The sequence below is a fragment of the Suncus etruscus genome, chromosome 8 (genome assembly GCF_024139225.1).
Source record: "Suncus etruscus isolate mSunEtr1 chromosome 8, mSunEtr1.pri.cur, whole genome shotgun sequence".
NCBI lineage: Eukaryota > Metazoa > Chordata > Mammalia > Eulipotyphla > Soricidae > Suncus > Suncus etruscus.
In genome coordinates, this window is record NC_064855.1 from 34,273,723 (window position 1) to 34,345,811 (window position 72,089).

A 72,089-nucleotide genomic window follows, 5' to 3' on the forward strand; every position below is an offset into this window, starting at 1 on the left:
GGCTCTGGAACAAGAGGAGCTGCAAAGGCTGAGTGCCCAATGCCCATTGGCTAAGAGAGGGATGTGATGTGAGTCAGGGCAGGTGAGCTTACTTTCCCACTTCATCATGTTATCAGCCATATCCAATTAGGAGGTCAGGAAAACGGGTTGGGGCTGGCAAGTAGAAACTCAACCCTCACATTGTGATCCCACTCCCTGAAGGCTCAGCCTGAGCTCTGCCCATGGGATTTGACCCTGTTTCATGCATTTCAGTCAGCTCCTTAGGAAATCTGTCAGATCACATGGGTCATAGCTTGTTGGATTAATGGGTACCACTACACTCAGTATAAATCTTGTTATTCATTGATTGGAAATATCTTTGAATAGAGCACCTTATATTTGTGCTTAGACTATTTGTTCTCCACCCCAGGATGTGGTCTGGTTCTTCCTAATAAAAATCCCTGGTCTCAGGAAAACACTCTTTTGCATTTTCGCTTTCCTCGGCTGAGCTATCTGCTTTTTAGGAGCAGAAGGCTTGCATGCTGGAATTCCTGAACCCGTTAAACTCCTTCAGGTATGTTGATTCTTTTATACATTGGTGTTTGAATCCAAGCCCTTGTCTCTTCAATGTTCTGGTCTTGAAGCATGAGGTTACCTTCACAATAGATATGATGAGCTGCCCATCATGTCTACCTCTCCTCATCTCTTACTGACCTACTTCTTTATGTATCATCTGTTCTGTCTTGGTATCCTTGACTTGACTTTTATCTTTGTATTATCTCTCTCAACTGTGGACCTATTTTCTCTCTCTTACTGGTGTTGTTCCCCTGCAGAATGCTCAAAATGGTCCTTTCAGAACCCTCTGTGCTGGGTCCCTGCAGCTGTCTCCTTTCCTTGTAACCCTAGCTATGCTGTTGCATGTGGGTTTCCACTGATGTCACACTATGAACATTTTGTCAAAATCATGCACTTCGTTCTTTGTATAGACAACAAGAAGTAGAATTGCTGAATTTTAGGGAAATTCTATTTTTAATCTTTTGAGAGTTCCCAGGCAGTTATCCATAATGTTTAATGATTAATGAATGTTGCCTTTATATTTAATCCTTACCAAAACTGATCCTTTCAGGACTTTTTAAATATGTCATCTCAAAATGTGATTTTATATGTTACTAGTATTTTGATTTTTATTTATTTGATAATCAGTGATGATGAATATTTTTTTATTTGATCAAAGGGGATTACAAATCTTTCATAGTAATATTTTGGGTACATAGTGATATTGAATCAGGGGTGATCCCACCACTAATATTGTCCTCTCTTCACCCCTGTTCCCAGCATACACCTCGTATTCCCCTCTTTTAACCCCCAGGCTGCTAGTATAGGAGGTCCGCTCTGTGTCAGTATGTTGTAAATTGGGTATTGATTCTGTTGTCGTTGGCTTTGGATTTGGTGTTTAATTTTAATCCTTTTTTAATTTCTACTTAATGTTCAGCTGACTGTTTGGTCTCATTACCCTCCATTATTTTCCCCTCCAAACAAGATGGTTTAAGTTGTGTGGTTCTGTTTGAAGGAAAGAGAAAAAAAAAAAATAAAATGGGGCAAAAATCAAACAAACAAAAAATGAGAGGAGTCCTTTAGAGGCTATATCTATCAGTTTAAGAGCAGGGAGGGAGAAAGAATAAAAACATAACAACAATACAAAAAAGAAATAAATAGATAAATAAAATAAAAGATAAAAAAATCAAACAAAAAACTCAAAAGGCACCAGGGCAATACAGGCAGCAGCCATACAATAACCAGGGTCCTGAAATAAAAACAAAACAAAGCACATAAAAAAAAAAACAGTAACAAACAACAACACTAACACAACTAAAATTTTTTTTTGATTTGTGCTTCTCTTTTTTTTTCTTGCATAGGCACACCATGAGGTTTGGCATCTAAAAGTCTCCATAGCATATCTATTTAGCTTTTATTGCCCATTTTCCAGAGGATATTTGTTTCTATGTTTTTACTATTGAATTTTTATACATGTTATTTATATCTAGGGTTAATAGGTTTCTATTATATTATGATATGAAAATGTTTTCTCTTTTCAGTTTGATTTTTGTTTTAGTGTTAATTATTTTTACAACACAACACTTTTAGTTTGTTGTAGAACTATTTGCTTACTTTTGCTTCTGCTTCCTTTGCCCATAGAGTTGAACACATCTCAAAGTCAATATCGTGAAGTATTCTGTCTATGCTTTCTTGGATGTGTTTTGTGAATTCAAATAAATAAGTCTCCAATTCATAATTTACTAAGTTTTGTGTTTGTTATAATATGTAGTCCAATCTCAGTTTTTTTTCATGTGACTGACCAATTTTCTCAATGTTATATATTAAGGAGACTTTCATTCCACCACTTTATGCTAGTTGCAACATTGTCATAAATCTGCTAGTCCTATTTTAGAGGACTTACTTCTGGTCCTTTATTGTTTTCCATTGGTTTGATTTTCTAATTTTATTTTAATAGCACACAGTATTGACTATAATAATTTTATAATACAGTAAATATTGGGGGAATGTGATGCTACCTGATTTTATTTTCTTTCTTCAGATTGTTTTGGCAACTTGAACATGGTAGGGAGATTATGGATTCATAAAAATTTTTGAAAAATGCTCTTTTCTGCTGACCCAGCCTACAGACACCAAGGACTGTAATCTCTCCAGGACCCACACCCGGTAAGATGTCCCCGCCCAACGAAGGTGGGGCCAATTCCTGCTGTGTAATTGGGAACCCAGAGACTTATAAAGAACAGGGGCCATGCTCTCTGCCTCTTTTCTGCTGAGCCAGCGTACAGACACCAAGGACTGTAATCTCTCCAGGACCCACACGAGAAAAGCACGGCTGCTCTGCGGCTGTGCTTATCTTGTAACCCCTGAATTCCATTTTTGCACATTGTAAGAAGCAATCTACAGCCTTACCAATGGAGTAATTTTGCAGTATACCCCCATACTTACAGAAATCAAGATGGCTCCTCTAATAATCTAAAAATTAGGAAACAGCTAGCTCTTGCCAGGTATAGGGTTTTGGGAGGCCCCATACCGGGGCCCTTATCCCTAGCCTGAGGAGTGCTGGGAGGCTTGACAGGCCCCCAGCCGACTTTGTCTTTTTCCCCTGACTCCAGGCCTTCCCTGGGTGCCAGCTCAGATGGCCAGAAGTGGGTTCAGGTGGACTCTTAGTGGTCCTCAGGCTTCCCCATCCCTCCATACTCCAGGGGGGAGGTGCATGGGGAGGAGGGCGGGCAGACATCTGGCTTCCGGTTTCCTCTTTGATTCTGGAGACCAGCTCTTGCCAGGTATAGGGTCTGGGGAGGCCCCATACCAGAGCTTTTCTCCCTAGCCTGGGGAGTGCTGGGAGGCTTGGCAGGCCCCCAGCCGTCCTTGTATTTTCCCCCTGACTCCAGGCCTTCCCTGGGTGCCAGCTCAGCTGGCCAGAAGTGGGTTCAGGTGGACTCTTAGTGGTCCTCAGGCTTCCCCCTTTCCTCCGTACTCAAGGGGGGAGGTGCATGGGGAGGAGGGTGGGTAGACATCTGGCTTCTGGTTTCCTCTTTGATTCTGGAGACCAGCTCTTGCCAGGTATAGGGTTTGGGAGGCCCCATACCAGAGCTTTTCTCTCTAGCCTGGGGAGTGCTGGAAGGCTTGGCAGGCCCCCAGCCGTCCTTGTCTTTTTCCCCTGACTCCAGGCCTCCCCTGGGTGTCAGCTCAGATGGCCAGAAGTGGATTCAGGTGGACTTTTAGTGGTCCTCAGGCTTCCCCCCTCCCTCCATACTCTAGGGGGGAGGTGCATGGGGAGGAGGGTGGGCAGACATCTGGCTTCTGGTTTCCTCCTTGATTCTGGAGACCAGCCCTTGCCAGGTATAGGGTTTTTCTCCCCTGGACTTCAGTCCTTCCCTGGGCGCCGGTCTAGGTGGACTCTATAGGGATCAACAGGCTTTCTCCCTATCTCTCCCTACACTAATGGGAATGCGCTCTGGGAGAAGGGTGGGCTGTTATAGCACTGGTTTATGTTGGGACAGTCAGGGGAAATTTTTTCTCCTTGTTTTCATATTGATAGTATTGTATGCATATACTCTATGTATCCATAATAGCCATCTTGTATTGTGATCTTGATACTGCCCTACAAAGCTCATTTCTAATATTTTACTGCCTCAGTCCCAATCATTACTTCCCCCCATCTTCTCATGTAGGTGCAGCTAATGACATGAAGGTCACCACATAGAGTGATAAGTGCAGTTAGAGAAATAACTACACTGAAAACTATCATAACAATGTGAATGAATGAGGGAAAAAGAAAGCCTCTCTCGAGTACAGATGTGGGTGGGGTGGGGAGTAGGTAGATCTGGGAAATTGGTGGTGGGAATCCTGCACTGGTGAAGAGGGTGTTCTTTACATGACTGTAATCATACAACTACAATTATATTTGTAATCACGGTGTTTAAATAAAGATAATAAAAATTTTTTTTGAAAAATGCAACTAGGGGGCCGGGCGGTGGTGCTAGAGGTAAGGTGCCTGCCTTGCCTGCACTAGCCTTGGATGGACAGCGGTTCGATCCCCCGGTTTCCCATATGGTCCTCCAGGCCAGGAGCGACTTCTGTGCGCATAGCCAGGAGTAACCCCTGAGCGTCACCGGGTGTGGCCCAAAAACCAAAAAAAAAAAAATGCAACTAGAATTTGATAAAATTTGTAGTATCTTTGGTAGGGTAGATATTTTGCAATGTTATAGTTTGAACTATATTTTTTAATTATTTCTGTATCATTTAGCTTTTTTTGATAGTATCTTAGATGAAGATGTATGTCTTTCATCTACATTGTTGATTCTTTAGTTCTTTTTTGATACTATTGTAAATTGTTAATTTTCACTACTCATGGAATTTTTTAACAGGATTGATCACATGATAGAAAAAAAATAAATGTCCAAAAATAAAAAAAGTCATGCACATCATACCATGATGTCACACATGAACACCATACCATGGACATGTGATCTCATGATATCACACATGGACATAACACCAGGGACATGCTACACCAGGAATTCATGCATGGACACAACACCAAGGATGTTTCATCATGTCACATCCAGGCTCAGACCCAAATTGCCTGAGAGGGAATGGAGGGAGTTTGGGTGGAATCCAGAGGCATGCTGTTAGTAGCTGTTGGCCAGATGTCACAGGGGGTCAGGCTCTGAGGACTAAGGTGTTGGTGGCCTCGTGCCTGGGTCTAGAGGTCAGTGGATGCCTCTTAGATTTCACTGTGCAGGAACTCGGGGCAGCTGTGGGTCCTTGTCTCAGGAGGCTCCTGAGTATATACACGTGTGTATGTGCAGTTCCTGGGACTTAGACTAAGAAGTGGGAAGTCAGGCTGAATATCCCTGATAGATGTGGGTCTGTTTTATAATGGGACCAAACACCAAATGTCAGTACAGCCAGGAACACTATTGTGTGTGTGTGTGCTGATATCTGTGTGCAGAGTCCCTGTGTACATATTTCTGTGTGCAATATGTGTGCAGTCCCCATGTGTAGATATCTGTGTGTAGTCCCTGTGTTCAGATATCTCTGTGAAGTCCCCATGTGCAGATATCTGTGTGCAGTTCCCATGTGCAGATCTCCTTGTGTAGAGTTCAGTAAAGTGTCCCAGTTGTGAGTTGTTAGGCCCATGTAGGATCTACTGCAAAAACAGAGGTATCAGCACAGGAAGGCTCACCCAGAGAAGAGGGAGTTTTTAATAAATGTTTTATTGTCAATCAGAACACACAGTGATTGGAATAGTGGGGGGACAGTGACGGCAGTGTAAGTACAGTAAGAGAAAAAAAATCAATAGAGTCCAGTAGCCGATAAAAAAGAGAAGAAAATCTCTTCAAGCGTGATGTGTCCTCTTTGTCAGTTTCATCCATAGTCCTCTACCCTATATCCCCAACTAGGATACTACAAAGTTTCTGCTTAAAGGCCTGAGGGGCAATGGTTCTGGCCATAAGGTAGGCTATGTGCCAGTCATGACTCTCCTGGGTTGGTCTGATCTCTTGCTGCCCTCAAACTCACAACAGCTGGACTCTGTCCCAGTGCATAGGTGGGCAGCACTGCTGCCTTGATCTCCAGACTTTTGCAGTAGCCACAGACCAGCTATTCTCCCAGCAGGCTTCTCTGTGAATGTTCCAAGTGGCCACCACAGGCTTTTTCTGCCTGCTGGGTGAAGGAGCTATAGCTTTCTGGAACTCTAAAATCAGGAGGCCAGTGAGGACAGTCCTGTCATGGTGGGCATGGACACCAGCCTTTCACATTCCAGGGAGATTGCTACACTGGCTCCTTGCATCCTGGTGAGGCTAAGATGACCCTGTTCCTTCCATGTTCACATGGCCTTGTATATCTGGTGGCCGTTGGGTGGGGCTAGCAGGGATCTGATCCATTAGCCCCTCTGGCTGCTATCCACTCGGTACTCCAGGGGTGGTGTCAGCATGCAAGACATGACCTTGACAGCATGGGGAAGGAGTAGCAGGCACAAGTCAAGGTTGGCCTGGGCAGGGCTGGTGAGTTTGGCAGAGGTCAGACCTGTGAGCAAGTTGAGTGGCTGAAACAATGTCTGTTTCTGTTCTGTGTCTAGGATAGCCCAAGCTATCCTTCTGCAGACCCCTAGGCACCTTGTCTAACCATGTTTCTGTAGTCAGGGACGATGGTCCGCTTCAGCTCTACCACTGATGAGAAAATCCATTTGACCTGTAATGGGGAGCAGAAGTTGAGTCTGTGGAACCCCATAAACCTCCATCATGGAGGCCAAACTGTGGGGATCCAGAGGGAAGGTGTGGGGACAGGATAGTGAGAATAAGGGCCAAAGACAGGGCATTGTGGGGGCAGAGAGGGGCAATAAGGGACAATGATGGGCATTGAGAGGCAGTGCATGGCAGTGAGGGGGCATTGAGGAGCAGTGAGCAATAGTGGGGAGGCAGTGAAGGCCAGTGATGGGCAATGAGGATAAGTGAGGAGCAGTGAGGAGTAGTGATGAGCAGGATGCTGGGGGCAGGGAGCTGTGCCCACCTTAAAAAGGGTGACGGTGGCGCTGTAGCAGACACTGAGCAGAAAGAGAGTGATGAAGATGGAGAGGGTGGTCCACAACCCTTCCAGTTCTTCGTCCTGCACCTCTGCACAGCTCTCAGTGTCCACCAACTCTGCATAGGAAGGAGGTGGTCAGTTCCAGGTTCTGAGTCCCTCCCTCAGTCTAGCTTCTGCTCCTGTCCTCCAGGTGGCCCAAGTGTGGTCTGACTCGGTGATTCTGTCTTACTCTCTCCTGCTCTGGGGTTCTCTCCAAAAGTGCCCTCTGCCCTTTGGATCAGTGAATCAGGAAGGCCAGTGGTGTGTGTGTGTGTGTGTGTGTGTGTGTGTGTGTGTGTGTGAGCAGAACCACCTCCTTTCAGGCCTGGCACAGGAAGGCCTGATATGCCCATGTTTGTCCTGTGGGCAGGAGTGGCAAGTACCAGAAAAAGCTGGAGGAGGGTCCATTTCTGTGTGCTAGAGAGGGTCTCAGTGCCCCGGGGAAGGAAAATGGTGTGAGCTGATCAGTATGGTTTGTGTGTGGTCAGTGTGGCTGATGTGTGATTAGTATGGGCTGCTCAGTGTGGGCTGGTCAGAGTGACCTCTGTGGGTTGGTATGATCTGTTTGTGGTCAGTATGAGCTGGTCAGAATAGCATGTGTGGCCAGTGAGTGGGTTGGTGTGCCCATGTGTGGTCAGTATGGCCAGCATGTGGTAGTGTGAACTGGTAAGTATGGCCTATGTGTGTGGTCTGTGTTAGCTGTTGGTGTGGCCCATGTGTGGTCAGTAAGTGGGTTGGTGTGGTCTGTGTATGGTCAGTGTGGGCTGGCCCGAGTGACCTGTATGTGGCCCATGAGTGGGTTGGTGTGTTCCATATGGCCTGCTTGTGATAGTGTAAACTTGTCAGTGTGGCCTATTCATGGTCTGTGTGAGCTGTTGGTATGGCCCATGTGTGGTCAGTGTGCCCATGTGTGGTCAGTGAGGGTGTTGGTGTGATCTGTGTATAGTCAGTGAAGGATTGGTATGGTCAGTGTGAGCTGGTCAGTGTGGCCTGTGAGTGGTCAATGAGGGGTTGGTATGATCAGTGTGAGCTGGTCAGTGTGGCCCACGTGTGGTCAGTGAGTGGGTTAATGAGTCTCTTGTGTGGTCAGTGAAAGGTTAGTATGGCCCATGTGTGTTCAATATGATCTGGTCAGAGTGGCCCATGTGTAGTCAGTGAGTCAGTTGATATAGCCCTTGCAAGGATAAGCTGCTGAGCACTGGAAGGGGAGTGGTAGGAGCCCAGGGCCAGTGTCCCACAGCCAATCCTGTGTTGTGTGAGGTCAGGGTGTGCGGCTGACCTGTGTGTGTGTGAGCAAAAGACCTGGGCATGTAAGCCTGTGTTCATGGATCTACCCTACAATTGTGTAAGCACGTGGCACTGCTCCTCATAATGCTGGCGCATGCCTATACACATGGGTTACACCTGTGTGAGAATGTGTAAGCATGTAGAACCATGCGCTAGGGCCTGTGCTACTCAAAGACCCAGTGTGGATGGCATGTGTGATGTGCATATGCCTGAACACATGTGTTTGTGCATGTGCTCTGTGTGAAGTCCGGGCTCAGGTGCACCTGGGCATTGGGAACCCATTCCTGGCACTGGGGGCCTCCCTCCACCATCAATTCAGGGCCAGGGGGTCCCAGGAGAGGACAAGGGATAAGGAAAGGCCCTGCCATCTCTTCTGAGATGGGAAAACAGCTCATTCGAAGGCCAGTGCCATCACAAAGCCTCCGCAGCCCCATGGACAGAGAAGCAGGATGCACCCAGCTGTGTGTGCATGTGGATTTCATGGCAGCCCTGCTCCTTGCTCTACTCAGGCCCACACCCAGACCTGCGGCCTCCCAAAAACCAAGCCAGTGTGCACATCCCAGACATGCGCTTTATTGCACCCTGAGTGGGGCTCCTGCTCAATTACCCGAGGACACAGTGATGTCTCGCTGTGTGTAGTGGTTGTGCAGGGTCTCATGCATCACCACACAGGTGTAAGTGTTGCCATTCTTCCATTCATTCTTGTTGGCCCGCAGCTTGCTGTAGAGGAAGTAGGACCCGTCTGTGTCCTCCTGTGGTGGTGTGGTACGGTAGTTTCCCTCGGGCTCGAGTTGCCCATTTTTCTTCCACTCGATGTCGATGTCCTTGGGCTTAAAACCCTCAACCATGCAGGTGATGCTGACCATCGGCTCAGACAGCTCCTCCTTTGGCGGGGCCATCATATACACCTTTGGTTCCTTTCTGGGCCCTATGGAAGGAGGGAACAGCACATGGAGGGTCACAGATGTTAATGGAGGGTCACAGTGGCCCTCTGCCCACTGTCCCACCACAACTCCCGGGGCTTCACCTCTTTGCTTGCTGATGGTTCTCTCTATAGGGGCTGGCAGGGATTCGCTGTTGACCTTGCACTTGAAGGTCTTGCCCTGCAGCCAGTTCTGGTGCGTGATGGGAAGGGTGCTGATTACGCGGTGTGTGCTGTTGTGCCGTTCTTCTTGCCGAATTGTCTTAGCCCCCTTCTCCTCCTTGTTGTCCACATACCAGTTGAACGTTAATTCTGGGTCAAAGGGACTCACATCCACCACCACGCAGGTGAGCACAGGTGTGGCGTGCGATCATGAGGGTTGTCCTTGGGTTTCGGGGGGAAGAGGAAGACCGAAGGTCCTCCCTGCAAGTCATTTCCTGGGTGAGAGACAGCTGGTCAGCACCCCTCTGTCTCCCCAGGAGCCTGATGTGCTGTTGTAGATGGCCAGAGCAAGGAAAGACTCACCTGAGCATTTGCAACAGTCACACGACCCTGGTTGGGGCAAAGACGTCAGATCTGTGAGTAGAGCAAAAGAATCATCATTGGATTGATATAAACCTGCACCCCTGCCCCCTTCCTCCCTGTCAGGGTGAGAGCTCTCACCAATGGTCTTGTCCACCTGGGTGTTGCTGGATTTGTGTTTGACATTGCAGGTGTAGGTCTTGCCGGAGGGGTCAGCGTCAGGGAGAGTGACCATGCTGCTGGTGGTGTAGAACCCAGACCGAAGCACAGCCGGAAATGTGTGCACGCCACTGGTGATGGATCCTGGGTTCCATGACACATCCACCGGTTCCGGGAAGTAGCCTGTGATCAGGCAGCCCAGGGCAGTGGGGGAGCTGGACCTGCTGCTGCCTGGTAGACACCAGTGGGAAGACGGATGGGGGCGTGATGGATGCTGCAAGAAAGAGAAGAGGTGCTTAGGATGTGTGAGTGTGTGATGGTGAGTGGTCTGTAATGGAGAAGGATGTGATGGAGACAGATAATGGAGATGGGGTAGTAAAGGAGACAGATAATAGAGATGGGTGTGGTAGAGAAAGGAATGATAGAGGGTTGTGTGTGATGAAGAGGAGGCTGTGATGAAGAGAGGTGTCCATGACCACACCTCTGCTCTCCCTCCTACCTCTCAAACCAGCACTCCCTCTGCCCTGTCCCTGAGGCCCCCAGTCAGGATTTCTGAAGTGCCCCAACTGCATTCCAGACCTTGATTCTGGGTCCTCAAAGCCTGCCCTGGACCCTACTCTGTCCACAGCCATTGTCTCCGCCAGTATCTGCCACCCAATGCAACGGCAGGATCTAAAGTGGCCCAGACACCTGCACTCTCTACTGTGTCCCTCCAGAATCCCGCCCCACAACCCTCAGGAGTGGTGCCACCTAGAGGCCCTGGCACAACCATACATGGCGCTTGCTCCCTGCATTCTCCTCAGGGCAGTCCAGGGCCAAGAGTTCCTGTCTCACCCCAGTACAAAAACACTCTGGTACCCATGACTCGGGGGCCCTGATATTGCCCCTCTGAAAACACCATTTTAGATCTCTCTCTCCTGACATCTCAGGCCACATGCACCTGGCCACAATCCCCAGGGTTCTAGGAGTGGACCAGGCCCTTGTCAGCCTGCTCCCTCTTGCCTAGTTACCCTGAGATATTGGAAAAACCATGGACTATGATAGCTTGATTCTTGAGTCCCAGATCTCCTGAGCTGTTGGGGTGCCCCAGTTGCCTGCCACCCTGATCACTCCTGCCCTAGTGCTGCTTAGTTACTGAGGTGACCCTGTCACTTCATCTGCTCTTTTCATCCCAAACTCTCTTCTTGACTATGGTGTGACTCCAACCACTTCCAACTGATCCCCACTACCAGATCTCCTGAGCTGTGGAGTATGTCTGACCGCAGACACCCAGTTCAAGTCTATCCAAGCTCTCCTGAGCTTTTTAGGTTCCCCTAACTCTGGCAGTCTGCTCATCATGTCCAAACATCCCTAAGCATTGGGATGTCCCAAGAACTTACCAGATTGCTCCCTATTGACTCAGATATACTAAGCTATTGAGATGTCTCTGGCCCTTGCTAGATTGTACTCGCTTGCCCAAATTCCTCAGAGCTTGCCCAAAATTCCTCTGGGGGTAACATTGGCCCCTGCCAGCAAGCTCTCTTCTGCTGCACTCCCCTGAGATATTAGTGTTCCCCTGACCACTGCCAGCCTCGTCTCTCCTGTCCCAGCCCCTTGAGCTATTGCTATACTTCTGGCCCCTACAAGCCTGCTTCTTCCTGCCCCAACTCCTCTGAGCTACAGGGGAGCCCCTGTAGCACTCCTACCAGTGCTCCCTAATGCACTAGTCCCCCAGAATATTGGAGTATGGTGCCAGCCTCTTCTCTCTGCCCCAGGCTCCCCTGAATTATCAGGGAACGTTGTCCCCATCAGCTGTTTGTTCTCTCATGTCCTGCCTGCAGCTCCCTCCGACTCAAGCTCCAATGAGTTATTGGGGTACACCAGGCTCCTGCTAACTGCTTCCTCTTGCCCATTCCCCCTGAAATATTGAGGTGTCCTGACCCTTGCCAGCCTACTTCTTTTTGCCTAGCTCTCGTAAGCTAGTGGGTTATCCCTTCTCCTTCCGGCCTGTTCCCACCTGCCAGTTTCCCTGAACTATTGGGGTACCTTTAACCTTCTTGGTTTGTTCTATCCTGCCAAGAACTATTGAGATACCTGAACTCTGCCAGCCTTGTTTTCTCCTTCCTCAACTCCCCTGGTACCCCTGGTTCCTGCCAGCCTGCTTCTACATGCCCCACATACCCTTGGCCCTTTCTGGCCTGCTCACTACTGACAGTCTATTCTGTCCTTCCCCAACTTCTATATGAGTTATTGGAGTATGACTTTCCTCCCAGCCTTCTCCCTAATGCCTTAAATCTCCTGAGATTTTGGGATACCCCTGATGCTGCCAGTTTGCTCCATCCTGCCCCAGCTCTGATGAGCTGTTGGGGTACCCCAGATCCTTAACAACCTGTTCTCTGCTGCCCCAGCTTCCCATAGCTGCTGGGGTAGCTCTGGCTTTTTTACAGTCTATTCCTTCTTGATCCAGCTCTCCTGAACTTTTGGGGCCACCCTGACCCCTGCCAGCTTGTTCCTGCCTGCCCTAATTCCCCTAAGCTACTGGGGTATTCCTTCTCCTTCCAGCCTATTCCATCTTGCCACAGTTTCCCTGAACTATTGGGGATACCCCTGACCCTGCTAGCTTGTTCTATCTGCCCACCTGCCTTGAGCTATTGGATTGCTCCTGGCTTCTACCAGCATGTTCTCTCTTGCCTCAGTTCCCCTGAGCTATTAGGGTACCCTAGCCCACTGTCAACTTGTTCCATCCTGCCTAGCTCCCTGAGCTATTGGGGGTACCCAACTCTTTTCAGCTTGCCCCTGCTGCTCCAGATCTCCTGAGCTTATTGGGGGTACCCCTGGCCCCTGCCAGCCTACTCATGCCTGCCTCAGCTCCCTTGAATATTTGGAGTGCCATTGACTGCTTGATCTCTCCTGCCCCAGCTCAACTGAGATTTTGGGATACCCTGGCTCCTGAAGTCTGCTCCATACTGCCCCAGATCCCTTGAGCTATTGGGGTATCCAAGACTATTGCCACACTGTTTTCTCCTGCCCCAGATTACTTGAACTGTTGGGATTACCCCTGGCTCCAGCCAGTTTCCTCACACCTGACCCAGCTATACTGAGCTATAGAGTACCTTCTTCTTACAGTCTGTTCCCTTCTGCCCCAGTTCCCCTGAACTCTTAGTGTACCCCCAGGCCACTGCCAGCTTGTTCCATCCTTCCCAGATCCCCTGAGCTATTGGGTTACCCATGGCTCCTGTTAGCTTGTTCCCTCTTGTCCCTGCTCCCCTAATCTGTTAGGGTGTCCCTGGCTTCTACCAGTCTGTTCTCTCCTTCCCTGGCTCCCCTGGGGGGTACCCTGGATCCCAACAGCTTGCTCTATCTTGCCTCAGCTCCTGTACATTTTTGGGGGTATACCTAATCCCTGACAGCCTGCTCTCTCTTGCCCTAGCTTAACTGAGATGTTGGGATACTACTGGCTCCTGACAGCTTGCTCCATCCTGCCCCAGCTCCCTTGAGCTACGGGAGTACCCCTGGTTGCTGACAGTTTGCTCCTACATGCCCCAGCTCCCCAGATCTATTTGGGGGTATCTCTGGCTCCTGCCAGCCTGTTCTCTCCTGCCCAGCTCCCTTGAGCTTTTGGGGGTACTCTGGACCCCAACAGCTTGCTCTATCTTGCCTTAGCTCCTGTAAATTTTTGGGGGTATACCTGGTCCCTGACAGCCTGCTCTCTCTTGCCCTAGCTTAACTGAGATGTTGGGATACTACTGGCTCCTGACAGCTTGCTCCATCCTGCCCCAGCTCCCTTGAGCTACGGGAGTACCCCTGGTTGCTGACAGTTTGCTCCTACATGCCCCAGCTCCCCAGATCTATTTGGGGTATCTCTGGCTTCTGCCAGCCTGTTCTTTCCTGCCCAGCTCCCTTGAGCTTTTGGGGGTACTCTGGACCCCAACAGCTTGCTCTATCTTGCCTCAGCTCCTGTACATTTTTGGGGGTATACCTGGTCCCTGACAGCCTGCTCTCTCTTGCCCTAGCTTAACTGAGATGTTGGGATACTACTGGCTCCTGACAGCTTGCTCCATCCTGCCCCAGCTCCCTTGAGCTACGGGAGTACCCCTGGTTTGCTGACAGTTTGCTCCTACATGCCCCAGCTCCCCAGATCTATTGGGGGTGTTCCTGGCTTATGCCAGCCTGTTCTTTCCTGCTCAGCTCCCCTGAGCTTTTGGGATACCCTTGACCCCAACAGCTTGTTCTATCTTGCCCCAGATCCCATGAGTTATTGGGATACCCTTGGTCCCCAATAGCCTGATCCCTTCTGCCCAACTCAACTGAGATATTGGGGTACCACTGGTTCCTGCTTGCTTCATTCTGCTCCAGCTCCCCCTGAGCTTTTTGGGCATCCCAGACCACTGCCAACCTGTTCTCTTCTATTTCAGCTTACCTGAACTGTTGGGGTTAACCTGGATCCTGCCAGCCCTCATGCTCCAGTTCTCTTGAGCTATTGGGGTTACCTAGAACCTGCCAGCTTGTTCCATACTGCCTAGATCCCCTGAGATATTGAGGGTACCCCTGGCTCCCACCCAGCCTGGCTTCCTCCTATCCTAGATCCCCTGAGCTTTTGTGGTGCCCCTGAGAGCCTGCTTGCACCTTTCCCCAGCTCCTTCTGAGCTATTGAGGTACCCATACTACTGCCAGCGGTTCCATTCTGCCTAGCTCTCCTGAGCTATTGGGAGTACCCCAACTTCTGCCAGCTTGCTCCCAGTGCTCCAGTTCTTCGGAAATATTGGGGTACCCTGACACCTAACAGCCTGCTCCCTCCTGGTTCCAGATCAGCTGAGATGTGGGGTAACCCCTGGCTCCTAAAAGCTTGCTCCCATTATGCCCCAGCTCTCCTGAGCTATTGGGGTGTCCCTGATTTTTGTCAGCCTCTTCTCTCTTGCCCCAGATTCCCTGAGCTATTGGAGTGCCTCTAACCCCTGCCAGACTGCTCCCACCTGTGCCAGCTCAACTGAACTATTGGGGGTACCCCTGGCTCTTGTCAGCCTCTTCTCTTCTGCCCCAGATCCCCTGAGCTGATGGGGTGACCCTAACCCCTGCCAGCCTACTTCTACCTGCCCAGGTCCCCTGAGCTATTGAGGTATCCTGGCTCCTGGTTGCATATTTTCTGCTGCTTCAACTCATCTGAGATGTTGGAGGTACCCCTGGGTCTTGCCAGCTTGCTCCCTCTTGCTCCAGATTCCCTATATTGGGGGTATACCTGACCTATGCCAGCCTGCTCCCACCTACCCTAGCTTCCCTAAACTTTTGGGGTGCCATTGACAGCTTATTTCCTCCTGTCCCAGCTCCAGTAAATTATTAGGGTATCCCTGGCCTTTCATAGCATGATCCATCCTTCCTCAGCTCCCCAGAGATATTGGGGTACCCTTGGTTTCTGCCAGCTTACTCCCTTCTACCCCAGCTCCTATGATCTTGACCACTGCCCCGGCCATCTCTGGCCTCGGTCCACACCAGGATCAGCTCTAGGGGGCTAGCCACCTCCTTAGCCCCTGTAGGATCTGAGGTGTGTTCACCTGCATCTTTATGCTCATTTGCCTACCCTGGGATCTCTTGATGGGTCCTTGTTCAGCCTGACCATCTCACATGCCCTGCAAAATTCACTCACCAGCTCCATAGCCCTGTGCCCGACTGCTCCTCATAGCTCTGGCTCTCTGGCCCCTGCTTGGGGTACCAGTGTCCTGTGCTGAGGGCGGGTGCCATGCCCCCCGCCCCTTCCTGCAGACTCAGAACAGGATCGAAACTGGCCTGTGGTTGCTTCCTGAAGTTCCCTCTTTCTGGGTGGTTTTTGCCTCCAAGAGGTAGGGGAGTTCTAGGCCCCAGGCCACCCCCACAGTCATGTGCTTCTGGGTCCTGTGATGGTCTTAGTGTCACAGCAGGGGCTTGGAGGTGGTTTCTGGGAGGGAGAGTGTGGGTGACATGAGTAGGCTTGCAAACATATATCTGACCAACCTGCACCTCCCTCTGCCCTATCCACCTTCCTGCTCAGCCTGTGGCCCACATCGGCATCCACTCCTTTGGCTGGAATCTTCTCCCTCACACATAGACTTCTTCCTGGGCCTGTCCTGCTTCTGGACACTTCCATGTTCCAACTTGGCATCATCCACTTGAGGCCCCTGTGACTTGGACGTGAACCCGAGCACAGCCCCTGGAGATGGGACATCCAGGTCAGGGGGCACACAGGCAGGGGCTCTGATGGTGCATGGGACAGATAGATGCAGGTGGTCCCACAGAGCAGAGTGCAGGCAGAGGAACATCCAAGAGGAGCCCTGCTCACCCAAGGGGTTTGGGTCCTTCCTTTCCACTCTGTGTTCCTGTCTTCCACACCTCAATCTAGCTTATGTTCTGTCACCTGTTAAAATTCTTGTGTTGAGCTATCAGGTCAAAAATAGAGGCTCTAACTCTTCTCTGGAAGCTGCATCTGCCCAGTAGGGCCCGAGATGCTTCCTAACCCCAGCTCAGGAGTCCCATATTAAGGCCTGGCACACCTATCCTCGCTCCATTGGTGTCCAGGCGACATAATATGGGAGAGGCAGCAAGAATATACCTATGGTACTTGAGGGGTTTGCTAAGAGAAATGCTGGGGGGCAAACAGCCAGCAATTTCTCTGGCCTAGAGACCCTGGGACAGTCCTCCAAAACTGTCTATAGGGACATAGTTCACCTGAGGAAGTCCCTCCAAAGCACAGTTGTCCAAAGACAAGTCTACCAGAGAGAGTCCACCAGAAACACAGCCCTTTAAGGATATTGTCCCCCAGAAATACAGTCCTGCAAGGGACACAGTCTATGACAAAACACCATCCTCCAAGGACACAGACCACCAGAGACACATTTCTTCATGAAAACTGTCCACCAGAAATACAGTCATCTAAAGACACAGTCCTTCAGGGACACAATCCACTAGTGGATTACATTATCTTCCAGAGACACAGTCCGTGTCTCTGAATCTCCCATGAACATAGTCCACCAGAGACACAGTTTTTCAGATAGTCTTTACATGATACAGCCCTTCAGTGGCACAGTTTATTAGTGATCCAGCCTCTGTTAATACAATCTTGCAAGAAACATGTACACCAGGAACAGAGTCCATCAGTCCACTAGAGAAATAGACACCAAAGACAGCTATTCAGGGACATAATCCATGGAAGACTCATCCACTAGAGGCATAATTCACCAGGGACTTGGCTCACCAGAGACACAGTTCTCCAGGTACACAGTTCACCAGAAAAGAAAAAAAAGTCACCACAGAGACACAGTCCTCTAGGGACATGGTATAATAGAGAAATTTCCCTTGAACTTAGTGCACCAGAAACACAATCATCTTGGGACACAGTCCTCTAGGAACCAGTCTACCAGAGACACCTTCTTCTAGTGGACATAGGCCATCAGAGAAACCATTTGTAAGAGATAAAGTCCTCCAGGAATATAGTCCATAAGAAACACATTCCTCCAGGGACACAGTCCTCTATGGACACAACCTACCAGAGACACAGTCCTTCATGGGCCACAAGGCCATGGTAGACAACTACCAGAGATACAGTCCTTCAGGGACACAGTCTTCCAGGGACACAGTCCACCAGAAATAGAGTCTTCCAGAAACACAGTCCCTCCATGGACACACAGTCCTCTATGGATACAGCCCATCAGAGATAGAGTCCTTCAGGACATAGTCTTCCAGGAATACAGTCCACCAGAGACATGGTGCTGTGAGGATGTGGGTAAAAGAAAACTGTTTACTGTTAGTAAAAATGTTATCACAATTAACCTCTATGGAGAAGAGATTGGAGACTTCTCAAAAGCTAGGAATTGAGTTTCCATATACCTCAGAAATACCACTTCCTATCATCTACCCTACTAGCTCAAAACATTATTTCAGAATTGTCACACTATAACAATAACCATCTATAAACAACCCAAAATGCCCAAGAAAAGATGACTGTATTAAAAAACTGGTATAGAGATGTAATGAACTAGTACTCATCTATGAGAAATGACAACAATTTGGTTTTCTGCTCTGTATATGGATTTGGAGAGGGTCATGCTGAGAAAAACAGCAAAAACCCCTCTCTCCTATGTGGAGTTAAAGAACATGGAAGGTTCAAGGAATATACTCTAAAGTATACTAAGCCTAAAACTTGTTTTGCTAAGCAGTGAGAGTAGGAGGTTGAGAAGTTAAGTTAACTAGTTACTTTGTCCAGTCATCTGCTAATGGGCACTAGGTAATTTCTCAGATTTTGGCTATTGTGGACAGTGCTGTGAGGAATATGAGAGTGTAATACCTTTTTGAACTAGAGATTATTTTCTTGTTTTTGTATTGTGTGGGCCACCACGCAGCAGTGCTTCAAGCGGTTATCCTGGGGGCTCTGTGCTTAGACACAGAGGGTGGGACGCACTTATTCTAGTGCAGCCGCGGGTTGTGAGGATGGGGAATATGGGATGCTGGATGATAACAGGTGTTGGAGGAGGGGCAAAATTTGGTGATTGGGAATTTCCCACTGATTATATGTTACTATGTACCTAAAATATTACTGTGAATAGAGATATGCAAGCCAATATGGGTCAAATAAAAAATTTATAATTAAAAAAGATAAAGTCTTGACAAAGTATTGTAATCTTTTCATTTTCCCACTTGATTATGCCTGCTAATAGTATCAAATATTATTTCCACAAAATAACATTGAAATAGGGCCAACTTGCATGGGTCATAGGAAAACCGCCGTGCCTACAGATAGGAATATGTTATTGCAGTTTATTTATGAAATAGGTGTGGGAGTGAGGTAGAGTGGTGGCATTCGCGGGGTGGGTGGATGATTGCATGTGATGAAGGGGGGTGTGTCTTTTGTGACTGAAACCCAGACTATAGTCATGTTTGTAATCAAAAAATAAATTCAAGTTATTTTACTTTAAAAAAAAAAAGAAATTATTCAGGAAACCATATGGGGTTCCGGGATTAAACCTGGTTGGTTATATATAAGGCAAATACCCTCCCTGTTGTGTTATCTCTCCAGTCCCTGAATTAGAGATTTTTTTACTCTTTGGGAAGATGTTTTCCAGATTCAATGTTATGAAGGGTCTTGCCTATATTTTATTTAAATGAAATGGATTCAGGTTTTGATATCGAAATTTTTAATCCACTTTGGATTAACTTTGTGCCTAGTGTGAGATAGAGGTTTGAGTTAAAGTATTTTTTATAATTTTATTTAGACACTAGTTTTCAACACTGATTTTCACTGTTCTTAATACAATTGTTTCTGGAATTCAATGTTCCAACACCAATTCCACCATCATCGCAACTATCCATATCATCTTTCACCATTGTCTTCAGTTCCCCAACCACTCTTAAGCCTACCCTTGGCAGGCATAAAATAATTTACTTTATATTACTTGTTACAACTAAAAGGATAATGGAATTCTTGATAAATAATTAAGTAACAGAAAAATTATGAAAACTGCCATATTTCACAATGGAGTCAGTAGGCCATTGTCTGAAGGTTGAGTAAGATGTTTGTTGCTTCTTGAGCTTTCTGTGTGGCTGTTGCTGAGCTTAGATGGTTTCCATACTACTTTCACATCTAATTTTATGTGATCCTACTGGGGTGTTGGTATTGAAAAATTTGGAGGTGTCCATGCAGTCCATGTAGTTCAGGAGTTTCAGAACCTGTGGAGCTGGGACAATGAGTTGGCATGGCATCAGTTATGTGTTTGTGACTGTGACTGCTAGAATTTCTTAAAGTGTAGAGGAGTAGGGAGTTTTCCACCTCCATTCTAAGAAGTCCCCAGAGTTTTCAGTTTGGTGTCTCTATAGAGGTCAGTGCGAAAGAGGTGAAATTAAACCATTGGCATGAGTGCAGCTGCCAGGGCTTCAGCAGTGTGGGTACTTGCCTGTTCCACCTCTTGAAGGTGACCTATTGAGTTTTTAGCTGTGAGGCCCAAGGATTTTTGTGGGTTGGCTTGCATCTCCTTTGAGTAATAAATGAGTCTATGGAGCTAGCTGATGAGCTGACTTGGTGGTGGCTGTGGGCTTTGGGTATGGTTCTTAGTTAACTTTTTTACATATAACTGACCAGTTTTCCCAACACCATTTGTTGGAAAAGTTTTCCTTGATTCACTTAATGCTCTGAACTCCTTTTTTCTATGATTACTTGTCCATATCCCTACTTAACTGTCTCTGGGCTCTCAATTCTATTCTGTTTGTCTGAGAAACCTCTCTATATTCCAGTACCATACTGTTTTATTACTAAAGTTTTAATAGTATACTTTATTTATTTTGGTTACACTGGGAGGTGTTCAGGGCTTACTGCTGGCTCTCCACTCAGGTATCACTCCTGGTGAACTTGAGGGATCCTATGGAGTTGTGAGGATCAAACTCGAGTCAGCTGCATGCAAAGTAAACACCCTACCTGTTGTATTATCACCCAGGCCCCATTAATATAATTTAAAGTAGAGAAAATAAAAGCCTCTCATTTACTTATCCAAGGATTTATTTTTCCTAGGATTGATTTAGCCATTCAGAATTTTAATTACTCTATATAAATTTCAATAGTGTTTTGTCTATGTATTCACAAAATTTCTTGAGTATTTTAATAGGGATTGCATTGAATTGTTATGATGCATTGAGTTGAATGGTAATGAAATATTTAGTCATTTCAATTCATAAAGAGATGTACTTCAATTCATAAAGAGATGTACTTCTATTTACTTGCATCATTTTTCTTTTTTTAAAAAAATTTTATTGTGGTAAAAGTGAATTACAAATTTTTCACAGTAATATTTAAGCCACATAGTGACAATGAATGAGGGGCATTCCCACCAGCAGTGTTGTCCTTTCTCCATGCCTGTACCGAGCATGCATCCCACATCTCCCTTTTTTACCCCCCATAATGTAGTGGAACTGTCCCCCACTTGTACAGCTTGTTGTAGATTGGGTATCAATTCTGTTGTTGTTGACTTTGGATTTGTTATTTAAGTTTGATCATTTTTTATTTCCACCAAATAAACATATGGACTGTCTAGTCTTGGTACCATGTGGGGGGAGGCAAACAAAAAAGGAAAAAAACTAGGAGGAGTCTGTCTAGGTCTTATAAATATTCATTTAGAAGAAGGAAGGGAAAAAGGAAGAAAAAGGTAACAAAACAAAACAAAAACAAAAAAACAGTAATGGAGTAACAACCAAAGTACAAAAAGAATAAAATAAAAGAATAAACCAGAAACCAAAACAATCAGCTATGAAAAAAAACCAGATCAACAACTTTTTTTTATATTTTATTTAAACACCTTGATTATATACATGATTGTGTTTGGGTTTCAGTCATGTAAAGAACACCATCCATCACCAGTGCAACATTCCCATCACCAATGTCCCAAATCTCCCTCCTCCCCCACCCAACCCCCGCCTGTACTCTAGACAGGCTTTCTATTTCCCTCATACATTCTCATTATTAGGATAGTTTAAAATGTAGTTATTTCTCTAACTAAACTCAGCCCTGTTTGTGGTGAGCTTAATGAGGTGAGCTGTAACTTCCAGCCCTTCTCTCTTTTGTGTCTGAAAATTATTATTGCAAGAATGTCTTTCATTTTTCTTAAAACCCATACATGAGTGAGACCATTCTGCGTTTTTCTCTCTCTCTGACTTATTTCACTCAGAACAATAGATTCCATGTACATCCATGTATAGGAAAATTTCATGACTTCATCTCTCCTGACAGCTGCATAATATTCCATTGTGTATATGTACCACAGTTTCTTTAGGCATTCGTCTGTTGAAGGGCACCAACAACTTCTTAAAAAAGTGTTGTGTTTCTTCTTCTTCTTCTTCTTCTTCTTCTTCTTCTTCTTCTTCTTCTTCTTCTTCTTCTTCTTCTTCTTCTTCTTCTTCTTCTTCTTCTTTCTTTCTTCTTCTTTCTTCTTCTTCTCTTCTCCTTCTCCTCCTCCCTTTCCTCCTCCTCTTCTTCCTCCTCCCCCCTCCTCTTCTTCCTCATCCTCGTCCTCCTTTTTCTCCTCCTCCTCCTTCTTCTTCATCTTTTCTTTTCCTCCTCCTCTTCTTCTTTTCCTCCTCTTCTTCCTCCTCCTTCCCCTCTTACTCTTCCTCCTCCTCCTCATCCTCATCCTTTTCCTCCCCCTCCTTCTTCTTCATCTCTCCTCCTCCTCTTCTTCTCTTCTTCTTCTCCTCCTCTTCTTCTTCCTCCTCCTTCCCCTCCTACTCTTCCTCCTCCTCCTCCTTTTCCTCCTCCTCCTCCTTCATTTTCTCTTCTTCTTCCTCCTCCTCCCTTTCCCCTCATCCTCATCCTCCTCGTCCTCGTCCTTCTCCTCCTCCTCCTCCTCTTCTTCCTCCTCCTCTCCTCCTCCTCGTCCTTGTCCTCATCCTCCTCGTCCTCGTCCTCCTCGTCCTCATCCTTCTCATCCTCATCCTCATTCTCCTCTTCCTCCTCCTCGTCCTCCTCTTCCTCCTCCTCCTTCTTCGTCTATGAGATACAGGGTTTCTCCGCCCTTGAAGCATACTGCCATGGGAACAACTACAGGCTCCATACTCACTCATTTACACACCCCAAGCCCGGTCTATTTTATCATGCTGGGAAACTTTCCACTTAGATGTGGGTGATGATATCCTGACTCTGTAGCTGGAGCTTTTGTTATTTGTGTAGGTCATAGGGTGATGACTAGGAGAGAGTTTTTCTTTATGGTTCTAGGAGTTCTGTTCCATTACTGTTGTTGTTATCAGTTTTCTGTAATTAATGGTCTTTGTTTTTGTTTAGATCCTAGGACAGAGCCTAGGTATAGTCTTTCAGCATGGTCCCAGAATTTCTGCTCAGTCACAGTTGTCAAAGTCAGACCAATGGAGTTAGAGATCTTGGTTTTTGTACACAAATTCTAGGCTGAGGCTTAGGCTAGAAACTTTCTCATTGGTCCCTAGATAGGTTCTGTCCAGACCATGTTTGTTAAAGTCAGTCTTCTGTAAATAGTAATTTTTGTTTTTGCTTAGGGCAAAGGATGACATGTCTCCCAGTTGTATCATACCATTAGGTGGTGAGGTAAGGCAATCATCTCTTAGCTTAAGTTGTCGCCATTTCCTTATGTCAGGATGTCATGTTAAAATTGGTAAAAGTTGGTTCTGGGATGGTATTCGGAGCTTCCCTGAGAGAAGTTTGGTTCGTGGTGATGTTACTGGAACCTGTGTTGGTTCCACATCTGAGATCTGGGGTTCTGGATTGAATAGGTCGCTGACTAAATGCATGGAGTCTAAATTGGGTCCACATGACACAAGCTCAGGGTGGGAGGCAACCCTGCATTAAAAATATGGGTTTTTATCCCTAATAGATAAGAGCTTGATTATGCACATAATATTTCTCTTTATTTAGAGTGCCTTTGCAAAAGGGTATGGTGACATTATATTGTGGTGGATTTGGAGGTAGGAATGATAGTCTGCACAATCTCTGTGCCCTGGTTTTGACCCAAACTTTTATCCCAGGCTAGACTTGTATGTTTTCGCACCAAGCAGAACCCAAACAGGTGAGGTTGGATAGCAAAAGAGAGAAAAATTGTATCTCTCTATATAGACAAATAATAGAAGAAATAAATAAAAATACGTTTAAAGAAGGAATTACAAAAATGCTATTCATGATGCTAACTTATTTTTGGGGATAAACAGACTAGGAGGTATTATTACAGAGGTATTAAACACATTAAGGGAAATATAGGCTTCCACATTGAGTCTTTTGAGATATTCTTGTGGGAGGTGGAGTCCAAGGCATTTTTTCATCACACACCATGTCTTGTTGGGTTTATGAAATTATTTGTGGCCATGACAGAAATGTCCTTGGTCTGGGATCCTTCTGGGGCTGAATCAGTAGCATGCAATAGTCCATGATTAGGAGGGTAAGAAGAAGGGCCGTATAGCATGAATCAGCAGGTATGTTGGTTATTTCTTGCTGAGGCACGTGATGTAAGGCTGGGAGAGTGTCCTTTCGGTTTGGGAGCTAGGTGGTAATTTTTTTTTGTAAAATAAAAGTATATTTAGAAAACGCAAAAATTTCAATGAAGGTTCAAACATTCTCGGGATACTAGGAAGACAAATTTCCCACCTGCTTCCTTCCACCTCTCTGGCATCAAACTGTATTTAGGATAACAAACTTTTTTTGAATTTGGCAGAAAAGGGAGTCTTTATTCTCTTCTAGGGCTGCCTGGCTGCCAGCTGGTTTGTCTCTGTGTGCCTCTTGTCTACCTTCGGCACCCTTGCCCAGGTCCCCTGTGGAATGCAGGGATGGTGCTGTGCAGAGGGCAAGAGGGCACGTCAGCTGGCGCAGACACATGATGGTGGTGGCAGTGATGGGGGGGGCATGGAGGTGAGTCAGCCAGAAGGAAGTAGGGAGGAGTAAGAGAAGGGAGGGCAGAAGGAAGAAAGCCAAAGAAAGGGAGGGTGGCACCAGAGGGCAGAGAGGCGGGGTTTGGGAGATGGGTCTCCAGTCTCTGGTCACCATCAACTCTTGTCTGGAGGTGGCTCTCTGTGCATTTTGTTCTTCTTCATACTGTCTAGGTATTCCTGTTGGGACACTGCCAACACTGATGCTAGGATCTCATCATCATCCCAGTCGTTCAGACCAAAGGCTGAAGGAGACATCTGCTGAATGAGAGCTCGGCATTCCAGAGCAGGATAGAGGGAGACAAGGGGGGAAGAGGACCGGTCAGCCCCTGCTGAGAACTGGCTGCTTGTACCTGGTGCACAGGGTGAAGGAGGTTTGGCAAGAGCTAAAACAGTGCCTGGAGAAGGGGGCTTGATACCCAGCTCAGAGTGCAGTTCTGGGTGCTCTGGTGATGAGGCTGAGCTCCGCTGCCGTGGAGACCGGCTGGTCCACTCCTCCAGGCCACTGGAAGCTGCTGCTGTGGCAGAACTGCATGTGGCACTGGCTTTTCGTGGCTGGCTAGGGCCACGGACCTGACGGGCCTGTTTCTCCTGATCCCGAAGCCACTGCAAGTAAGATTCCCGTGCCACCTGCTCCTCGATGGCTTCATTTGTTGCTTCCCAGTCTGTAGCCCTCTTCTTGTCTTCCAGCATCTGCTGCTCAATCCAAGACTCCTCTGATGTCTTTATGGCATTCTTCATTAGGGACTGTTCTGCAAACCCTGGTTTGAAGGATGGCAGGCCCAGTCCCACACCAATGGTAGCCTTGTTGGGATTCACCACTGAATTATAGTGAATATTCCGATGGTAGCTAACCCGAATGGGCTCATCCTCATTTTGATGGATTCCATGGAATGTGTTGATGGGTTCTGTACTGTACTGGTAAACCTCCACAGGCCGGTTGTACATCTCTGCCATGGCTTGCATCTCAATGTGGTTGCCATGGCAGTTGTTTTTCCACTTCCGGTTGATGTAGGTAGTGAAGTCCTCTGTGACGTAGTTGGAGAAGTAGTCAGCATTCTTCATCAGATAGTCCATGCAGTGTTTTCGTACAACCTCATGCATGTCCTGGTCTCCATAGACCTGGTCAGCTACAGCCCGGAAAAGACAGGCGCCGTCCTCCTTCATCTGCTTGATGATGAAGCCCTTCTTGTCCCTCAGGGCCTTTTCAAACCAATGCTCCTGCTGCTCCACGGTGGCGGGGTCCATGGCTTCGATGCGTGCTGCCGCCGCCACGTACTCGTCCTCACTGTTGTAACCTGCACCGACCTCCTCGTGCTGCGGACTGGTCCCGCCGACCACCCGACCACTGGAGCCTGGCGGCGCCGCTTGCTGTGCCCGGGGCCCGAACAGCCCCCGCCCGGCGCTTGGCGGACTAGGTGGTAATTTATTGGAGCAGGAGGTTGGTATTGGTATTTAATGGGTTAATAATTGAGGGTAAAGAGGGTTAAATAAAAAAGATAATGGATCGGGATTGAGGGATGAGAGGATAAAAGGATTTCTAAAGGGGGGAGGAGAAATAATATATGAGGGGCTATATACATTTTAGGCATGGCTTGTTTACATTTTGGGTTTGGCAATCAGTAAGGAGTCCAATGTCTACAAACTCATGCCAACATAAAGACAGATATTAGTGTTCTATTCTTAGGTTATTGTTGGAGGTCTGATCCTCATAGGATGGGTCTGAGCTCTTAAGGTATGATTGAGTTAAGAAAGATATATAATTGGTTATGATATGGTTTAGGAGGGAAAGGAAGGGAAAATAGTAGATAAGAGAGAAGAGAAAAGAAGAATAACTAAGGTCTTCCCTGCCCAGAGACTGTGGATATAGCTGACTCTGCTGGGCCTCTTAAGCATGGCAGACATCTTGAGGCTTAGCTCTACTTTCTTCAACCTGGACACTTTGATCCTTTCTGGCATCCTTCCACTGAGGGCTCACTTCTACTGAGGTGAGTCTTCCCACCACAAGGGTGGAGCCAGAGGAGCGCGGCCTCTCCACTTCATTTTGTGGCTGCTCCCTCCACCTATTAATGAATACCACCACAACACATAGAAAAATCCAAAATACAAGCATGACAATGGGGAAACAACACAGACCAACATCAAGCATAGAGAATGAAGATGACAACTCTGATGACCTGACAACAGCCAACCACCTATAAGTTTAGAGAAGAAATAAAGAAAGCATAGATCGAGTTGAACAGAACACTAATAAGAATCAAGATAATATGAAGATAAAAATCAGAAAACTTGAAACTGAAATATCAGGTCAAATAACAGGTCTGAAAAACTCAGTAGGCTATTTAAAAAACTCAATGGAAAACCTCTTCAACAGGGTAACAACAACTGAGGATAGAATTAGTGAGCTGGAAGAAGAGATGCGTAACAACTCCATACAGCAGAAGAGATTGGAAAAAAAGTCTTAAAGCAAATGATCGCACAATGGAAAAATTAATCAAAGAATGTGAACAGATGAAAATAGAAGTCTTTGATAAGCTCAACAGAAACAACTTAAGAATCTTTGGAGTCCCATAGACCCAGGAAAAAAATCTCCAGGAAGAATCAACAGTCAAGAACATCATCAAAGAGAAACTACCAGAGCTAAAGAATACATGAGACCAAATCCTGCATGCCTGAAGAGAATCAGCTAAAAGAGACCCCAGGAAAAATACCCCAAGACACATCCTAGTCACAATGATGAATCCCACAGATAGAGACAGAATACTGAAAGCAACAAGATGAAAAAGGGAAATTACATTCAAGGGAGAAACCTTGAAATTTACAGCAGACCTGTCACAAGAAACCTCAAGGCCAGAAGGCAATAGTGGGACATAGTGACAAAACTCAATGAAATAAATGCTATGCCTAGAATACTGCACCCACAAAACTCACTTTCAGGTTTGAAGGAAATAATACATAGCTTCACAGATAAACAACAGCTCAGAAAATTTACTGACTCAAAACCTGTCTTTTAAGGATAAACTTAAAAGAAAAACTGAAATGTCTACTTTAAGACATGACTTACCAACAGACACACCAAACATCTACACAAAGATAGCACTAAATCCCATGACAATTATCTCTCTCAATGTCAATGGACTAAATGCACCAGTTAAGAGACACAGAGTGGCTAAATGAATTTAAAAACTTAATCCAATCTTCTACTGCCTACAAGAAACACACCTGAATAGTCAGAACAAACATAGACTCGGGGCCAGTGAGGTGGCACTAGAGGTAAGGTGTCTGCCTTGCAAGCGCTAGCCAAGGAAGGACCGCGGTTCGATCCCCCGGCATCCCATATGGTTCCCCCAAGCCAGGGGCAATTTCTGAGTGCTTAGCCAGGAGTAACCCCAGAGCATCAAATGGGTGTGACCCAAAAAATCAACCCCCCCCCAAAAAAAAAGAACAAACATAGACTCAAAATAAAAGGCTGGAAGAAAAATCATCCAAGCAAACAACACCCATAAAAAAGCTGGAGTGGTTGTAATAATATCATATGACACAAACTTTATACTCAGAAAAGTTGTAAGGGACAAAGATGGGCATTTTGTACTAATCAAGGGATATGTACAGCAGGAAGAAATCACTCTCCTAAACATATATGCACCCAATGAGGGACAGCAAAGTATTTAATAAAATTGTTGGCAAATCTGAAAAAGAACATCAATAATAACACAATAATTGTGGGAGACCTCAACATGGCCTTTTCAACACTTGATAGGTCAACCAGATTGAAACCCAACAAAAATATACTAGACCTGAAAAGAGAAATGGAAGGAAGAGGACTAGTAGATATATACAGGACACTCCATCTCCAGAAACCTGGATACACATTCTTTTTCAATGTACATGGGTCATTATCCAGGATAGACCACATGCTGGCACATAAAACATATCTTCATAAAATAAAGAGGCTAGAAATTTTACAGGCTACCTTTGCTGACCGCAAGGTTCTGAAATTAGATGTGAATTACAAAGGGACACAGAAGAGAAACTTTAACAACTGGAAATTGAACAGCCTACTACTGAACAACTAGTGGGTCCGAGATGAAATCAAAGAGGAAATAAAAAATTTCCTGTAAACAAATGACAGTGAAGACACAAACTGTCAGAACCTATGGGACACAGCAAAAGCGGTCCTGAGAGGAAAATTTATAGCTTTGCAAGTACACTTCACGAAGGAATAAGGGGAATACGTAAATAGCTTAATGATGCAGATTATAGAATTAGAAAATGATCAACAAAGGAAACCAAAAATAGGGAGTCAGAAGAAAATAACAAAGCTCAGAGCTGAAATCAATGAAGTGGAAACCCGAAAAACAATCCAAAAGATCAACGAAAGCAGAAGTTGGTTCTTTGAAAAAATAAACAAGATTGATAGAGCACTGGCAAAACTAACAAAGAAAGAGAGAGAAACTTGATAACTCTTATTAGGAATGAAAAAGGAGAGATCACTACTGATATGGTAGAGACCTAAAGGGTAATCAGAAACTACTTTGAGAAACTCTATGCCATTAAAAATGAAAACCTGGAAGAAATGAATAAATTTTTGGACTCTTATAATCTTCCATGGTTGAATGAAGAGGATGTAGCATATCTAAACACACCCATCACTATTGAGGAAATTAAGACAGTAAGCAAATGTCTGCCCAAAAACAAAAGTCCAGGCCCAGATGAATTTACTAATGAATTCTTTCAAACCTTTCAAGAGAAACTTCTACCAATCCTGGCAAGACTCTTTCATGAAATCGAAAAAACAGGAACACTTCCAAATAGCTTTTATGAAGCCAACATTACCTTGATACCTAATCTGCACTCAGCCAGAATCACTTCCAGATTTGAAGGAAGTATACATAGTTTCACAGATAAACAACAGCTCAGAAACTTTAGAGATTCAAAACCAGCCTTAAAAGTAACTGAAAAGTCTCCTTTAAGAAAAGACTGACAAACAGACACACCAAACTTCTACACAAAGATGACATTAAATCCCATGACAATAGTCTCTCTCAATGTCAATGGACTTAATGCACCTGTTAAGGGACACAGAGTGGCTAAATGGATCAAAAAGCTAATCCAATTTTCTGCTGCCTATAAGAAACATACATAAACAAACATAAACTCAAAATCAAAGGCTGGAGGAAAATCATCGAAGTCAACAACTCTCTTAAAAAGCTGGAATGGCCATATTAATATCAAACAACATAAACATTAGACCCAGAAAAGTTGTAAGGGACAATGATGTACATTTCATACTAATTAAGGGATATGTACAACAGAAAGAAATCACTTCTAAACATATAATCACTCAATGATAGACCAGAAAAATATCTAATAGAATTTCTGACAAATTTGAAAGAAGATATCAATAGTAACACAATATTTGTGGGAGACCTCAGCACTGCCCTGTCACCCCTTGATAGGTCAATTAGATTAAAACCCAACAAAAATATATTACCTTTGAAAAGAGAAATGGAAGAAAATGGCCTTATATATATATATATATATATATATATATATATATATATATATATATATATATATATATATATATATATATATATATATGGCACTGCATGCCCAGAAACCTGATACAAATTCTTCTCCATTGTACATGGGTCATTCTCCAGGCTAGACCACATGCTGGTCCATAAAGCATACCTCCATAAAATCAAGAGGATAGAAATCATGCAGACTATCTTCACTTATCACATGGCACTGAAAACAGATGTGAACTAGAATGAACACAGAAGAAAAACTATAACCCCTGGAGATTAAGCAGCTCATCACTGAACAACCAAAATCTCTGATGAACAAAGATGCAAAGATCCTCTACAAAATTTTGGCAAATAGTCAGAATAAAATCAAAGAGGAAATCAAAAGATGCCTGGAAACAAATGACAAAGAAGTTACAAATTTTCAATATTTATGCTACACAGCAAAAGATGTACTGAGAAAAAAATTTATAGCTTTGCAAGCACACATCAGGAAGGAAGAAGGGACCTTCACGAATAGCTTAATGACACAGATTATAAAATTAGAAAATGATCAACAAAAAGAACCAAAAATAAGAGACAAAAGGAAATAGCAAATTATAGAGAAGAATTCAATGAGGTGGAAAGCCAAAAACAATTCGAAAGATCAATGAAAGCAAAAGTTGGTTCTTTGAAAAAATAAACAAGGGCCTGGAGAGATAGCACAGCGGCATTTGCCTTGCAAGCAGCTGATCCAGGACCAAAGGTGATTGGTTTGAATCCCGGTGTCCCATATGGGCTCCCGTGCCTGCCAGGAGTTATTTCTGAGCAGACAGCCAGGAGTAACCCCTGAGCACCGCCGGGTGTGGCCCCCTAAAAAAAAAAAAGAAAAAATAAACAAGATTGATAGACCATTGGCAAAACTCACAAAGAAAGGGAGAGGGAAGCTTGGTAAGCTGGATTAGAAATGAAAAGGGAAAATCGCTACAGATATTGCAGAGATTCAAAGGATAATCAGAGATTACTTTGAGAAACTATGCCATGAAACAAGAGAACCTGGAAGAATTGGATAAATTCTTGAACTCATAATTTTCCACGGTTGAATAAGGATAATGTAGCATATCTAAAGAGCCCCATCACTATTGATGATATTAAATTGTAATCAAAAGTCTTCTCCAAAACAAAAGCCTGGCCTTTTGGGTTTACTAATGAATTCTTTCAAACCTTTCAAGAGGAACTACTACTAATCCTTTTCAGGCTCTTGCATAAAATGGGAGAAACAGGAATACTTTCAAATAGTTTTTTTATGAAGCTAACATCACGTTGATATAAAAACTAGACCGAGTTGCTACTAAACAAGAAAATTATAGTCCATTATCCCTTATGAACAAAGATGCAAAGATCCTCTACAAATTTTTGGCAAATAGTATCTGATGCCTCATCAAGATCATCATTCTCTGCGACTAAGTAGGTTTCATCCCAGGAATGCAAGGATGAATTTACATCTGTAAATCAGTCAACATAAAACACAATATTAACAAAAGAAAAAATAAAAATCATATGATCATATCAATAGATGCAGAGAAAACATTCGATTAGGCTCAACACCCATTCTTGCTAAAAGCCCTCATCAAGATGGGAATCAAAGGAACTTTTCTCAATCTAGTAAGGGCCATCTTCCACAAAATAATGGCAAATATTATTCTCAATTGAGATAAAGTAAAGCCTTTTCTCTAAAAATCTGGTGCAAAGCAAGGCTGCCTTCTCTCACCATTCCTATTCAACATAGTACTAAAGTACTTGCTATACTGACTAGGTAAGAAAAATATATCAAGGACATCCAGATAGGAAAGGAAGAATTCAAGATATCACTGTTTGCAGATGACATAAAACTATATTTAGAAAACCCTAAAGGGGGGGTATAAAAAGAAAACCTTAAAGAGCACCAAAAAGCTTCTAGAAACAATAGATTTATATAGCAAAGTGGCAGGCAACAAAATTAGCACACAAAAGTCAATGGCCTTTTTATACATCAATAATGATAGAGAAGAAATAAACATTAGAAAAACAATTCATGGGCCTGAAGAGATAGCACAGCGGTGTTTGCCTTGCAGGCAGCCGATCCAGAACTAAAGGTGGTTGGTTTGAATCCCGGTGTACAATATGGTCCCCGTGCCTGCTAGGAGCTAGTTCTGAGCAAACAGCCAGGAGTAACCCCTGAGCACCGCCGGGTGTGACCCAAAAAAACCAAAAAAAAAAAAAAAAACAAAAAAACCCAACAACTCAAAAACAACAACAACAACAAAATCAATTCACATTAATGTCACACAAACTCAAATATTTTGAAGTCAACTTAACTAAAGAGGTGAAGGAGCTATACAAAGAAAACTACAAAACCCTGCTTCAAGAAATAAAAGAAGACACAAGAAAATGGAGATATATACCTTGATCATGGATTGGCAGGATTAACATAATTAAAATGGCAAATCTCCCCAAAGCATTGTACAGATTTAATGCAATTCCTCTAACGATACCATGACATTTTTTCAAAAAAGTGGATTAAACACTTTTGAAATTCATTTGGAACAATAAACACCCACGAATAACTACAGCAATCCTTGGGAAAAGAAATATGGGAGGCATTATTTTCCTCAATTTTAAGCTGTATTACAAAGCAATAGTTATTAAAATAGCATGGTATTGGAATAAAGACAGATACTCAGATCAGTGGAATATTCAGAGAATATTTCCCAGGCATGCAATCAACTAATCTTTGATAAAGGGTCAAGAAAATCAAAATGGAGCAAGGAAAGCCTCTTCAACAAGTGTTGTTGGCACAATTGGTTAGCCACTTGCAAAATAGTGAACTTAGACCCCAATCTAAGAACATGTACAAAGGTAAAATCCAAATGGATTAAAGACTTTGATATCAGCCCTAAAAACCACCAGATACATAGCAGTGATTTTCAATCTTTTTTTGTGCAAAGGCACACTTTATTTTTCAAATTTTCCAGTGAACTACTGTGCTTTGACTGACTACATGAAATTGAAATGATATGCTAATCTTTGTTCTGTGATATCACTTACTGTTTACTTTCCTATTCTTTTTTTATATTTTATTTAATCACCTTGATTACATACATGATTGTGTTTGGGTTTCAGTCATGTAAAGAACACCACCCATCACCAGTGCAACGTTCCCATCACCTATGTCCCAAATCTCCCTCCTCCCCACCCAACCCCCGCCTGTACTCTAGACAGGCTTTCCATTTCCCTCATACATTCTCATTATTAGGACAGTTCAAAATGTAGTTATTTCTCTAACTAAACTCATCACTCTTTGTGGTGAGCTTCCTGAGGTGAGCTGTAACTTCCAGCTATTTTCTCTTTTGTGTCTGAAAATTATTATTGCAAGAATGTCTTTCATTTTTCTTAAAACCCATAAACGAGTGAGACCATTCTGCATTTCTCTCTCTCTCTCTCTGACTTATTTCGCTCAGCATAATAGATTCCGTGTACATCCATGTATAGAAAAATTTCATGACTTTTTTACTCCTGACAGCTGCATAATATTCCATTGTGTATATGTACCACAGTTTCTTTAGTCATTCGTCTGTTGAAGGGCATCTTGGTTGTTTCCAGAGTCTTGCTATGGTAAATAGTGCTGCAATAAATATAGGTGTAAGGAAGGGGTTTTTATATTGTATTTTTGTATTCCTAGGGTATATTCCTAGGAGTGGTATAACTGGATTGTATGGGAGCTCAATTTCCGGTTTTTGGAGGAATCTCCGTATTGCTTTCTTTTTTTTTTATGTGCAAAACAATTTTATTTACTAAATTATTGTGGGGTTCATTCATATAAGTTCAACAAATAAATGTTATGAAAAACTGTGGTTATATAATGTACATATCTCTTAAAAAAGTCTTCTTTACAAGTTAAGGAACAAAGATATTTCTTTTAATTGTACATTTTAGAGAAACATCACTATCTATTACCATAACAGTCTAAGCATCCAGTGAAATTTCAGAGGTAAACCAAAACTCTTCAATCATATTGAGAAAATCTAATGTGTTTACTTGCTTGCTGCGACTTCTCCAGTCTAATCTTCTCTGCTTTGGTGATTAACTTCTCTGTGCCTCTCTTTTTCTCCCGAGGCTGATTCAGTTTGGCTTGCCTATCTACCAGGATCTTCTGCCAATAGCGCTGTTCATGATCACCTGAAAGGATCTCAAGATTCCAGCCATGCTTCTTTTTCATCTCTTCGTGCACGTTTATCATTGCTTGAGCATCCTCAGGGGTCTTAAATCGAGCATGACATTCTGTGTCTCCTTCCAGCAAATCCACATATGCCACTTCTGAGACAGCTGCCAAAGTATCCATGAGTGGATTTCTTGGGCTTGATCAGTGTGTGCAACACACATACAATCACACACAGAGAGACAGATACAAACACACTTTCTTTTTCCAAGAACCTTTTACAATGACTAATGGCAAAAAAGGGCCACATGGAGAAGCTCATAAGGTCAAGGCTCGGCAGGCAGGACGCAGGCCTGGCCCGACTCCCTCACAGGACAGGTCACCCCTGAACACGGTGAGGTGCAGCCCAGACCCTCCCCCCTCCTCCGTATTGCTTTCTATAAAGGTTGAACTAGACGGCATTCCCACCGGCAGTGAATAAGAGTTCCTTTCTCTCCACATCCCCGCCAAAACTGTTTATTCTCATTCTTTGTGATGTGTGCCATTCTCTGTGGTGTGAGGTGGTACCTCATAGTTGTTTTGATTTGCATCTCCATGATGATTAGTGATGTGGAGCATTTTCTCATGTGTCTTTTGGCAATTTGTATTTCTTCTTTGTCAAAGTGTCTGTCTATTTCTTCTCCCTATTTTTTGATGGGATTAGATGTTTTTTTCTTGTAAAGTTCTGTCAGTGCCTTGTATATTTGAAGATTAGCCCCTTATCTGATGGGTATTGGGTGAATAGTTTCTCCCACTCAGTGGGTGGCTCTTGTATCCTGGGCACTATTTCCTTTGAGGTGCAGAAGCTTCTCAGCTTAATATATTCCCATCTGTTTATCTCTGCTTTCACTTGCTTGGAGAGTGCAGTTTCCTCCTTGAATATGCCTGTAGTCTCAATGCCCTGGAGTGTTTTGCCTATGTGTTGTTCTATATATCTTATGGTTTTGAGTCTGATATTGAGGTCTTTCATCCATTTGGATTTTACCTTCCTACATGATGTTAGCTGGGGGTCTAAGTTCAATATTTTGCAAGTGGCTATCCAGTTGTGCCAGCACCACTTGTTGAAGAGGCTTTCTTTGCTTCATTTAGGATTTCTTGCTCCTTTATCAAACATTAGGTGATTGTATGTCTGGGGAACATTCTCTGAGTATTCAAGCCTATTCCACTGATCTGAGGACCTGTCTTTATTCTAATACCATGCTGTTCTGATAACTATCGCTTTGTAGTAAAGTTTAAAGTTGGGGAAAGTAACTCCTCCCATATTCTTTTTCCCAATGATTGCTTTAGCTATTCTAGGGTGTTTATTGTTCCAAACAAATTTCAAAAATACCTGATCCACTTCTTTGAAGAATGTCATGTGTATCTTTAGAGGGATCACATTAAATCTGTATAATGCCTTGGGGAGTATTGCCATTTTGATGATGTTAATCCTGCCAATCCATGAGCAGGGTATGTGTTTCCATTTCCATGTGTCCTCTCTTATTTCTTGGAGAAGAGTTTTATAGTTTTCTTTGTATAGGTCCTTCACATTTTTAGTAAAGTTGATTCCAAGATATTTGAGTTTGTGTGGCACTATTGTGAATGAGGTTGTTTTCTTAATGTCCATTTCTTTCTTGTTACTATTGGTGTATAGAAAGGCCATTGATTTTTGTGTGTTAATTTTGTAGCCTGCCACCTTGATATATGAGTCTATTGTTTCTAGAAGCTTTTTGGCAGAGTCTTTAGGGTTTTCTAAATAGAGTATCATGCCATCTGCAAACAGTGAGAGCTTGACTTCTTCCTTTCCTATCTGGATTTTCTTAATATCTTTTTCTTTCCTAATCGCTATAGCGAATTACTTCTAGTGCTATGTTGAATAGGAGTGGTGAGAGAGGACAGCCTTGTCTTGTGCCAGAATTTAGAGGGAAGGTTTTTAGTTTTTCTCCATTGAGGATAATATTTGCCACTGGCTTGTGGTAGATGGCCTTAACTATATTGAGAAAGGTTTCTTCCATTCCCATCTTGCTGAGAGTTTTGATCAAGAATGGGTGTTGGACCTTATCAAATGCTTTCTCTGCATCTATTGATATGATCATGTGGTTTTTATTTTTCTTGTTGTTGATGTTGTGTATTATGTTGATAGATTTACGGATGTTAAATCATCCTTGCATTCCTGGGATGAAACCTACTTGATCGTAGAAGGCACACTTTTTTTTTTTTTGCTACTGTACTTTCTTTATTTCTTTCATTTTTTTGTTTTTTTTTTTTAACATAATTTTTATTTTGATCATAGTGGCTTACATATTGTTGACAATAATATTTTAGGTAAATATTTACATAAAATCAGGGGGGATTCCTATCACCGGTTTGTCTTCCCTACTCCTCCGTTTTTGTCCTACCTTCCATATCCTCTTCCCTCACCCCCAGGGCTGCTAGAATATGTGTTCCCCTCTGTACCTATCCTATTTCTTCGTAGTCTTACACCTGTTTGGTCCTGATGCCTCCTTTATTTCCCCCTCTAATTGGGGGGCAGGACTAGCTAGTTCAAGTTATGTGGTTTTGTTTGAAGAGGAGAAAAATGATAAACTGGGGTAAAAGTCTAATACGCCGGGAATAAGCAGAATTCTTCTAGAGGCTCTCGCCATCGGTTTGAGAGATGAAGGAGAAAAAGAAGGTGAAACAGTCCACCCTACAAAATGAAGTGTCAAATATTTATTAAGAGTTCCAACAGTAACGCTAAGCACCCCAAAAACAGAACAAAACAAACAAACAAACAAACAAAAAATGCCGTGGTCTTGAGAAAGGCATCATGGCAGAGCCCATGAAGAGGGAAAAGAAGGGGCCTGAGAGATCACATGGAGGCAAGGCGTCTGCCTTTCATGCAGGAGGTCATCGGCTCGAATCTCTGCGCCCAACATGGTCCCTCGTGCCCGCCAGGAGCAATCTCTGAGTCTGAAGGAAGGCACACTTTTTTATGAAAAAAAAAAAAAAATCATGAGTCACACGACCGTTAGAAAATGTTAAAAAATTAACTCTGTGCCTATATTGACTATATATAAAATAATTATCTTGAATATTAATCATAAACACAAATAATTTTTCATAATTACTTTATTACAAAACAATAAAGTATTTTTATAATTGTTCATATTTCGGTTCACTTACTCTGCAAAATCTGGGCCTGTTTGGCTGAACACAAAGCTAATATTCTGGAGAAATTGAAGAAAGACACATGTAGCTCTTCGTTAACAGCTCTCAGTTTCTCTCTGTCTTTAATTTTTATAGCAATCAGGCTTGAAAAACTCATCTCACACAGATATGTAGTGAAGAATGGGAGCAATGTCAAAATAGCTTTGTTTGCCAGAATGGTGAACTTCTTGGCAGTATCCAACTAAAAACTTTCTAAAGGTAGATCAGCAAATTTTAGCTTGAAACTATGATTTTGTCTCAGTTCAGTTAGTTCCTCCTGCTGCTGTAAAGTCATGCTTTTTCCCCACCAACTGATACTGAGCTGTAAGGATCCCTGACCCAGTCAAGGCATTCAGTGAAGAATGAAGGAAAATAAAATGACAACTTCTCATCGAGAGTTTTTAAATGTTTAATTATTATCTCACACAGTGCAGCAGTGTGAACATCTTGCCATTGCTTGGTGAGTGTGAACATTTTAAGATTGCCACTTTCCGGTGAGGGCACAACTTCAGAGTTGTGCTCGTTTTAGCCCAACACTTGTGACAAGTTCTCCCCAATGACTGGAAATAAGAATCCAGCTGGCTATGGTCTGACATTACCCAAGGTCAAACCACTCAAGGACATCATGGAACTTGGCTGAAGGCTCAGTGGAGGCTGGCCAGTCTCCATGGTCCTAATCTAATGATTGGAAAGGAAAGATCTGTCATAATTTTGAGAAAAAGGAATAAAATTTGAGGTCCTTCACCTCTGGGATTCTCCAAACAAACCAACTTCTGAAAGTGCTGCTGCTGACATTTGGACAAATGTGTATTTTCTTTGATTAAAAAACACAACCGATCTTCTCCTGAGGTGCGTCATCCAGCCCAGAGACTGTGGAAATAGCTGGTTTCTGCTGTCTCTGAAGCACCACAGACATCTTGGGCCTTTTCTCTGCTTGCTTTGGCATCCTTCCCGGAGGGCTTGTCTTCTCCTGAGGTGAGTCAACTCATCCACAATGGGTGGAGCCAGAGTTTCCCCTTCATTTTGCAGCCGCACACTTCATCTAGCCAATGAATACCACACAAAAAGTAGAAAAATCCACAATACAAGCATGACAATGGAGGAAACAACAGAGGCCAAAACCAGGCATAGAGAATGAAGATGGCAACTCTGATGTCCCCAAAATGGCCAACCACCTAGTTAGGCCCTCAGATATGGAATTTAGAGAAGAAATATGGAGGATGTTCACAGAACTCAAAGAAAGCATAGATTGAGTTGAACGGAACACTAATAAAAATCAAGAGGATATGAAGATAGAAATCAGAAAACTCCAGACTGAAATAACAGGTCTGAAATACTCAGTAGATGAACTGAAAACCTCAGTAGAAAGCCTCTACAATATGGTAACAGCAGCTGAGGATAGAATTAGTAATCTGGAAGATGAGATGCATAACAACTCCATACAGCAGAAGAGATTGGAAAAAGGCCTTAAAGCAAATGATCAGACAATGGGAAATTTACTCAAAGAATGTGAATAGATGAAAATAGAAGTCTTTGATAAGCTCAACAGAAACAACTTAAGACTCATTGGAGACCCAGAGACCGAGGAGTAAAATCCCCAGGAAGAATCAACAGTCAAGACATCATTACAGAGTAACTACCAGAGCTAAAGACTACATGCAACCAAACCCCACATGCCTGAAGAGTATTAGCTGAAAGAGTTTCAAAGAAAAGCAACCCAAGACACATCCTAGGCACAATGACAAATCCCACAGATAAGGATAGAATACTAAAAGCATCAAGAACAAAAAGGGAAATTACATTCAAGGTAACATCCTTAATATTTACAGCAGACCTGTCACAAGAAACCCTCAGGGTCAGAAGGCAGTGGTGGGAAATAGAGACAAAAGTCAATGAAACAGGGCCCGGAGAGATAGCACAGCGGCCTTTGCCTTGCAAGTAGCCGATCCAGGACCAAAGGTGGTTGGTTCGAATCCCGGTGTCCCATATGGTCTCCCATGCCTGCCAGGAGCTATTTCTGAGCAGACAGCCAGGAGTAACCCCTGAGCACCACCGGGTGTGGCCCAAAAACCAAAAAAAAAAAAAGTCAATGAAACAAATGCTTCACTTTGAATATTGCACCCAGCCAGACTCACTTTTCAGGTTTTAAGAAAGTATACATAGTTTTACGGATAAACAACAACTCAGAAACTTTTCAGACTCAAAACCAGCCTTAAAGAAAAACTGAGGGGCCGGGCGGTGGCACTAAAGGTAAGGTGCCTGCCTTGCCTGCGCTAGCCTTGGATGGACCGCGGTTCGATTCCCCCGGTGTCCCATATGGTCCCCCTCACCAGGAGCGACTTCTGAGCGCATAGCCAGGAGTAACCCCTGAGCGTCACTGGGTGTGGCCCAAAAACAAAAAAAACAAAAAAAAAAAAAAAAAAGAAAAACTGAAAGGTCTACTTTAAGACATGACTTTCCAATAGACACACCAAATTTATACACAGAGCTGGCATTAAATCCCATGACAATCATCTCCTTTAATGTCAATGGGCTAAATGCTAAATGTTAAGAGACACAGAGTGGCTAAATGAATGAAAAAATAAATCCAACACTCTGCTGCCTACAGGAAACACACCTGAATACTCATAACATACATAAACTCAAAATCAATGGCTGGAGGAAAATCATCCAAGCAAACAACATGCTTAGAAAGCTGGAGTGGACATATTAATATTAGATGACACAGACTTTAGAATCAGAAAAGTTGTAACAGACAAAGATGGACATTTTGTACTAATCAAGGGATATGTACAACAGGAATAAATCACACTTCTAAACGTATATGCACCCAATGAGAGACCAGAAAAGTATGTAATGCAATTGTTGACAAATCTGAAAAAAGATATCAATAACAACACAATAATTGTGGGAGACCTCAGCACTGCCTTGTCACTCAATGATAGGTCAACCAGACTGAAGCCCCCAAAATATACTAGCTCTGAAAAGAGAACTGAAGAAAGTGGATTAGTGTATATATATGGCACTACATACCCAGAAACCTGGATACATTTTCTTCTCTAATGCACATGGTTCATTCTCCAAGATAGACCACATGCTGACCCATAAAACATACCTCCATAAAATCAAGAGGGTAGAAATAATTCAAACTACCTTCACTGATCACAAGGTACTAAAATTATATGTAAACTACAAAGGGACACAGAAGAAAAACTTTAACACCTGGAAATTAAACAGCTTACTACTGAACAACCAGTGGGTCAGAGATGAAATCCAAACATTCTTGGAAACAAATGACAATAAAGACACAAGTTATAAGCATTTATGGGACACAGCAAGAGCATTACTGAGAGGAAAGTTTATAAGTTTGCAAGCACACATCCGGAAGGAAGAAAGGGCCTACATGAATAGCTTAATAACACAGCTTATAAAATTAAAAAATGATAAATAAATGGAACCAAAAATAGGTAGTCAGAAGGAAATAACAAAGCTGAGCAGAAATCAATGAAGTGGATATCCGGAAAACAATTTGAAAGATCAATGAAAGCAAAAGTTGAGTTTTTGAAAAAATAAACAAGATTGGTAAACCACTGGCAAAACTCACAAAGAAATTGAGAGAGAGACACTTGATAAACCAGATTAGAAATGAAAAGGGGGAAATCACTACAGATATTGCAGAAATTCAAAGGGTAATCAAAGACTACTTTGAGAAACTCTATGCCATAAAACATGAGAACCTGGCAGAAAAAGACAAATTATTGGACTCTTATAACCTCCCACACTTAAATATGGTTGAAGTAGAATATCTAAATAGCCCCATAACTATTAAGGAAATTAAAATGGTGATCAAAAATCTTTCCAAATACAAAAGACAAGATCCAGATGGGTTCACTAATAAACTTTTTCAAACCTTTCAATAGAAACTACTACCAATACTTTTCAGGCTATTTCATAAAATTGAAGGAACAGGAACACTTCCAAATAGTTTTTTATAAAGCCAACATCACCTTGACACCAAAACAAGACAGAGATTCTGCCTAAAAAGAAAATTACAGACCAATATCTCTGATGAACACAGATGCAAAGATCCTCAACAAAATTCTGGCAAAAAGAATTCAATGCATCATCAAGAAGGTCATTCACCACGACCAAGTAGGTTTCCCCCAATGAATGCAAGGATGGTTTAACATCCATAAATTAATTAACATAATACACCACATCAACACAAAGAAAAACAAATATTATATAATCATATCAATAGATGCAGAGAAAGCATTTGATAAGATCCAACACCCATTCTTGATAAAAACCCTCATCAAGATGGGAATGAAATAAACTTTTTTCTTTTTTTCTTTCTTTTTTTTTTTTTTTTGGTTTTTGGGCCACACCCGGTAACGCTCAAGGGTTACTCCTGGCTTTGCGCTCGAAATTGCTCCTGGCTTGGGGGACCAAATGGGACGCTGGGGGATCGAAATGCGGTCCGTCTTAGGCTAGCGCTGTCAAGGCAGACACCTTACCTCTAGTGCCACCACTCTGGCCCCGAAAGGAACTTTTTTCAATATAGTCAAGACTATCTATCACAAGCCAACGGAAATTATTATTATTAATGGAGATAAACTAAAAGCCTTTTCACTAAAATTTGGTAAAAGACAAGGCTGCCCTCTCTCACCACTCCTATTCAACATAACACGTGACGTACTTGCCATAGCAATTAGGTAATCCAAAGATTTCAAGGGCATCCAGATAGGTAAGTAAGAAGTCAAGCTCTTTCATGACAGAAACCCAACCACAATCATGTTTATAATCAAGGAATTTAAATAAAATATTATTTAAAAAAATCAAGCTCTCACTGTTTGCAGATGACATGATACTATATTTAGAAAATTCTAAAGACTCTGACAAAAAGCTTCTAGAAACCATAGATTCATATAGCAAAGTGGTAGGCTACAAAATTAACACTCAAAAGTCAATGGCCTTCTTGTACACTGATAATAATAGAGAAGAAATGGATATTAAGTAAATAATCCCATTCACACTAGTGCTCTACGAACTTAAATATCTTGGTGTCAACTTAACTAAAGAGGTGAAGGGCCTATACAAAGAAAACTACAAAACTTTGCTTCAAAGAATAAGAGAGGACACAAGGAAATGGAGACACATATCCTGCTCATGCATTGGCAGGATTAATATCATTAAAATAACAATACACCCCAAAGCATTGTACAGATCTTTGCAAGTCCTCTAAAGATATCCATGACATATTTTTAAAGCAGTGGATCAAATACTCTTGAAATTTATTTGGAACAATAAACACCCACAAGTAGCTAAAACAATTCTTGGGAAAAATATGAAAGGCATTACTTCCCCCAATTTTAAACTGTATTATAAAGCAATAGTTATTAAAACTATATAGTATTGGAATAAAGACAGATCCAGAGATCAGGGGAATAGACTTGAGCATTCAGAGAATTTTTCCCAGGTATAAAATAAACTAATCTTTGATTAAGGGTCAATAAATCCAAATGGATAAAGGAAAGCCTTGTCAACAGTGTTATTGGCACAACTGGTTAGCCACATGAAAAAAGTGAACTCAGACCCCCATCTAAGACCATGTACAAAAGTCAAATCCAAATGGATTAAAGACCTTAATATCAGGCCTGAAACCATCAGGTATATAGTACAACATGTAGGTAAAACACTATATGACATTGAGACTAAAGGCATCTTCACGGAGGAAACAGCACTCTCCAAATAAGTGGAAACAGATATAAACAGATGGGACTATATTAAGCTGAGAAACTTCTGCATCTCAAAGGAAATAGTGCCTAAGATACAAAAGCCACCCACAGAATGGGAGATACTATTCCCCCAATACCCATAAGACAAGGGGCTAATGTCTAAGATATACAAGGTACTGACAGAACTTAATAAGAAAAGTCATATAACCCCATCAAAAAGTGGGGAGAAGAAATGAACAGACACTCCCTCAAAGAAGAAATACAAATGGCCAAAAGACACATGAAGAATGTTCCACATCACTAATAATAAGGGAGATTCAAATCAAAACTATAGTGAGGTACCATCTCACACCACAGAGACTGGCACACATTACAATGAACAAGAACAATCAGTGCTGGTGGGGATGCGGAGAGAAAGGAAATCTTATTTATTGCTGGTGGGAATGCTGTCTAGTCCAGCCTTTATGGAAAACAATACGGAGATTCCTTAAAAATAACTAAAAATTGAGCTCCCATATGATCCAGCTTTACCACTCCTATATGTCTATGTTCATGGAATCTATTATGTTAAGTGAAATAACTCAGAGAGAGATAGACACAGAATAGTATCACTTATATATGGTTTTAAGAAAAATTAAAGACATTACTGTGATAAGGCCCAGAGACAATAGAGTTAAAAGCTGGACTGGCTCAAAATTTGAAGCTCACCACAGAGTGGTGAACTCTTTTATGGAAATAACTACACTAACAACTAGCATGACGATGTTAAAGAATAAGAGAAGTAGGATGCCTGTGGAAAATACAGGTAGGTGTGGGCGAGGAGGGGGGCATTTGTGGTGGGAATGTTGCAATCGTGAAGGAGGGTAACTGAAACCCAACAACAAATATGCTTGTAATCATGGTGCTTAAATAAAGATTTATATTAAAAGACCCAAACATATCCACCTAATTAAAGCATGAGAATGCAAAAAAAAAAAAAAAAAAAAAGATTGCCACTTTCCACGTGTTGATGCCCAAGTTGCACCCTTGAATGGAATCCATTTATTTTATCTATACTTGTAAGCAGGTTTTCATTTATTTCTTGTATTCATATGTTTAGTTTATTCAGATGATGAGAAATATCTGCCAGGTATGCCATCACTTGCAAGCAGCTTTGTGTAATCTGACCTTTCATTTGTAAGAAACACTTTAAGTTCCTCCCACAGCTCATATACACAAACCAAGACCTTGCCACATGACAACCACCCTACATCCGTGTGAAACACTAAGGTTTTATGCTTTGCTCCTATCTCCTCACACAAAGCTGCAAACATGCAACTTTTCATGGGTCGTGACTTTTTAAAGTTTACCATACACAACATCATCCAATAAAGGAGAAAGTTCTGCTGGTAAAGTCTTGACTATGAGGGCCTCACGGTGTAAAAAATCAATGCATAATAATCACATCTGGATTTCTTTTCTTCACTCTGCTTACAAAACCTTTGGTGCACCCAAACATGGCTGCAGCTCCATTAGTGCAGACACTTGTGCAGTTTTCCCAATTAAGTCCTTGTTCAAGGTATTCTGATGTGACCCTAAAAATTTCTTCTCCTGTTGTTTTTTTCTGGCAATGCCTTGCAAAAAAAAAAAAAAAGTAATTTTCTCTAATTGCATCACCATCCACAAAACGCACATTGGCCAAGAGTTGAGCATGTCCACTGATATCAGTCAACTAGTCAAGTTGTAATGCAAATTTCTCACTGATACAGATCTTTCCCAAAACCACACTTTCGATGTCTCCAGACCTGTCATTGATACGTCTGGAAATTGTGTTGTCTGAGAGAGGGACTTTGGCTATTTCCTTAGCTGCTTCAGGTTCGAGCATTTTCTTTGCAAGCAGGAAGTATTAATGTCTCTGCCACAATGTACAACTTTTTTGACTTGGCTATACGTTCAGTAACTTGATAACTAGCTTTAAGAGCTCTTTCATTTACCTTTGCTTTTTTTCTCATGAAAGTTGCATGTTTCTCCGTGTTTTCACGCAGGCAAACAAAGAAGTCTGCATTTTTTTGTTTTGAAGCAAAGGTTGTTTTGTTTGGAGATAGTGTTTAAGTTTACTTGGGACCATAGCACTGTTAGATAGCTTTTTACCACACACCATGCAAGTGGAGTTGGTTTCTTTGCATCTCCACTGAAAGTAAATCCAAATGAAATATAGTTTTTGTTATATTGCCTTGTGCCAGAGAATTTGCTTGAGCTAATCCTCTTTGCTTTCTTTTGATTCCCACTCATACTTGGGCTCTCATCTGACTCCAGGTCATGCTTTTAAAAACTTGTTCATCACTGCAGTATCTGCTCCTGTTTGATTGTCACAGTACTTCTGCTCTTGTCTCCTCCAGATAGCCACTGTTCATCACACTCAGTGCTCTTCTGCGCATGTCTCCTCCAGATCCATCACTTAGCGGTCTTCTGTGCTAGTTCCATGATAATCCTTCAGAGTGCAGATCTATCAATGCTCTTCTGCACATCAGTGATCTACTGCGATGTCTCCTTTTGTCAGTGTAACAGTGTCAATAGAGCTATTTATAGTCCGTAAAATGCAACCAATAGTCTATTTATGAGCCAAAGCCACATATTACGAATGAAATTAAAATTTTTTCCACAGCACAACAGGCAACATCTCATGGCATATTAGTGTGTCACAGCACAGTGGTTGAAAAACGCTGATATATAGAACAACATGTAGGTAAAACACTCCATGACATTGAGACTGAAGGCATCTTCATGGAGGAAACATCACTTTTCAAACAAGTGTAAGCAGAGGTAACCATATGGGACTATATTAAGCTGAGAAGCACCTACATCTCAAAGAAAATAGTGACAAGGATACAAGAGCCACCCAAAGAATGGGAGAAACTATTCACCTAATACCCATCTGATAAGGGGCTAATATCCAAATAATATAAGATACTGACAGAATGTAACAAGAAAAAAATCTAACCCCATAAAAATGGGGAGAAAAATGAACCGACACTTCCTTAAAGAAAAATACAAATGACCAAAAGACACATAAATATATGCTCCACATCACTATATGTGATGCGAAGAGAGATGCAAAGCAATATAACAATGATGTACCCTCTTATGCTACAGAGACAGGCACATCACAAAGAAAGAGAACAATCAGTGTGGGATGTATAGAAAAAGGAACTCTTATTTATTGCTAGTGGTAATGCTGTCTGGTCCAGCCTTTATGGAAAGCAATATGGAGATTTCTCAAAAAAATGGAAATTGAGAGCCCATATGATCCAGCTATACCACTCCTAGAGATCTACACCAGGAACACAAAAACGCTATACAAAATTCCCTTCTTCACACCTATATTCATTGCAGCGCTATTCACAAGAGCCAGACTCTGGAAACAACCAAGATGCCCTTCAACAGAAGAATGGCTAAAAGAACTGTAATACATATACACAATGGAGTATTATGCAGCCATCAGAAGAGATGAAGTCATGAAAATTTCCTATACATGAACATATATGGAATCTATTATGTGGAGTAAAATAAGTCAGAGTCTCACTCATCTATGGTTTTTTTTTTAAATTAAAGACATTATTGTAACAAGGCCCAGAGACTGTAGAATTAAGGGCAGGAAGGACCAGCTCACAATATGAAGCTCACTACAAAGAGTGGTGAATGGTGTTACAGAAATAACTACACTAACAACTACCATGATGATGTTAATAAATGAGAGAAATAGAATGCTTATCTCGAATACAGGCAGGGGTTAGGAAAGTGGGAGGGGGCATTGGTGATGCTTCTAATCATGGTGCTTAAGTAAAGATTTATAGAAATGAAATAAAGACATTATTGTAATAAGGTCCAGAGACCATAGAGTTAAGGGCAGAAAGGACCAGCTCACAATATGAAGCACACTACAAAGAGTGGTGAATGCTGTTATGAAAATAACTACACTAACAACTAGCATGACAATGTTAATGAATGAGAGAAGTAGAATGCCTGTCTTGAATACAGGCAAGGGTTAAGGAAGTGGGAAGTGGGGAATTTTGCACTGGTGAAGGGGGATGTTCTGTTTATGACTGAAACCCAACTATAATCATGCTTGTAATTATGGTGCTTAAATTTTATATAAAAATAATTGTGTATAGGAGCTGGAGTCATGGCACTAGAGGTAAGGTGTCTGCCTTGCAAGCACTAGCTTAGGACAGATTGTGGTTTGATTCCCCAGCATCCCATATGGTCCCTCCCAAGCCAGGAGCAATTTCTTTTTTTAAATTTTAATCAAAATGGATTACAAATCTTTCACAGTAATATTTTAGGTACATAGTGATATTGAATCAGGGGAATTCCCACCACCAATGTTGTCCTTCCTCCACCCTTGTTCCTAGCATGTATCCCATATCCCCCCACTAATACCCCCCAGGCTGCTAGTATAGATGGTCCTCTGTGTGTCTAGTATGTTGTAAATAGGGTATCGATTCTGTTGTTGCTGGCTTTGGATTTGGTGCTTAAGTTTGATCATTTTTAAATTTCTACTTAATGTTCATTTGACTGTTTTGTCTTGGTACCCTCCATTATTTCCCTCCCCATTTATGAGGCAAAACAAGATGGTTCAAGTTGTGTGGTTCTGTTTGAAGGAAAGAGAAAAATAATAAAATAAAATGGGGCAAAAAAATCAAACAAGAAAAAAATGGGAGGAGTCCTTCTAGAGACTATATCATTTTAAGAGCAGAGAGGGAAAAGGAAGAAAAATATAACAACAATACAAAAAAAAAGATAAAAAAAATCGAACAGAAAACCTAAAAAGCACCGAGCAATATAAACACCAGCCACACATAACCACGGTCCTGAAATAAAAACAAAACAAAGTACAAGAGAAAAAAAAACAAACAACAACAATAACAAAACTAAAAAATTGATTTGTGCTTCTCTTTTTTTATTGCATAGGCACAGTAAATATTGTGGAGATTAGAAAGGGAATTCTTTTGGCTTAAGAGATACAGGTTTTTTCCGCCCTTGAAGTATTCTGTCATGGGAATAACTACAGGCTTCGTACATGCTCTTTTACTCTCCCCTAGGTCCTTCTGTGGTATCTGGAAACTTTCTCCTCTGTCGTGGATGATAAAATCATGCCTCTGGAGCTAGAGATCTTTATATTTGCACAGGTCAAAGGATGGAGCCTAGGATAAAGTCTTTCTTTATGGTTCTCGAAGTTGTGATCCATCACTGTTGTTTTAATCAGTCTTCTGTAGTTGGTGGTCTTGGTTTTTGCCCCAATCCTAGGATGAAGCCTAGGATAGAGTCTTTTATTATGTTTCCAGAAGATCTGCTTGGTTGCAGTTGTTTCAGTAGACCTCTGAAATTAGAAATCTTGGTTGTTGTACATATCATATGCCAAGGACTGGTCTCAGGATAAGTTCTACCCAGTCATGGTTATCAGAGTCAATCTTCTGTAGATAGTGAACTTGGCTTTTCTATAAATCAAAGAATGACATGTCTTCTGTTTTCATCTTATCATTAGGAGGTGAGGTCTTAGATTTGTCTTAGACCAAGTTGTTGCCATTTCCTCGTTGTCAGGATTTTATATCAAAACAGTATCAGAGCAGTATTAGGAATGTCCCAGAGAAAGATTGGTTCCTGGAGCTGTGGTGGAGAGCTATGTCGGTTCTATGTTTGAGATCTCAGGTTCCAGGTTGGACGGTCGCTGTCTAATCACCTGGAATCTAAATTGGGTCCACATGGCATATTTTTTTATATGAATTTTTTTATTTCCCAATTAAAACTACTAAACTCAATGCAATTGCACAATCAGAGGTTTGAAAATCAGGACAAAACAGGATCTATTTATAAAATAAGTTGATGGATCAAAAAATAAAGATCAATAAATTTGAAATATTACACTCATAAAGTAATAGTTATAGAGCATAAAATCATTACAATAGATGCATAAAAAGTATTTAACCAAATTTAATGTCTTCCTATGATAGGAATTTTAAATTAATTATGAAAGAAATGTACCTCAGCTTAATAAAACCCATATATTTTTTAAATATAATTTTTATTTTAATTATAGTGGCTTACATATCGTTCACAGTAATATTCCAGGTACATATTTACATTGAATCAGGGGAATTCCCACCACCGAATTGTCCTCCCACAACCGCTCCCATCCTGCCTCCCATATCCTCCACTGTCCCCCCCAGGGGGTGCTAGAATGCGTGGTCCCTTCTGTGTCTAATTTATTACTTAGTGGTCTTATAACTGTTTGGTCTTGGTGTCTCCATTACTGCCCCCTCTAACTGGGAGGCGGGACTAGAAAGTTCAAGTTATGCGGTTTTGTTTGAGGAAGAGAAAGGTAATATAATGGGGTAAAAATCGACTACGCTAACTATGAGCAGAGTCATTTTAGAGGCTCTCATCCTTGGTTTGAGGGACGAAGGGAAAAAGAAGAAGGTGAAACAACACAACAGTTCAAAAAGAGGAATCAAATAAGATATCCAGTGAGCACTGCAGCAATAAAAATATGCACCACATAGTTGCCATGGTCTTGAGATAGGAAATATGACAAGATGCAAAGAGGAAGAAGAGAAAAGAAGAAAGAAAAAGTAAATATATAATTAAAAAATGGACAACTACTTCAATATCTACCCCAAAACAAAGAAATTGACAAAAACTAGATAAAAAGTAATAAAATAAAAATATAAATAAAAAAAAGAAGGATTATTTAGTGTTTTTTGTCTCTCCCCCCCACCCCCTGCATAGGCACAGTAAATATTGGGGTCATCCGAAATGGGAATCCCCTTGGCCTAAGAGATACAGGGTTTCTCTACCCTTGGAATATATTGTCATGGGATTATCTATAGACTCCTTTCATGTTCATTTACTCTCTCCTTGGTGTTTTTGTGCCTTATGGAAGACTTCTGCTCTGATCTGGATGTTAAAAGCAGACCTCTAAATCTAGAGGTCTCAGTCTGTGCACAGGTCAAGAAGTGGAACTTATGATGAAGACTTTCTTTGTGATTTTAGAAGTTCTGTTTCCTCGATGTCAATTTAATCTGTCTTCTGTGGTTAGTGGTCTTGGCCCTTGCACTGAAACTCAGATGGAGCCTGGGATATCATCTTTCATTATGTTTCCAGAAGACCTGCTCAGTTGCAATTGCCTCAGTCAGGACTCTGGAATTAGAGGTCATGATTGTTGTGCAGGACGTAGACCAAACCCTAGACTAGGGCTTTCTTGTTGGTCCCAGAATACATATTGCCCGGTCATGGTTCTATCAGCCGGTCATCTGTAGATCACGTTCTTGGCTTTTGCACAGCCCATAGTGTGGTAAGTCTTCTGATTTTGTTTTATCATTAGTTGGTAAGGTAAGATAACCTGTTCTTATGTCCATTTGTTCCCAATTTTCTCGTTGTCAGGATTTCATATTAGAACTGGCTCATGTTGAAGATAGAGTAGTATTCAGGATGTCCAAGATGGGCTTTGGTTCCTGTAGCTGTTGTGAAGAAATGTGTCAATTCTATGTCTGGGGTTCAGGATTCAAGTCTGGATGAACAATGTATAATCTTCTGGCGTCTAAGATGGATCCACATGACATATTTTCAAGGTGGGAGATTCCCCTGTATTGTAAATAAGTATGAGTTCTTATCCCTAGTAGACAAGAGCTTGTTTTTATACGTGGGATTTCCCCTCTCTTAGTGTGCCTTTGCAGGAAGAAATGGTGCTTCATTATGTTGCCGGCGCATTTGGGGGTGAAAAGAATAGAGAAACAAGTCACACACCCAAAAAACATAAAAATAGATATAAAAATATATATTTGCTCACATATGTATAGTAAAAAATGATTTTAAGTAAAATGAAATAAAAAATAAAGAGGTAGTGTTATACAGGTCTTATACTTATGATGGAAGTATAGGTTTCCCCATTGCCTTTTGAGATTTTCTTGTGGGGTGTGGGTTCGCAGGTACCTTTTCATCGCACACACTGCCCTTCCTGAGATTGGTAAAAGATTTGAGGGGGGGTCTTGTGTAAAGTTCTTGCATTGGGAGTCCTTTTAGGGCTAAGCCCGGTATCCAGCAACAGTCCACGTTAGGATAAGTTGGTAGGGAGAGCCACAAAGCATGAGTCAGTAGGGGTGTTGGTTGTCTTTTCCCGCCGGGGACAAGGTGTGGGTTTGAGTGGATGTCCCTTCGCTCGGGTGCTGGGTACTGGTTCGTTGGGGTAGGAGGACACATGACATATTTTCAAGGTAGGAGGTGCCCCTGTATTGTAAAGTGTATAAGTTCTTATTCCTAGTAGATAAGAGCTTGTTTCTATAGTACAAACCCCCCTTTTTAATTTTTAATTTGACCATATTGGCTTACATATCTTTCACAATAGTATTTTAGGCACATATTAACATTGAATCAGAAGAATTCCCATCACCATTTCCATCCTGCATCCCATATTCCCCCTCCCACCGCCCCCCCCCCCCGGCCACCAGAAGAAGTGGTTCATTCTGTTTCTAGCTTACTACTTAGTGATCATATATCTGTTTGGTACTGGTACCATCTCTTGTTTTCCCCCTCTATTTGAGAGGCAGAACTAGATAGTTTGAGTTATGTGATTTTGTTTGAAGAAAAGAAAAGCAATAGTATGGGGTAAAAAATCCAATAAGCTGAAAATGGGCTAAGTCCTTTAGAGGCTTTCAACCTCAGTTTGAGAGAGAACAGGAAAAAGGTAATTGACACACCACCACAGTACAAAAAGAAATATAAAATAAAATATCCAGAGAGCACTACAGCAATAAAGACAAGCACCACACAGTAGTCTCAGTCCTAAAGTAAAACCATGCCAGAGCACAAAAAGAAAGATAAAGATAAAATAAAATAAAATTGAAAACATAAACTTTAATTTCTACACCAAAACAACAAAGTCAATAAAAAATAAATATATAAGTATATAAAAGGATTCTTTTGTACTTTTTTCCTGCATAGTAACTATTGGGGGCATTAGAGAGGGAATTCCCTTGGCTTAGGAGAAACAGGGTTTCTCCACCCTTGAAGTATATTGTCATGGGATTAACTATAGACTCCTTGCATGATTATTTACTTTCCCCTCAGTGCTTTTGTGGTGTATGGAAGACTTCTGCTTCGTCATGGGTGGTAAAATCAGACCTCTTTATCAAGAGATCTTGGTGTCTGTACAGGCCAAGGAATGGAGCTTATAATGAAGTCTTTCTTTGTAGTTCTAGCAGTTCTGTTTCTTCAGTGTTGTTTTAATCCATCTTCTGTAGTTGGTGTTCTTGGTCTTTACGCTGTTCCTAAGTTGGAGCCTGGGATAGAGTCTTTCATTATGTTTCCAGAAGACCCGTTCAGTTGCGATGGTCTCAGTCAGACCTCTGGAATTAGAGATCTTGTTTGCTGTACAGATCGTAGATCAAAACCTAGGCTAGAGCTTTTTTGTTGTTGTTGTTGGTCCCGGGATGTGTACTGTCCAGTCATGGTTGTAACAACCAGTCATCTGTAGATAGCGATCTTGGCTTTTGCACAGATCAAAGGGTTACAAGTCTTCTAATTTGTCTTATCGTTGGCTGGTGAGGTAGGACAACCTGCTCTTAGATCAAGTTGTTCCCATTTCCTTCATTTTAGAACTGGCACAAGTTAGTGTCAGAGCAGCATTAAGGATGCCCTGGAGGGGATTTGGTTCCTCTGGAGCTGTTGTGACTGTGCCGTTTCTGTGTCTGGGATTCAGTACTCAAGGCTGGATGATCAGTGTCTAATTCCCTGGGGTCTAAGTTGGGTCCACATGACATATGTTCAAGGTAGGAGATGCCCCTGTGTTGTAAAAAAAGTTTGAGAACTTATCCCTAGTAGATAAAAGCTTGTTTTTATATATAAGATTTCCCTTTTTAATACGCTTTTGCAGGAAGAAGTGGTGCTACATTATATTGCTGGTGGATTTAGGGGTGGAAAGAGAAGAAAGCAAAAACTAAAAATATCTATGTTCACATATAAATATAAAGAAAATGATTAAAATTTTTTTTTATATTTTATTTAAACACCTTGATTACATACATGATTGTGTTTGGGTTTCAGTCATGTAAAGAACACCATCCATCACTAGTGCAACATTCCCATCACCAATGTCCCATATCTCCCTCCTCCCCACCCGACCCCTGCCTGTACTCTAGACAGGCTTTCCATTTCCCTCATACATTCTCATTATTAGGACAGTTCAAAATGTAGTTATTTCTCTAACTAAACTCATCACTCTTTGTGGAGAGCTTCCTGAGGTGAGCTGGAACTTCCAGCTCTTTTCTCTTTTGTGTCTGAAAATTATTATTGCAAGAATGTCTTTCAGTTTTCTTAAAACCCATAGATGAGTGAGACCATTCTGCGTTTTTCTCTCTCTCTCTGACTTATTTCACTCAGCATAATAGATTCCGTGTACATCCATGTATAGGAAAATTTCATGACTTCATCTCTCCTGACAGCTGTATATTATTTCATTGTGTATATGTACCACAGTTTCTTTAGCCATTCGTCTGTTGAAGGGCATTTTTTGGTTGTTTCCAGAGTCTTGCTATGGTAAATAGTGCTGCAATGAATATAGGTGTAAGGAAGGGATCTTTGTATTGTATTTTTGTGTTCCTAGGGTATATTCCTAGGAGTGGTATAGCTGGATCATATGGGAGCTCGATTTCCAGTTTTTGGAGAAATCTCCATATTGCTTTCCATAAAGGTTGAACTAGACGGCATTCCCACCAGCAGTGGATAAGAGTTCCTTTCTCTCCACATCCCAGCCAACACTGTTTATTCTCATTCTTTGTGATGTGTGCCATTCTCTGTGGTGTGAGATGGTATCTCATCGTTTTGATTTGCATCTCCCTGATGATTAGTGATGTGGAGCATTTTTTATGTGTCTTTTGGCCATTTGTATTTCTTCTTTGTCAAAGTGTCTGTTCATTTTTTCTCCCCATTTTTTGATGAGATTAGATGTTTTTTCTTGTAAAGTTCTGTCAGTGCCTTGTATATTTTGGAGATTAGCCCCTTATCTGATGGGTATTGGGTGAATAGTTTCTCCCACTCAGTAGGTGGCTCTTGTATCCTGGACGCTATTTCCTTTGAGGTGCAGAAGCTTTTCAGCTTAATATATTCCCATCTGTTAATCTCTGCTTTCACTTGCTTGGATAGTGCAGTTTCCTCCTTGAATATGCCTGTAGTCTCAATGCCCTGGAGTGTTTTGCCTATGTGTTGTTCTATATATCTTATGGTTTTGAGTCTGATATCGAGGTCTTTAATCCATTTGGATTTTACCTTCGTACGTGATGTTAGCTGGGGGTCTAAGTTCAATTTTTTGTAAGTGGCTAGCCAGTTGTGCCAACACCACTTGCTCCATTTAGGATTTCCTGCTCCTTTATCAAAAATTAGGTGACTGTATGTCTGGGGAACATTTTCTGAGTATTCAAGCCTATTCCACTGATCTGAGGGCCTGTCCTTATTCCAATACCATGCTGTTTTGATAACTATTGCTTTGTAGTACAGTTTAAAGTTGGGGAAAGTTATTCCTCCCATATTATTTTTCCAATGATTGCTTTAGCAATTTTTTAAAAATTTAAATAAAAAAGTAATTAAAGGAACACCATGATGCAGGAGTGTAAAGTGATACTTTACATTTGCAAAAGACAGGTTAAGAGGTAGTGTTATATAGGTCTTATACTTATGATGAAATTATAGGCTTCCCCATTGTTTTTTGAGATTTCCTTGTGTAGTGTGGGCTCCAGGGCACCTGGGTGTCTTTTCATCACACCCCCTGGCCTCCTTGAGTTTGACAAAAGATTTGTGGCAGGAAGGTCTTGGGTAGAGTTCTTGCAATGGGGAATCCTTTTGGCACTAAGTCCACTATCAAGCCACAGTCCACGTTAAGGAGAGGTGATAAGGAGGGCCACACAGCATAAGTCAATAGGGGTGTTGGTTGTAGTTTCTTGCAGGGGACGAGGTGTGTGTCTGAGTGGGTGTCCCTTAGCTTAGATGCTGGGTGATAGCTTATTGGGGTAGGAGGTCTCTCTTGATACCTAATGGGTTAAGAACTGAGGGTAAAGAGCTTTATAAGGTGGGATATAAGATTGGGATTGGGAGGTAAAGGGATAGTAGGATTTCTGAAGGGAAAGTGGGGATAGTATATAGGAGGGGCTATATACACTATAGGCATAGGTTGTTTACAATTTAGGTTTGGCTCTCATGGAGGAGTCCTCTCTCTATGTACTCATGCCCACATAGAATCATACAATAATTAGCTTAGGTATAGCTTAAGAAAAAGAGGAGGCGAGAGCAAGAAATAAGAGGAGGACAGAAAAGTAGGCAAATATAGTAAAAGTATGGTAAAAAACTAATAAATCAACTAAGAGAGATTGGGCCTGTATGTCAAAGTTGGGAGGTTTTCTCAATTTATAGGGATTTTGTCAGTGATGGAGTTGGGCCTTCCTAAATGAGGGTTTCAGGATTAGGTAATGACTGGAGCAATTTAGGATACACATAGGTTTCGAATCTCAAGTACTAAACAATGTGTTAATGAGGTCTATCTATATAGGTGGTTACCCTATGTAATATTTTCTGCTGCATCTTTTGTATCGAATTTCTTTTCCTAAAGAGAAAGTAACAATGTGGGTTTTATTTGACATAGATTGAATTGATGATAATGAGGAAGAAAAGGTAGAAGAAGAAAAGGGAGAAAGGAAGGAATAGTTAGAAGAGAGAAGAAAAGAGATAAGAAATGTTAATTTGCCTAAACGTGTTTGATGAGTAGGTCCTATAATATAAGTCTGTGGACCACGGTTGACTGCTTCAGTGGTCTGGCTGGTCACATGCTTCAGGTCCTAATAGAGGCCATAAACCAGAGAAAAAGGGTATATTGAAGTGCTTTGTCAAAACATTTTCATAATGCAAACTGAATATGGTATCTAGTATGACTGAGGACCAAGATGTCAAATTAGGTTGACTACCCTTTGTATCCAAGAACCCCTGTGGACAGAAAAGCTGAGAGGCTATTTTAAATATAGTAAGATTAAGGCATTAAAACACATTGTTATGAAATGCTTCTGCAGGAGTAACTGGATGCCCATCATATTCTTTTTTATTTTTTAAGATAAACAGATCAAATTTAATTCAATCAACTTAGAAAACACATTTTTAAAATGAAAAAAAAAAAAGACCACATATGAGGGGAAAGTGGAATAATTCTTGGTATTCAGGTCAAGTCTTCACTTACTTCAGTATAATAGTTTTACTTAGCTCTAATTGAACTACTTTTTGAGGTTCTTATGTACTTGCTAATTAACTTCAAAAAGGCTCTCCTTAGGAAAAACAAATTCCCATTTAAAATAAAATTTCAGACTTCTCTCTGCATAGGTCTGAAAGTACATGAAAATTTGGTCTTAATCAGAAAATCTGACTCCAAGAAAAAGCATGGAAAAGATACTGCTGTACTTCTGAATATGTATTTTTGCATGGAGACAGCTATTTCTAATGACACAAGTGATTTCCTATTGGAGTTCAGATTCACTCCTCTAAAAGTACAGTGACTTATTAACCTGCATGAAGCTTAGCTTTAACTGGCTCTCTCCTAAGTCAACTATTTAAAATTACTACACAGTCTCATGTTCATGAAAATGGGTTATGTATGGCTTTCTCGTAGTGTATAGAAATCCAAGAAATTCAGACTCTTCAGACTATGAGTTAGAAAAGTAAAATCAGGGAGATAGCTGAAAGGGTTGGAAAATAATTTTCATGTGAAATTACAGGTTCCATCCCTAATACTACATGGTCTCCCAGGGTAGAGTCAGGGATTGTACTACAAAGTGTGGCAGAAAAAGAAAGAAAGAGGAAAAAAAGGCAGGAGAAAATAACAGTACATATTTTACAACTCTTAAAGAATGATTCTTAACATAAATATGCATTAGAATCACCTGTGTCACTAATATAAATGTTTACTGTTTTAAAATTAAGATTGAGGCTCAGTGATCATTAACTACATTGAGAAAGACCTACAAGTATACACATGTCAACCCTACAGAGGAATCTAATTCATATAATTTTATTTTTAGCCATAATAAGCTTTTAATTATGCATGCCCAAAAGGCGAAAATTCTTAAATATTAGTGTTCTATCCATCTTATGCTAATATTCTGAATGGCAACTCTTAGAATTCAAAAGCTAGCATTGTCTCCAGCAGAGAATTTCCAAGACACTCAAACATAAATTCATACCTGTGCACAAAGTTGCCTATCTTCAAGTCTTAGTGGATTGGCAAGATCTCTCTCCAACATTAGATAATTATAAACATGAGTGTCTTCCTAACAATTAAAGGAATGAAACATTTTATATTTGAAATTTTATGTCAGTTTATTAAGTTCAATGATGAAAGCTCTCAGAAGAATATTCTCCTGAAAATTATTTTTTCTTAGAAAAAAAGAAAAAAATCAACCCCTTCTAAGGATAGCCACAGATGCTGTGGCAGTCAGGCCTGGTTATACAGACAGGGAGAATCTATTAGTCAGTCGAATCACTCTCTGGATCAGCTGAATTGTAGTCTGGGTCATCATCATCATCATCTTCCAACTCCAAGTTATCCATTTCCTGGAACAAAGACTCATCTACCTTCACACTGTTTCCAGCATCCTCCAAGAACTGGATATCAGATGTGTCAAGATTATGATCTGTTTCAAATAGCTGTTTTCCACTTAATTTATTTTTTCCTGCTTGTTCTTCTTCTTTCATTCATTTCTTTTTAATTTCTAAGAGTTCTGCATCAAATTTGGCCTTGCAACTTAAGAAATTCTCAATTGTAACTGGAGTGCCGTGAAAAAGTTGCTTTTCAGCTTCTTCTGCTTCTTTTTCTTTTTGTTTCTTTTCTTCTTCTCTTCTAGTTTTTGTCTGATCTACTATTTCATTTAACTTTTCTTGCACAGCTGTCACTAAGGTAAAGATCATTACCATACCAAGATTTTCTTCTGCCTGCAATGCTAATAATTTTAAAATGCCTGAGACATCATTATCTTCCAGATTTTCCTGGGAGAATATTTCATAAAGGGGGGCTTCATCTGGATATTTTTCACTATATGTAAATTTGAGGGTAGTCTGAACAGTTTCATCATTTTCTCCAGCTTCAGATGCCACAGTAATGGTAAAGCTGGGTGGATGTTCTGATAATACTGTGAAGGAGTCGGGGTAGATGGACTCCAGAGCCTCTAGCTCGTTGCGCTGCTCCTCGGCGTAATCTGTCATCCTGCCCCTCGCTGCTGCCCATGGAGCAAGCCAGGCACGCAGTCGGCGCGGCCGCGCTGGGAAAGCAGGCAGTGGTGGCGGCCGCCCATCATATTCATTACTTGTGATCCTGTGTAAGATCCCTAAGACATTATTATAGGCCTTTGTAGTAAAAGGCTGATTACATACCTGTTATCTCTACGCTTTTGTTTCTGTTGTTGCTTTTTTTTAATTTTTTTTTAATTTTTTTTTTTATGGTATAATGTATAGTCGAGGCTTTGTGTTGTTCTTCTTACCCTTGTTTTGGACACTACTCCCCAGTAAATGTTGACAACTACAGTGTTTGGAGTTTCTACCCTATTAAACTGCTGTATTTGTTCATGGAGTATTACATATATGTATGGTGTATATTCTAAGTACTTCAGAATAGTGCTATAATTCTGTGTTTATCTTTCATCTTCTTTCTGAATTACTTCATTTAACATAATATTTTGTAGATCCATCCCCATTGCTGCAAAATCTATGATTGTATCATTTCTTTTCTTTTCTTTCTTTTTTTTTTTTTTTGGTCACACTTGTTTGATGCTCAGGGGTTACTCCTGGCTAAATGCTCAGAAATTGCCCCTGGCTTGGGGGGACCATATGGGACTCCGGGGGATCGAACCACAGTCTTTCCTTGGCTAGCGCTTGCAAGGCAGACATCTTACCTCTAGCGCCACCTCACCGGCCCCGATTGTATCATTTCTATCTGCTATGTAGTATTCCATTGTGTATAAATACCACATCTTCATGATCCAATCATCTGTTGTTAAACATCAAGGTTGGTTCCAAATCTTGGCTATTGTACAGAGTGCTGCGATAAATAGTGGAGGGCACACATATTTTGGGGTGAATGTCTTTCCGACTTGGGGATAGACACCTAGGAGAGCAATTGCTGGGTCATATGGCAGCTCAATTCTGAGTTTACTGAGCACTCTCTACACTGTTTTTTTTTTTTTTTTTTTTTTTATAGGGGTTGGACCAGGCAGCATTCCCACCAGCAGTGGAGGAGAGTTCCTTTCTTATCACATCCCTGCCAACGAGATTATTCCTATTATTTTTGATGTGAGCCATCCTCACTGGTGTAAGGTGGTACCTCATTGTTGTCTTAATTTGGATTTCCCTAATGAGTGAAGGTGAGCATGTTTTTATGTGTCTGTTGAACATCTTTTGGTCTTCCTTGGAGAAGTGTCTATTCATTTCTTCTCATTTTTCTATGGCTTTATTAGATTTTTTTGGGCTCAGCCTTCTGAGTGCTTTGTATATCTTAGATATAAGCCTTTTATCTGACATGTTGAGTGCAAATACCCCCCCCCCCATTCCGTTAAATGTCTTCTAGTATTGAGTAGGGTTTCTTTCACCATGAAGAAACTTTTTAATTTGATGAAGTCCCATTTGTTTAGGCTTGATGCTAAAGTTCTTGCCATTAGCATTCTATTCTCAAAGACTTTTTTGATATATAGGTTTTTAAGTGTTCTGCCTATTTTTTCTCAATAAATAGATTAGGGTCTGATTTCAAGGTCTTTAATCAATTTTGAGTTGACTTTTGTGTAAGGTGTGAGGTATGGATAATTTTCTTTTTTTTTTTTTTTTTTTTTTTTGGTTTTTGGGCCACACCCGTTTGACGCTCAGGGGTTACTCCTGGCTATGTGCTCAGAAATCGCCCCTGGCTTGGGTGGACCATATGGGACGCCGGGGGATCGAACCGAGGTCCTTCCTTGGCTAGCGCTTGCAAGGCAGACACCTTACCTCCAGCGCCACCTACCCGGCCCCGGTATGGATAATTTTCAATTTCTTACAGGTGGTTATCCAGTTGTACCAACACCATTTGTTGAAGACTGTCTTTGTTCCATTTCAAGTTATTGGCTCTTTTGTCAAATATTAGTTGACTGTATATCTGGAGGTTTATCTTTGGAAATTCTGTTCTAACCCACTGGTCTGAGGCTCTGTCTTTGTTCTAGTACCATGCTGTTTTGATAACTATGGCTTTTTTTTTTTATAACTATAGCTTCTGGTTAGGTAAAGAGATGCCACCCAGCTTCTTGTTTTCAGTATGTATTTGACTAACCTGGGTCTTTTGTGGTTCCTGATGAATTTTATGACTGATTGTTCTAGGTCTTTAAAAATAATGTCTGAATTTGGATAAGGATTGCACAAAATCTATATAGAAGTTTAGATAAGATAGTCATTTTGGCTTCCTGGAGCAGGATTTTTAGCCGGCATGGGTGGGCAGCTGGCAGGCCTCCGCATGTGCCAGCGGCCTGTTGGCCCAGCCCAGGGTAGGGGGACCCAGACCTGGGTCACCCGACTCCCCTCTCCCCCATTCCTCCGGATCTCCAGGTGGGTTCCTGGAAGGAGTTGACGGGGCACCCTGGGTTTTCCCCACTCCCAGGCCGGGTCTGTCCGGAGACTGGCCTAGGGTGGGGCTTAAATCCCTATCCTTCGGGCTTGGGAGGGTCTCTCTCCCTTCCTGGAGCAGGATTTTAGTACCCCAGATTTACCCTTCTTAACTTCAGTAACACACAGTTCTAATCTCTGACCTAAGACATACAGTAGATCTAACAAATTCTAGAACTATTTAGAATGACACAAATTGAACACATATTGAACTCATATATCTTTTGTATATTTTATGGGTATTTTCTTTAACTGATATAACTCTCTATATATTCTTCTACCATGATGTTTCTATCCACTTTTCATCTTGTCTTTTCTTTGTAAGCTGTTCAGTAAGGATTGTTGGTGGAACTGTCCCTCAGTTTGATGCCTATGATTGAACTATGTCATGGAAATTGCTGGTCTTGTTCCTATTGCTTCCAGATGCACCAATAACACTTCATGGCATTGATCCTTGTTTGCATAGACACATTAAAATGGGAAAACATCATACATACAGATAAGTTCTTATCTAATAAATCTCAGTACAATGTACCTTACACCCTGAACATTGATATAATGACCTGGCACAGGCCTCAGAAGAATGGGCATCTTCCATTCACGCCAGAACCAGGCAAGCTAACTACGAAACATCCAAGGTCTTATATAGCAACAGCTGGAAGCAGTCCTCTACCAGGAAAGACACTACCAAGGTTCTGAGATCGACCTCCTAAAAAGAGACTTCCGTTTACACTGAGAAGACTTGACAACAACAATGACCTGCTCTACAGGACATGGTTCTCTCTAGTGCCCCTTAAGTGTGAGGGGAAATGAGAGGATGCTCTGCACCATCCTTACTGCAATATGGGATATTCAGACTCCAGGATCTTTAATACAGAAGCATAATACCAACAACAGAGACTATGTGAGGAATGGAGGTGTATTGCCACTACAGACGATGACTTGAATTGGACAAACTAGTTTGCCTGGAGCCTAGAGTCAGTCCTGTGCCAGGAAACTTCAGGGGTAGGGTCTCCTTGTATTTAGACCATAATTTGTCTTTCCATGTCCCTTATGTTTTGGTGGGCCTATGCAAACAAATGCCACTTTAATACCGTTTTTTACTATGTTCCCTTGACTCCAATCCTTAAGAAAAACAACCCACTAAAACTTTTGAGGTTAACTTAAACTAGTAAGCATGTGCAGGGAACTAGAGAAATGTACTTTGCCCTCAATGTTTAAAGAGTTACATAAGTCTAATGTCTTTAGATTATATTTTGTGCTGCTAAGAATTAGTATGTACTACAACTGGGGATTTGAGGGACAAAGTAATTGTATTGTACATGGGTTCAGTTTTGTTTTTCTTAATGTTCTTTGGCTGAAAGTTCAAGGCTGGGATATCATTGATGGGACTACCGAGAATTCTGTTTATGGGTGATTGGGCTTCCACTGTAACTTTACCCTGTCCTCTTTCTTTGCATCTTTGTTGTCATAATTAAAATAAAATAAAAAAAAAAGTAAAAAAAAAAGATAGTCATTTTGACTATGTTGATTCTACCTACCCATGAGCATGGGATGTTCTTCCATTTACTTAGATTCTCTTTAATTTCTTTCTAAAGTGTTTTGAAGTATTCATGGTATAGTTCCTCCACTTCTCTCATAAGGTTAATTCCTAGGTACTTGATATTTTTGGATACTATTTTAAATGGGATTGTCTCCTTAATATCTTTCTCCTCTACTTCATTATTTGTATAGAGAAACGCTACTGTCTTTTGTGTATTGACTTTGTAGCTGGCCACTTTGCTGTATTGTTTAATTGTTTCTGGGAGTTTTATTGTTGACTCTTTAGGGTTTTCTATGTATATCATCATATCATCTGCAAAAAGGGAGTTTGAGTTACTCTTTCCCTATTTAGATTCTTTTGATTCTCTTCTCTTGTCTGCTTGCTATTGCTAGGACTTCTAAGACTATATTGAATAAGAGTGGAGAGAGTGGGCAACCTTGCCTATTTCCTGACCTTAGTGGAAATGCTTTCAGTTTTTTGCGATTAAGGATAATGCTGGCTGTGGGCTTTTATAGATAGCTATAACTATCTTGAGGAAGGTCATTCTAGTTCTACTTTGCTGAGTGTTTACATCATGAATGGCTGTTGGATTTTGTCAAATGCCTTCTCTGCATCGATTGATATAATCATGTGGTTTTTGTCTTTCTTATTGTTGATGTGGTGTATGATGTTGATTGATTTGTGTATGTTGAACCATCCTTGCATCCCTGGGATAAAACCCACTTGGTCAAGGTGTATAATCTTTTCAATGTAGTGCTGGATTCAGTTTGCTAAGATTTTCTTGAGGATTTTTGCATCTATGTTCATTAGCGTGATTGGTTTATAGTTTTCTTTCTTTGCAGTGTCTTTGCCATCTTTGGGAATGAGTGTGATATTAGCCTCATAAAAGGAATTAGGGAGGATTCCTGTGTTTTCAATGGGTTGGAAGAGCCTGTGGATCAGTGGTAGAAATTCTTGGAATGTTTTATAGAATTCACCTGTAAAACCATCTGGACCTGGACTTTTGTTCTTGAGGAGTTTCTTAATTACTGATTCAATTTCCTCAGAAGTGATTGGCTTGTTTAGTCTTTCTAAAACCTCCTTTTTCAGTCTTGGAAGATGCTATTTTTCCAAGAATATGTCGATTTCTTCTGGATTCTCTAGCCTAACTGAGTATAGTTGTTCATAATAAGTTCTCATGAAGTGTTAGATTTCTTTTTTTTTTTTTTTTGGTTTTTGGGCCACACCCAGTAACGCTCAGGGGTTACTCCTGGCTATGTGCTCAGAAGTTGCTCCTGGCTTGGGGGACCATATGGGACACCAGGGGATCGAACCGCGGTCCGTCCAAGGTTAGCGCAGGCAAGGCAGGCACCTTACCTTTAGCGCCACCGCCCGGCCCCAGATTTCTTGGGGTTATATTGTAATATCTTATTTCATTTGTGATCCTACTTATATGGATGTTTTCCTTCTATTTTTAAGTGAGTCTTGCCAGTGGTTTGTCTATCTTGTTTATTCTTTCGATAAACCAACTCCTGTCTCATTGATTTTCTGTAATGTTGTTTATTTCTGCTCTGGTTTTTATTATTTCTTGTCGTCTGGTTGTGTTTGGATTTCTTTTTTTTTATTTTTATTAAGTTTTTATTTTTAATTATGAGAACAAAGATGCAAAGAGGACAAGGTAAAGTTACAGGGGAAGGATAATCACCCATAAACAGAATTCTCAGTAGTCCTATTGCTGATATCTTAACTTTGAACTTTCAGTCAAAGAACATTAAAAATTACAAAACAGAACCTATGTACAATTGCTTTGTCCCTCAAGTTCCCAGATTGTATACATAATATTTCTTAGCAGCACACAAAGCAATCTAAAGACATAACACTTATGTAACTTCTTGTGTTTTTTTTTTTTTTTTTTCGGTTTTTGGGCCACACCCGGCCTTGCTCAGGGGTTACTCCTGGCTGTCTGCTCAGAAATAGCTCCTGACAGGCACGGGGGACCATATGGGACACCGGGATTTGAACCAACCACCTTAGGTCCTGGATCGGCTGCTTGTAAGGCAAACACCGCTGTGCTATCTCTCCGGGCCCACTTATGTAACTTCTTAAACATTGAAGGTAAAGTACTTTTTTACATTTCCATGCACATGCACATTAGTTTAAGTTAACCTCAAAAGTTTAAGTGGTTTATTTCTCTTAAGGATTAGAGTCAAAGGAGCACAGTAAAAACAGTGTTAGAGTGGCAATTATTGTTTGGATAGGCCCACCAAAATATGAGGGACATGGAATAGAAAAGCTTTGGCCTAAATACAAGGAGACCCTACCCCTGAAGTTTCCTGGCATAAGACCAACTCTAGGCTCTAGGCAAACTAGTTTGTCCAATCCAGATCATTGTCTGTAGTGCCAATACACTTTTATTTTTCACACAGTCTCTGTTGTTGGTATCATGTTTCTGTATTAAAGATCCTGGAATCTGCATATCCTATATTGCAGTCAGGATGGTGCAGAGCATCCTCTTGTTTCACCTCACATTTAAAGGGCAATGCAGAGAACCCTGTCCTGTAAGCAGGTCGTTGTCATTGTCAAGTCTTCTTAGTGTTAAGGGAAGTCTCTTTTGAGCAGGTCGATGTCAGAGCCATGGTAGTGTCTTCCTGGTAGAGGATTGCTTCCAGGTGTTGTTATGAAAAACCTATGATGTTTTGTAGATAGCTTCCCTGGGTGAATGGAGGATGCCCATTCTTCTGAGGCCTGTGCCAGGTCATTATATCAATGTTCAGGGTGTAAGGCCCTATTGCACTATGAGATTTGTGTGTTCCAATCTCTAATAGATAAGAACTTATTTGTATGTATAATATTTTCCCATTTTAATGTGCCTATGCAAACAAGGAACAATGCCACGTGGCGTTATTGGCGCATATGGGGGCCATAAGAACAAGTCCAACAATCCCCATGACATAGTTCAACCATAAGCATTAAACTGAGGGACAAAATTCCTTATTGAACAGCTCACAAAGAGAAGACAAGATAAACAGTGGATAGAATCATTACAGTAAAAGAATATTTAGAAAGAGTTATAGCTGTTAAGGAAAATACACAAAAATATTCAAAAGACATATGTATCCATTTTATGTCTTTTGAAATAGTTGTGGGTTGTTAAATCCAATGCATGACTTTGGTCTGTGATTAGAACTGTGTAGTATTGAAGTTAAAAAGGGTAAATGTGAGGTACTGATGGTTGGGGGTGGGAGAGTTAAGCAGTAATAATGAGCTTTGTAGGGGTGTTTGAAAAGCAGAATCTGTTGGGGAAGAAGGTCGGTCTTGGTGCCTAACAAATTAAAGAACTGAGGGTAAAGAGGGTTAATTAAGGGGAAGATAACGAATCTGGATTGGGATATGAGGGAGTAAAAGGGGCTCTGTGTGGAGGAGGGGAAATATATCAGAGGGGTTATGTACATTGTTTAGATGAATTGTTTATGGTCAGGCTTGGCAGTCAGAGAGGACCACTGTATAGGAAGCCACGTCTACATATACACTGATTTTAGAGACCTATTTGAATATTATCCTTCAAATCTAGGGAATTCAATTTTTTTCTAGAAACAGTCGAGAATTAAGAATATTTTTGGGTGTGGTAAAAAAGTATATATGTCGCTCAGGTTCATTTGTGCCCACGCACTTTTGAAAATGAATACTAGGAAGAAAAGAACTCCTGAATGGGATCCAGTATGCATAGGGGAGGATTTTCTCTCCCCCACCTTCTCCCCAGGACCCGATTAACCAGGCATGGCCCTGAAGACCCACCTGGCGTGGGGGGATCTCAGTCTCCTGGACTAAGTGGTCAGCCCTGGGGGCCTATGGATAGCTGTCCTGCCCAGAGCCCCCAGCATACCAGCTGAAGAGACACAGAAGAACTGGCATGTGGAGTCTTCCGGGTGCAGCCCTGCCTCTGTGTTTGGATTTCTTTGCTTCTGTTGTTTCAGCTCCTTAAGGTGTTCCTTTAAACTGCTGATTTTGTCATTTTCTTCTTTCCAGACATAGGCTTGTATTGCTATGAGTTTCCTCCTAATTACTGCTTTTGCTGTGTCCCACAGATTTTGACAAGTTTTCTCTTCATTATCGTTTGTCTCAAGGAATCTTTTTATTTCTTCCTTGAGTTCCTCTTTGATCCAACTGTTGTTGAGCAGCATATTGTTTAATCTCTAGGTGTTAAATTTTCTCCATTGCTTCGTTTTACAGTCAATTTTGACCTCTGTTACATAGTGATATGATAGGGTGCTTCTAATGATCCTTATATTTGTGACTTTAAACAAGTTCGAGTTTTATCCTAAGGCATGGTCCATTCTGGAGAAGGTTTCATGTGAACTTGAGAAGAATGTATATTATGATTTCTTTCTTTTCCTTTTCTTTTCTTTTCTTTATGGTTTTTGGGTCACACCCAGCAGCGCTCAAGGGTACTCCTGGCTCTATGCTCAGAAATTGCTCCTCGTAGGCTCAGGGGACCACATGAAATGCTGGGATTTTAACCACTGACTTTGCCTGCAAGGCAAATGTCTTACCTCCATGCTATCTCTCTGGCCCTGTATTCTGCTTTCTGGGGTGGAGACCCCTATATAAGTCTATTAGCCGTAGTTCTAATTTTTTATTTAGGGCTTTTTTTTTGTGCTAATTTTCTGTCTGGTGTATTTGTCCAGTGTTGATAGTGGAGTATTGAGATCTCCTACTACTATCACATTTCATGTGATAGTATCCTTTCATGTCTTTCTCCTGGTTTGCAAGCAATTGCCTTACATATATTGCTGGCTTTGCATTTGGTGCATAAATATTAACCAGGGTTAGTACTTCTTGATCTAGTGTTCCCCTGATCAATAAGTAGTGACACTCTTTGTCTCTGATCACTTTCTTGAGGTTGAATGCAATTTGGCCTGATATAATAATGGCCATCTCTGTTTTTTTTTGTTTACCATTGGCTTGAATAATTGATTTCCATCCTTTTATTCTAAACCTGTGCCTATCCTGTACTTGTAGGCAGCAGAAATACGGTTTATGTTGTCTAATACAGCTCTCTATTATGTGTCTTCTAATGGGAGAGTTTAGTTTTTTTTTTTTTTTTGGTTTTTGGGCCACACCCAGTGACACTCAGGGGTTACTCCTGGCTATGCGCTCAGAAGTCGCTCCTGGCTTGGGGACCATATGGGATGCCGGGGGATGGAACCGCGGTCCGTCCTAGGCTAGCGCAGGCAAGGCAGGCACCTTACCTCTAGCACCACCGGCCGGCCCCGAGTTTAGTTTTTTGACATTTAAAAAGATTATTGACAAAGAGGGCTGTTGTGCAGTTTATTGTATTGCATAGGGTGGTTGTTACAATTGAGAGTTCATATTTTGTAATTGAATTGAATTAATTGAATTGTGTAATTTGTCTGAGTAGATTATTTAGAATCGGTTTTGCATAAATAATGTGAGTTTGCTTTTATTTGATAATGTTTTTAGTCTTCACTCCCATATAAATGAGAGTTTTGCTGGGTTGTGAAATCTAGGTTTGAAATTTCTTTCAGTTAATCGTTTAAATATGTCATTCCACTCTTTTCTTTTTTTTAAATCTTTTTTATTTTTAATTATGAGAACAATGATGCAAAGAGGAGAAGGTAAAGTTACAGTGGAAGGACAATCGCCCATAAACAGTTCTCAAAAGAAATACCCTTGCTGACGCCTAAATATTGAACTTACAGTCAAAGAACATTAAGAAAAATAAGGCAGAACCCATGTACAATTACTTTGTCCACAAGTCCCCCGATTGTAGTACATTATAACATTTATTAGCAGTACACAAAGCAATCTAAAGCCATGAGATTTATGTGACTCCTTAAACATTGAAGGCATAGTATTTATTTTTATATTTTCATGCATATGCATATTAGTTTAAGTTAACATCAAAAGTTTAAGGTTTTTTTTTTTTTAAGGGTTAGAGTCAAAAGAACATAGTAAAAACTTTCCACTCTTTTCTTGTTTGAATTATTTCAAATGAGAGATCTGGTTTGATTCTTTTGTTCCTTCCTTTGTACTTGAGTTTTTTTTCTCCCTTATTTCTATAAGGAGTTCATCTCTCTCTCTTTTTGCCATATATGTCTTGGTGTTGGTTTATTAGGGCTGATTTTATTAGGGACTCTTTTCACCTCCTGAATTTGCACCAAAGCCTCTTTCCAGAGGGTGGGAAAGTTTTTTGCTATTATTTCCCTGAACTCTTGTTCTTCCCCTTTCCCTATTTATTCTCCTTTTGGTATACCTACAAGATTATTTCTTTTGTCTTTGTTTATTACATACTGAAATTTTTTCCAATGCTTTTCCTTTGATTTCCTTGTTGGCTTCTTTGTCATTTTTTTTGTTTGCAGTTTTTCTTTGAGTTCTTCTATGTGATTCTCCAACTCTATGATTCTGCTATTACGGCTTTCTAAGACATTTTTTATTTTCTTTAATTCCATTTGTATGGAATCTCTCATGTTTTGTAACAGTTCTTCTTTAAGTTGGTTGAGTTTTTCATCTATGGATTTCTTGTACTCGTTGGCAAGTGATTCTTTCATTCCTTTTTACCATGGCTTGCATTTCTTTTGCCATTGCTGCTTTTAGGTCCTCATCTCTTGGGCCTGTGCATTTTGGCGGACTTGGAAACTTGCTAGAATTTCTCTCTATATCCCTAGTTGTTAGTGTCTTCCTTAGATTAGCTATGTTTCTTTGCATTTATTAGTTTGTGTTGGAGTGTAGTGCCTTCAGATTTCAGCCCTCTTTTGCCACCTGTGGCATGGGGCTTGGTCCCTTCTCTGGAGTGTGGCTCTAGGTGTTTATGTTGGCTGAGGTTGCTGAGGTTTGTTCTCTCCAACATTCTCCAGTTGAGCTTGGGTCAATCGCCCCTCACCCTCTTCCTGCCAATCAGTGCAGCTCGGCTCCTAGCCACAATGCTAGAGGGCCCAGTTGTGTCTAAATCACTCGCCCTTCCCCTGCTGCCTGGGAGCTGGTGTTGCTCAGCTTTGAGTCCTGGCTGATCGCTCACTCTCCTTCATCCACCACCTGGGAGCTGGCACCGCTCTGCTTTGAGTTGCCAGGATGATTTCTGAGCGCATAGCCATGAGTAACCCCTGAGCATCAATGGGAGTGGCCCCAAAACAAAACAATAAAATACTGGCTCACAATTTGAAGCTCACCACAAAGAGCAGTGAACTCTGTTAGGGAAATAACTACACTAACAGCTAACATGACAATGTTAAAGAATGAGAGAAGTAAAATGCTTGTCATGAATACAGGCAGGGGTGGTGAAGGAGGGGGCATTGATGGTGGGAATGTTTCACTGGTGACGGCGGGTGTTCTGTTTATAACTGAAAGCCAACTATAAACACGCTTGTTATTATGGTGCTTAAAAAGTTTTATATTAAAACAAAAAAAACAAACAAAAATTGTGTATATAGGAAGAAATCTTATTATTAGTCCCACTTTCTCCTATACCCTAGCTGGTTCTCTGTATCCCTAGGCAATAAAATTGGTGCTAGTTTTTTCCCCCCAAAATGACATTAAAACTACTTATAGTTAGCACTGTTGTGGGAACTCATGGCTTCCAAATGCATTCTGCACTCGTTTCTGTGGATAAAAGCATTAGAACATGATTTTCAACATCTATGAAGAGCAACTGATTGCACACCTGCTCACTCTAAACATCTGTATCCATTCCTGATGGGAGAGTCTAATCCATTGACATTCAATAAAATTATTGACATAATGGGCTGTTGTGTAAGTATATTGTTTAGGGTTGTTTGTACAATTGAGGTTTTGGTTTGTATAATTGATCTTTGAGTAGTTGATTTAGGGTGGGTTTGCTTAGCACAAATATTTCGAGTTCTTTTTGTTAGTTCTTTTTTATCTGAAAGTTTCTTTCATTCAGTAGTTTAAATATGTCATTCCACTCTCTTCTTGCCTGGATTGTTTCAAATGGAAGATCTGGTTTGATTCTTACATTGTTTCTTTTATACTTGAAGTTTGCTTCTCCCTTATTGCTTTTAAGAGTCGATCTCTCTCTCTCTCTCTTTGTCATTTGGATTACTAAATATCTTGGTGTTGTTCTTTTAGGGTCTATTTTGTTTTGGCACTATTTTTGCTGGTTGGATTTGTAGAGAAACCTCTTTCCCAAGGGTAACAAAGCTCTCTGCTATTATCTTCTTCACACTTCCTGTTCTTTCCCTTTCCCATTTTCTTCCCCTTTTGGAATTCCTATAAGTTGGAGATTATTTATCTTGTCTTTGTTCATTAAATACCTTACCTTTTCTTTCAGAGTTTTCTGTCCTTTCTTTTTCAATTTCTTTATCCCATCTGGCTTGTAATTTGTCTTCAAGCTTGTCTATTTGATTCTCCATCTGTGTAATTCTATTATTATGCTTGCTAACATGATTTTTAGTTCCTTCAGTTACATTTGTATGGGTTCTCTCACCTTCTGAAAGAATTCTTCTTTGAATTGGTTGAATTGTTCATTTATAGATTTCTTAATTTTTCAGGCTGGTAATTTCTTGATTTCTATTGATAAACCACTAGTGTTGATTTTAGGTCAACATCTATAAGGTTCATGTGTTTTGGTGGAATGGAGATATGCCAAGATTTCTCTCTGTATCACCCAGAGTAGATGGTAGATGTCTTCTTTAGGTTTCTCATTGATCTTTGCTTTTAGTGATTTGGAGTGCTGTATTATTAGGAAATATGAGTTCACAAGGATGCAGTAACATTCATGCATTTTGCATAAAGGAGGACTGATGTGAAGGAAAGGAGTTTCAGTTATGACACTGGAACCCAGAAGGAGGCTGAGAGAAGGCTTAGAAGGAGGCTCCATTCGAGTTTGGTGGAGGGGCTTAGGATGTGAGCCTCCCTGTTCCTGCCCAGTCACAAGTCTGACTGATCCCAGAGAAGAAGGCTGGGAAAAGACCCCAAAAGACAGCCCTATTTGTGTTTGGTGGAAGGGATCAAGGTGTGTGGTTCTCTATTCCCTCCCCAACACAAACCCGGTTGGCCCAAGGGCTTATGAACAGTGATGGCACTGGAATCCAGAAGAAGTCTGAGGAAATGCTAGAAAGGAGGCCCCATTCGAGCTTGGTGAAGGGGATTAGGACCTGAACAGAAATAGTTTTTAAAAATATCTTTAAACACCTTGACCACAAATCTGATTGTAGTTGGGTTTCAGTCATGTAAAAAACACTCCCCTTCACCAGTGCAACATTCCCACCACCAATGTCCCAAATCTCCCTCCTTCCCATCTCACTCCCACCTGCACTCTAGACAGGCTCTCTACTTCCCTCATTCATTCACTTTGTTATGATATTTCTCAATGTAGTTATTTCTCTAACTGTACTCACTACTCTGTGGTGAGCTTCATGTCTTGAGCTGGACCTTCCAGCCCTCCTCTATTTTGTCTCTGAGAATTAATGCAAAAATGTCTTTTATTTTATTTATTTATTTTTTAATTTTTATTTTTAATTATGAGAACAAGGGTGCAAAGTAAGAGGACAAGGTAAAGTTACAGTGGAAGGACAATCACCCATAACATAATTCTCAGAAGTCCCCTTGCTGATATATTAACTTTGAAATTTCAGCCAAAGAACATTAAGATAAATAAGACAGAATCCATGTACAATTACTTTGTCCCTCAAGTCCCCAGATTGTAACACATTATAATATTTCTTAACAGTACACAAGGCAATCTAAAGCCATAAAACTTATGTAACTTCTTAAACATTACAGGCATAGTATTTTCTTACATTTCCATATACATGCATATTAGCTTAAGTTAACCTCAAATTTTAAGTGAGTTCTTTTTAAGGATTAGAGTCAAAGGAGCACAGTAAGAATGGTGTTA

At 41.5% G+C, this 72,089-nt stretch overlaps 2 protein-coding genes and 1 gene segment (V, D, J or C); all 3 read right to left on the reverse strand.

Annotated features, from left to right (window-relative positions):
• Positions 1-8,948: 8,948 nt before the first annotated feature.
• LOC126015864 (immunoglobulin heavy constant gamma 1-like) lies at positions 8,949-24,311 on the reverse strand. The segment is given in 6 exon segments: positions 8,949-9,319; positions 9,419-9,750; positions 9,839-9,889; positions 9,977-10,225; positions 16,047-16,154; positions 24,224-24,311. Coding segments are annotated over 6 exon segments (1,157 nt in total).
• Positions 24,005-25,644, reverse strand: LOC126015670 (OTU domain-containing protein 5-like). Its single transcript, XM_049778274.1, has one exon. It carries the CDS (start codon positions 25,607-25,609, stop codon positions 24,479-24,481), a length of 1,131 nt encoding a protein of 376 aa, XP_049634231.1. The 5' UTR covers positions 25,610-25,644; the 3' UTR covers positions 24,005-24,478.
• A 31,726-nt stretch (positions 25,645-57,370) lies between these two features.
• Positions 57,371-58,359, reverse strand: LOC126015695 (RWD domain-containing protein 1-like). The gene is given in 1 exon segment (XM_049778313.1): positions 57,371-58,359. A coding segment is annotated over 1 exon segment (735 nt). The 5' UTR covers positions 58,279-58,359; the 3' UTR covers positions 57,371-57,543.
• Positions 58,360-72,089: the final 13,730 nt, after the last annotated feature.

Excerpts from the sequence above, each read along its gene's own strand:
- LOC126015670 (XM_049778274.1), bottom strand. The coding sequence starts at position 25,609 with ATGGACCCCGCCACCGTGGAGCAGCAGGAGCATTGGTTTGAAAAGGCC.